General features: G+C 40.2%; 1 protein-coding gene and 3 long non-coding RNA genes across 12 annotated transcripts; 1 reads left to right on the top strand and 3 right to left on the bottom strand.

The window, feature by feature from the left end:
- Nucleotides 1–26,030: 26,030 nt before the first annotated feature.
- Nucleotides 26,031–28,319, bottom strand: LOC133722322 (uncharacterized). 4 transcript variants are annotated; one of them, XR_009852624.1, is made up of 4 exons: nt 28,263–28,319; nt 28,105–28,159; nt 26,890–27,605; nt 26,031–26,450 (listed from the first exon to the last, which is right to left on the bottom strand). It is a non-coding gene; the product is annotated as an uncharacterized LOC133722322 (long non-coding RNA). The 4 variants fall into 4 exon arrangements; XR_009852626.1 differs by having other exon boundaries at nt 26,890–26,946; nt 27,067–27,605; nt 28,105–28,305; XR_009852625.1 differs by having other exon boundaries at nt 26,890–27,387; nt 27,486–27,605; nt 28,105–28,305.
- Nucleotides 28,320–44,257: 15,938 nt separating this feature from the next.
- Nucleotides 44,258–58,663, top strand: LOC133720042 (uncharacterized). 6 transcript variants are annotated; one of them, XR_009851648.1, is made up of 9 exons: nt 44,258–44,555; nt 44,640–44,709; nt 44,785–44,875; nt 45,575–45,641; nt 55,638–55,756; nt 56,652–57,080; nt 57,169–57,221; nt 57,308–57,505; nt 58,197–58,663. XR_009851648.1 is itself a non-coding variant. In XM_062146234.1 (6 exons), the coding sequence occupies exons 3-6, from the start codon at nt 57,015–57,017 to the stop codon at nt 58,236–58,238; spliced, it is 384 nt and encodes a 127-aa protein (XP_062002218.1). In that variant the 5' UTR covers nt 54,765–54,924; nt 55,638–55,756; nt 56,652–57,014; the 3' UTR covers nt 58,239–58,653. The 6 variants fall into 6 exon arrangements, 2 of the variants coding, with proteins under 2 accessions (XP_062002218.1, XP_062002219.1); XR_009851647.1 differs by having other exon boundaries at nt 44,785–44,847; nt 57,283–57,505; nt 58,197–58,658; XR_009851646.1 differs by having other exon boundaries at nt 57,283–57,505; nt 58,197–58,657.
- Nucleotides 48,449–49,138, bottom strand: LOC133720604 (uncharacterized). The gene is made up of 3 exons (XR_009851945.1): nt 49,074–49,138; nt 48,862–48,961; nt 48,449–48,631 (listed from the first exon to the last, which is right to left on the bottom strand). It is a non-coding gene; the product is annotated as an uncharacterized LOC133720604 (long non-coding RNA).
- On the bottom strand, nt 49,742–50,538 carry LOC133720361 (uncharacterized). Its single transcript, XR_009851818.1, has 3 exons — nt 50,479–50,538; nt 50,129–50,181; nt 49,742–50,013 (listed from the first exon to the last, which is right to left on the bottom strand). It is a non-coding gene; the product is annotated as an uncharacterized LOC133720361 (long non-coding RNA).
- Nucleotides 58,664–72,089: the final 13,426 nt, after the last annotated feature.

The raw sequence follows: 72,089 nt of genomic DNA, 5'->3' as shown, positions 1-72,089 counted from the left end.
TTCATGTTATTTGAAGTAAATTAACTTCAGTAATAACATATATATAATATATAGAAACTCTATGTTTAAATAGAACATTAACGGTTTTCTTTATGTATCCTTATGTATATGTGCATATATATAACACATTCACACACACACACACACACACACACATATATATATATATATATATATATATATATATATATATATATATATATGTATGCATGCATGTACTGTAGTTTTTCTTCATAAACGATACCGTGCAAATCAAGAGTGTGAGTGTGCCAGGGACGAAATAGTGCAATCTCGTTGAACCTTACTTGGATAAATTATAACTGGGATAAAATTAACCTAGATCATAGGGGAAAGAGTTCTACATGCGTCATCGATAATTCAAAATATTAAGGGTTACATTATTGTTGTGAAAAAGATGAGATACCAGTCAAGTAAAAATCTAAATTTCTTACTGATAGATTGAAAAAAAAAACAAAAAATTGCTTAACATTTCTATAAAAAAAATTTGAATATATATATATATATATATATATATATATCTAGATTTTATGAAAAGATTTTTACCTTATATATTCTTGCTTTTAGTGTAAATGAAGAAAACGTTGCCCCTTTAGGGTGCCACTTAAGATGGTCATCTTAGCTCTTTTGAAAGTTAGGTTAATATTAGGCCCCGAATCTAATCCAGTAGATAAAAGGATATATCCCAATGTTGTTGTGTATTTGCTTTGTTACTATAGTCCCCGCGTTATTTTAGTTTGGTATTTCCCTAGTCATTGTGCCTTGAAGCCATATATCTTATTCAATACTTAATGCAGCTATTGAAAACTATCGATAAAAGGATAGCAAATGTTAAGTTCTTCTGAAAACGAGTTGTTTGCAGAATATGGGCGAGATTAGGGAAATGGAGGAATGTAATATTTGATGAAACTGCATGGTGAGAGTACGTGGACTCCTCCTCCGAAAAGAAGCAACTTGGACTCCAGACCGACCAACATAACCAATCCACAACTGACGGATGTTCTAAGAAAAACATTAAGGCGCGTCCATAGAGAAATACCATGTGATATCAAAATTTACAACTTTTATTGGCTGGCATCTCCATTTTAAACTCACATATTTGCTCTGCGTTTGATTCTATGCATATTTGGTTCTAGATGCCGGCCACAAGAAACTCTGTGCTTGCTACCCAATTATAATAAAATTTGTACTTTGACCAAGGAAACACCTCCGTCAACCTTCCTAGCCAAGCTACGTGGGATACATATATTACAAATTTTAATCATGCTCATGATTAACATGAACAACTCATTATCCATTAGTTTTCTTACAATTAGGCCTCGTTTGGTTCACGAAAGAGAAATCAATTCCCTTGTCTTTCCCATGGGGAAGGGAAACTAAAGTTCCTATAAGGTTTCCTTTCCTTTGTTTGGTAAAGCAGGGAAAGTATTCAGGAAAGACCATTTGATTTCCTTTCCGATGTTTGGTTGGTGCAGGAAAGTAAAGTAAAAATATATCAATGTTTCAATAATACCCTTGTATTTTAAAATAAAAACATCATAAAAATTCAAAAGTACACCAATTTTTTATGCAAGAGCGGATATTGTTGTCCAAAACTTTTGTAATAAATGCTAGGAAATGGGAAGCGAAAATCAATCCCATGGGGTTTGAGTGGAATGATTTCCCCCCTACTTTCCCCTCTGTCAGGAAAGTATTTCCAGAGTTTGTGGTTACCAAACAAAGGAAAGTAATGACTTTCCTTTTCCTGAGTCCTCAATTCTACAAACCAAACGAGGCCTTATATCAAGATATTTCTACAGTAAAGTGAACACTATGTGGACTCTGCTGGATGCTGTTGTATTTGTATTTTATGTGATATGGTGTATGCATTATCGATACGTCAAATAAATTAGTTTGATTCAAATGTACACTAGTTTTATGTATAGTAGACTAGTTTGGAACTCTATTCTACTTCTGTATTGAACTAAGTTTATTTCTGCATTGAATTAAGTCTACTTGATGTATTAATACATTATTGTACCGTAGAACCTACAGGTAATAATGAGGACAAGTTTTACTTTCTTTTACCGTTTTCATTATCAGCTTTAATTTTTTTATTTTGTGGAAGATGTTGATTAATTAATTGAAGAGTGATTCTAGTTGGACCTCCAAATTTAATATTTGGACCTCCAACTTTTTTCAATTATTAATATACTTTGTCAAGTCATATGAAAAGACAAATAAGGACAAAGAGAGAAAACTGAAAAAAAAAAAATTTTAAAAAAAATACTCTTCTTAAATTACCTCCCTAAATATAACATTCAATTAAATTGATTTTTTAAATACTCTTCTTAAATTACCTCCCTAAATATAACATTCAATTAAATTGATTTTTTATTTTTTATTTTTCCGGAATTTCCTTATATTGACATATAGTTTTAAAATTTACCTAAAATAATTAAGTAAAAACAATAATTTCTATACATGGCCCATCATTTAATACAAAAATAAATTTAAACAATCTGATTTGAAATTTCCTTAATTAAACTAAATTCATTGAGTATTATGATATAGTTATTACTCGATCTTCCAACCAAAACCCTTGAAATTCATTCTTTTAGCAAATTCAAAAGGATTCCAGCAACATATCAAGATCGAGAACCTCTGATTAATTTTGGTGGAGGAGAGACATACTCATAAGAGAGCAATTTTGATTCATTCTTCTTCTCATGTTGAAGATAGAGATAAAAAGTAGAGTAACATATTGTTGTATCTTATGTTCAAGGGTGTTTTGGTAAAAATAAGGAGGTCTACTTAGCCTTTTAAGTATTCTAAAAAGTAAATTAGAGGTGTACTAAGTATGAGAGGTCCAAATAGTAAATTTGGAGGTCCAACTAGAACCACCCTTAATTGAATTTATGAGAGAGAGAGAGAGAGCTAATATTTAACATAATTCTGCTCTCAGGTATCCTTCATATATTACCGTTTATTTGTCCGTCTCTCTTATTTCCTAAGGGTGAGAGTTTGTGACAAGGAGTTCTTTCCCTAGCGGTCCATGAGGTTTCGGCAAAATTCTAGTTGCACTCTTAGAGTATAACGAAGTATAACCAGTTCACTTTATCTATTTTTATCCTTCTTCTATTGGATTATAGTATTATAGTACTAGAGTTGCTTTCACTTAGATAGAATGATCCAAGTAACAGATAATACCATTGGAGTTGTCGATCAACTGACTTTTCAACAAGGCAAGATCCACTTTCGAGTGGTGTTCGATTTCTCTCAACCATTACGCATTGAAAGAAGTTTTTGGGTAAAAGATCGATGATCTTGAGATCACTGTGAAATTCAAATGGAAAATTTGTTTGGGAGATGTGGAATATTTGGATTGGTGATTCATGTTACAATAGAAAAGAATATTAATCGATGATTCAGTATAAAGGAGTAGTCTAACTCTAATAGGAAACAATTTTTTCATAATTACATGATATTCTAATTAAATAAGCATCCTAATTACATATAGATTTACAGCGATTCTACACTCCCCCTCAAGTTGGTGCATAGATGTCTATCATGCCCAACTTACCAACCGAGCTGTTAAATATCTTCCTGGACACTCCTTTAGTAAGAATATCAGCTAATTGCTCCTCTGAGTTTACAAATGGAAAGCGAATAACCTTTTTGTTAAGATTTTCTTTGATAAAATGACGGTCAACCTCCACACACTTTGTACTATCAAGATGAACTGGATTATGTGCAATCTTAATGGCAGCTGTATTATCACAATGCAAATCCATAGGCCTTTTAAGCTTGTAACCCAGGTCTTTTAGAGCATTATGGATCCACAACATGCATTTCACAGACTCCATGTGCCATACCTCAAAATTCAGCTTCTGCACTTGATCTGACAACAACTTTCTGCTTTTTGCTACGCCAAGTGACAAGGTTCCCTCCAATAAAAGTGAAGAAACCAGATGTAGAACGTCTGTCAGTTTTATCACCAGCCCAATCTGCATCTACGTACCTAACAACTTCTAATTCATCTTTTTTCTGAAACAATAACCCTTGACCTGGCGCCATCTTCAAGTACCTCAAAATACTAAAGATTGCATCCTTGTGATCTTCACTAGGACAATGCATAAACTGACTAACAACACTCACAGCATAAGCAATATCAGGTCTAGTATGTGAAAGATAAATCAACCTTCCTACAAGACGTTGATACCTTCCTTTATCAGTTGGGACTTGCTAGTTGGAACTTGATCAGGATAGATAGCAAGTCCGTGATTCATCTCAATGGGTGTCTCGATTGGTCTGTAGTCCAGCATCCCTGTTTCAGCAAGTAAATCAAGAACATACTTCCTCTGTGAAAGTGAAATCTCCTTCTGTACATACCATCTATATTACATACCGCCAAGCATAATCAACGACCTCATAGGTGGGCCCCACGACATGGCTAGCCCCGCCTATGGCATGCATCCGGTAGGCCGACACCCGAGCTACGTTGTCATGGTGGAGGTCGGTCGGTACCTTGCTAGGAGGCCACCCTCCCATGCTCTCCAAGAGGCTTCAAAAGAAGCAATATGTACATTGTATCCCACATCGGAAATATAGAATAGATGGGGACTTTCCTTAGCTATAAAGGGAAGTCCTCCCCTTCTTAGAAGGGATGGATCCATGATCCCTATACTTGTATCACTATAAAGGTCACTTGGCCTCACTACATAGTAAAATATCTAAGTGGACGTAGCCTTGCCTCAAGGGCAAGGTGAACCACTATATATGCTTGTGTCCCTCTCTCTCTCCCTCTCATGATCCACACTTAGTCTCGTTCCGTATTCTTCAGTAGAAACATTGGCGCTAGAAGGAGGGTCCCTAAGTTTGGGTAACGAGCCTCCGACCTTGAGCAAGAGTCATGGATGGGTACCACGAGTCATGGACGGGTACCACAGGCTATCGGGTACAAGTCTACATGAGCTTCCGGGTACAAGTCAAAAAAAAAAAAGCCAAGTCCTTGTGCTCAATTATACATAAATACCTGTGTTAGAGGTGCGGTATGGCATTCATACATGCCTCTGCAGCATATATATACATACATGTGGTAGGACCCATGCATTCAGCCATTATTTGACAAGCATAGTTGGGTTGTCACCATGCCTCTACGGCACATATATACATATATCTATGTCCAGATGCCTCCCATCACCGACAGTTCCCGGAGACACCAGTCCGGTTACTTTGAGCACCCATTCCGGTACCCCGAAGCGTTGATACAAGTAGTGAGTTGTCATGTTTTGCATCCGAGATTAGGAGCGAAGGCGCGAACTCATCTGTCCAGAGGCCTATATCTCCGAGCGCACCTACAATACATGTCAGCATATCCGGGACTTCCAGAAGTCACATCCCGCCCGGGTCGAACCCAAAAGCCACACATCCAAGCACTCCATTCTGCTCTGGACACCCCGGGGACCGATTTGGACACCCAATCCGACCGGGACTTGTTTGGTCTACTTTCATTTGCCATCACTTCATCTCCAGGCAGCTCATCCCGGAAGGCAGCTCATCTCTCGGTATGGCAGTCTCTCAATCTCTCTCGGTACCGCCGACACAGGCGAGCAAAAAAGAAGAGGTTGCCCGGACACCCATCAATCTTCTATAAAAACCCCACAACAGCAAGTGATCGATTGCCCAGCGAGTCTCTGGTCTCTCCAGGCACCTGCGACTCCATGACATCAGTGGATACGTTTCCCTCGGTTCCCTGCCCAATCTTTCCGGGAACTTGAAAATCTCTCCGGGTACCCAGCCCTCTACCAACATTCAAGCATCAGAGACCGGGATTCAAAAAAAAAAAAAAGAACCTCTCCGGTACCCACTAGCCTCCGGCACCCAGTTCACCTTTTGAGGTCTCGCTACCTCTCTCCTCCCGGCAGACACGGCATCTGACTCACTAACTTCATCCCGGGGCCTAGCATACCGGAACTCTCGGTGGCTTCTTCACTATCACCGGTACCAGCGACCCTCAGAACTCCTACTCGAAGGTGTTCAGCGAGTTCTAACCTCCCTCAGCACGATCCCGGTAACATTCATCTCGGTGACTTACCTCAAAAAAAAAAAAAAAAAAAAAAAAAAAACCAAAGAAGCACCGGAAAAAACCTTTGGGCACCGGGACGCTGATATGGACACCGCTCAGTCAATTAAGTGGGGTTCTGACTTGGTGGAGCTTTCATCTCTTACTCGGGGAAGTGGTTTGGACACCCACCCTCCCAACAACCAAGCTTCCTCAGCCCTCGATCTGTCTTCAAACACCAGGCTTGCTCACTTATCTTGATGCAACGACGAGTTGAGTCCCCCTTCACAAACAGCTCTCGGAGACTTGACCACCGAGCTCCTTCCAGGCAACTCTTGTATCCACACAAAGATAAGCTCCCTTATTTATATCATTAAATCATTGCTGTCCAAAAATTAAACTTCAGCACTTCACGTGCCATGAAGTTATGAGCCCATGACCGGCTAAATATGCTTTGCCATCTGATGGCCCATATATCATCATTCACTTATGTCAGTTATATGCAAGGTCCAGGACCCTCCACGATCAAGGGCTATTAGAGACACTTGTCTGCTTATACGCATGTACAACGTACATCTATATTTATTCAGTTGCTTATCACATGCATCTTTGATTTATATTCATTATCATCTACTAATTTTCTCTAGTCTTTCATTCAAAGACCAATTCATACAGCCATTACATATATGTATTCTTGCATGTCAAAATAGGACAAACTTCCACATAGCTGCTGCATGTATATTAAAGACTAGGCTTGCTCACCTAATGTGAAACTGCCATACGTTAATAATGCCTACACATATACATGGTATCCATGCTTTCCCATCATGCAATTATAATAGAATCCAAGCATGCATGCCACTTATTCTTCCAGCAAAGAATAAGTCAAAAGTTTTACACTTTCAAAAGCTTACTGAATACCTATGGTTGGAGTAGTACTTTTGTCTAGTTTACCTGTCACTTTTACATTCGTAATAGATATATAGTTAAGTATCATTCACGGTTAGCTACCATACATTCGAAATTTTGTCTATTCTATCAACATGCAAACACAAGCTAAAGCTGCTAGTATCTATCACACAAATTCGTGTATTAATCATTCACTTTATCTCATGAAGGTCAAATTATATATCTTTATCAAGCATTATGCTATACCTTACGGGTCATGGTTAAGTCAAACTCTCCACTGACAACTTAGCTTTGTTTTCCTCTTCGACATCAGCTATCTCCTTCGAGGTAGTCTAATAAGAAAGGGGGTTTCTTTGAATTACCCATCAATCCTCTCTAGACACCAGGCAACGCACAACGATCGAAATTTCGTATTCGGATAATTCCGCCATTATTTACAATGGTTATATCATCTTCAAACGGCTCCAGATAAGTTCTCGCTTACCCTCTTTCAATTTGAGCTAATACAATGCTTTACATGCTTCAATGGCGATTACTATAATCAAAGCATGTCTACAAAATGCATTAATTTTCGATATCATATCCATTATGCCTATGTATTAATGTCAAACGTTAATTTAATTGCAATCCAATTAAATTGCTACATATACACATATGACACTAAATAAATGCAACATGCATGTCATAAATCCTCGCCCCGAGCGCGGTACCCCTAAGGGGTAAGTCAAGGTCATATCATTACATCAAATCCTCTCCAATCGGCGAGGTACCCCAACGGGGTTACAAGGCCAATGCCATCATTCTACCCGGGGCCACGCCACCGAGTACCGGAGGCGAAAGCTACCGGATACCCCAACGGGGTTACAAGGCTCAATCTCTGATCCTACCCGGGGCCACGCCACCGGGTAAAGGAGGCCTACAGGCCCTCATTCAACCCCATTGGGTTAAGGAGGCTCAAGTCCTCACGTGACCCCACCGGGCCACGCTGTACAAGCCCTCATGCTACCCCATCGGGTACTAGAGGCATCAAGCCCTCATGCTACCCCATCGGGTACGAGAGGCATCAAGCCCTCATGCTACCCCATTGGGTACGAGAGGCATCAAGTCCTCAATCTACCCTTCCGGGTATCAGAGGCTCAAGTCCTCATTCTACCCTTCCGGGTATCAGAGGCTCAAGTCCTCATTCTACCCTTCCGGGTATCAGAGGCCCAAGTCCTCAATCTACCCTTCCGGGTATCAGAGGATCAAGTCCTCATTCTACCCTTCCGGGTATCAGAGGCTCAAGTCCTCATTCTACCCTTCCGGGTATCAGAGGCTCAAGTCCTCATTTACCCTTCCGGGTATCAGAGACCCAAATCCTTATTCTACCCTATCAGGTACCATAGGCTCAAGCCCTCAGAAAGCGAAGGTCTAATCCTTAATTTGCTTTTGAGTCATCTCACCTCCCGAGCATTCTCTATACTTGGGGGACTTATTCATACCACTTATCACAAGTATAGGTAGTACCCGATCGGGACTATCATTCAGCTTCACGCTCATACTTTTCGTGCTATGGTCTATTAATAGAAATATTGAAATTTTTCCCCTATTGTTGGTCGCAACAATTAAATTTCTTTTACATCCCATTAATAAGACCATAGGACAAAACTCTCACAACCTATCACCCGCTCAACATGAGCGAGCTCAACTCTTACATTCCCGTTACACATGAGCCAAACAATCGGGTTATGGCTTATACGTTCGGGTTAAGTAAGTTAGCGATCCTTCCTCTAACCTATACTTGGGGGACTATCATGGTCACACCATAGTCTCGCTAGTATTGTCAATATATACTACGATGCCGGAACTCTTTGCTCAACCTCACCGGTATCGTCGAACATAACTCAAGTCCTAAACTTCGACTGTACTAACTACGTGACTTGGGGGACTCGGCGAGTAATAACACTCCCGATCCTAACACATATGTAATACGTGCATACAACATATACATATCATTATGTACGCGTCATCGCGTTCATCACACATCTTTGCATCATATGCACTTTGTATGCTATCACAATCACATACATTTTCGACTTATACGTCGTATGTCAACATTACATAATACGTGCATACACACAAGGTGTAACATACATCTCATATAAACATTCATGCACCTCGATGCATTTGACTCAAATGTCACTTAGATTGTCCTAGCGCAATCAATATGTATTTTGTACACTCTTATCTTATTTGCAGGTACTAGCGTGATGAGGGCCCCGTGGCACCAACCTACCCGTAGAGTCCCTTCTTACTTACGGAGTTGGGGGACTAGTATGGGTATAGCGTTCAACGAGGTCATCACTCATACTTGGCGGCATCACATTTAAACTCCCCAACCAAGAAGCGCCTCTTACTCGGGGACTTGGGGGACTTGTACATACCATCTATATTACATACCGCCAAGCATAATCAACGACCTCATAGGTGGGCCCCACGACATGGCTAGCCTCGCCTATGGCATGCATCCGGTAGGCCGACACCCGAGCTACGTTGTCATGGTGGAGGTCGGTCGGTACCTTGCTAGGAGGCCACCCTCCCATGCTCTCCAAGAGGCTTCAAGAGAAGCAATATGTACATTGTATCCCACATCGGAAATATAGAATAGACGGGGACTTCCCTTAGCTATAAAGGGAAGTCCTCCCCTTCTTAGAAGGGATGGATCCATGATCCCTATACTTGTATCACTATAAATGTCACTTGGCCTCACTACATAGTAAAATATCTAAGTGGACGTAGCCTTGCCTCAAGGGCAAGGTGAACCACTATATATGCTTGTGTCCCTCTCTCTCTCCCTCTCATGATCCACACTTAGTCTCGTTCCGTATTCTTCAGTAGAAACACCTTCTTAGACCTTGCAACTTCAATACCCAGAAAATACTTCACTTGTCCCAGATCCTTCATTTCAAACTCCTTTGACAGATACTTTTGCAATCCATTCATCTCTTTCGGATCATCCCCCATAACAATCATGTCATCAACATACACAATAAGAGCTCTAATCTTACCATTCTTACGCTTGATAAACAAGGTATGGTCAGAATTGCTCTGTCTATATCTGATGTGGGAAGCATGAACACGATAGCAAGAGGCTCCGTCAAGCGTCGAAAGCCATATGAGATGAGCCAGAATCCACTAGCAATTATGAGCATAGCCGTAAGAAACATAGAGAAACTTCTCTAATATTTGGTTTTTTTTTATTGATAACTTGAATGAAAATTACAATCTAAGAGGTGCCTTATATAGGGCACATAGCATAAACTTAATACAACTAGAAAACATAAAGAACAATTTATTGTAGACTAAAATTAGGAAACCTAATTAAACATGATTAAATAAAAATCAAAAATAGAATCCTAGATACTAAAGAATATTACGCTTGGATTCCCAATCAAGATTTTTATCTAATATTTTAGATTTTTCTTTGATACCACCTAACGCAGTCGAAAAGTAACCCTAGGTTTACAAGCAATAAACCTAAAATAACGATCCTGGAGTCTACCAGAGATAAATGAGAAAACTCTCAATTTGATTGATAATATGATAAAAGATAGGTTCTGCAGCTGTTTAAGGTTTCTTATATATGAGAAAAGAAACCCTAGGGTGACTAACAATGAAAACCTAAAGCCCATTGGTAAAAACAAAACAAATCCAAACCAAACTAGAAAACCGAAAAGTCTGAAAAATAGTAAATTGCAGTTTTGAAGCCCTAAACGACCCTGAAAGCCCGAAAAAGCCCACATGTCATGGCAAAGCAACGAGTGTTTTTCCTGGCATCATTCCCTTTCAGGAAAGGTATAACAATCACGATTCGGACACCGAATGCCAAATTTGCAGCAAACCGGGTTTTCCTTTGGATTGATCGATCTGTTCTTCAATTCTTCTTGCTAGCCGTTCTACATCAGTCCTGACGCAGTCGGAAGTAACCTGGGTTTACAAGCAATAAACCCTAAAAAGATAAATCTGGAGTCCACTAGAGAATTTGAGAAAAAAACTCTCATTTTATTAAATTTGATCTGATAAAACTGATTCTAGTACAAAGCATAATGGCGCTTATATAGGCATCCAAAACCCTAAATCATAATCTATCACGAAATCCTAAAGAATCCAAATTAAAAGGAAACTAAAACCTAATAATAAAAGAATCCTAAAACAATTTCAAAACTAGCCTAAAAATATTAAATCCCGAATCGGATAATTAAGACGACACATTTTGGCCTAAATCTGTTAGGGCTCACTAAAGTGAGTCTTGAAAATCTCGTCGTTCCCATTCCAGGAAGGTATCATGCGTTTCAAACCGACATTCTGGACAAAATTTACTCCAATCTGATTCACAATCCATAACCTGACTTTTTGCACGAGAAACCTGAAAAATCCAAAACCAAATTTTCTTGGATATTGCAGTGGCTAGTAACCTCATTATGTGTGAATTACCTATTTTCCAATCACTCTTCTTGATTCCACGCCGCTTCTTTATTTTTCTAGTTTTCTAGCTAAACCAGGCTCATTCTCGTCCTACATCATTCTCCTCCACTATGAAAGAACTCGCCCTCGAGTTCCTCTTGAATAAAGGACAAGAATAGGTAGACAAAAGACCCGGGAAAAAATTAAACAATTGAACATGTGGATTATTGGCCGGATCTTCTGCATATTCTGAAGGCACAATCATGAACCCAACACCATAGATGAGTCTGTCATATGCATTTTGGCTTTCATAGGCAACCGTAATAGATTCTTCTTGGCTCTTAAGGTTGCATTCTTGAATGACATCTGGTTCTGAAAGATTTAGTTCAGGCTTCAAGACTTCTTCATTACTAATAACCATGTCTTCATGAGCAATTTCATCTTTAACACCTTCTTGATCATCATGGATGATTTCTTGTGGAGCTTCTTCCATTGGAAAATTTTCTGGCTTTTCTTTAGATAAAATATTAATCTCAACGGGCAAAGAAAACTCTTTGGACTTCAACTTCTTCTCAAAAACCGTAGGAGGGTAATTCTTGATCGAAAAATCTCTAGGCAGAAATTTTTCACTAAGAAGACCTTTCATCTTGCACCATGTACGAACACGCTCTTTTCCTTGCCTGTGACGAGAGCTCTGCAACTGATCCCACCAATAACAACATCTTTTTTAAGCTTCCGAGAAACCATCTTAGCCTGCTTGTGTTCTAGAACCTCCATGATCTTAAAGAATCTATCTACTTCAACCTGCCAATCCAGAAAATCCTCCATGCTCATGTGACCAGAATAGTAAGGAATATCAGCCTTGGTTATGAGATCCTCGGAATCATAATTAATATCACCTCCACCACCACGTGGAGCTCTAGCACGTTGTCCTTCTCCGCCTCTGTTATAGTTGTTGTTGTTCGTTCCTTCCAACAACCCACAAAATTCTGCCATTTGAGCGTTTAAGGCTGCCATTTGAGCTTTCATGGCAGCGGTCATCTGAGCGGTAAGGGCATCCAAATCCGGTCTTGTAATTGGAGCACGTTCATCAACCATTGCAACAAAGGTAAATAAAAGAGACGGGAAAGACCTGCTCTGATACCACCTGACGTAGTCGGAAGTAACCTAGGTTTACAAGCAATAAACCCTAAAAAGATAAATCTGGAGTTCACATAGAATTTGAGAAAAAACTATCATTTTTTTAAATTTGATATGATAAAACTGATTCTAGTACAAAGCATAATGGAGCTTATATAGGCGTCCCAAACCCTAAATCATAATCTATCACGAAATCCTAAAGAATCCAAATTAAAAGGAAACTAAAACCTAATAATAAAAGAATCCTAAAACAATTTCAAAACTAGCCTAAAAATATTAAATCCCGAATCGGATAATTAAGACGACACATTTTGGCCTAAATCTGTTAGGGCTCACTAAAGTGAGTCTTGAAGATCTCGTCGTTCCCATTCCAGAAAGGGATCATGCGTCTTAAACGGACATTCTGGCCAAAATTTACTCCAATCTGATTCACAATCCAGAACCTAACTTTTGGCACGAGAAACCTGAAAGTCCAAAACCAAATTTTCTTGGATATTGCGGCGGCTAGTAACCTCATTATGCGTGAATTACGTTTTTTCCAATCACTCTTCTTGATTCCACGCCGCTTCTTTATTTTTCTAGTTTTCTGGCTAAACCAGGCCCAATCTCGTCCTACATCAATATCCAAAGGCTCTCATGGACTTTGAAAATCTTCCAAACCAAGCTCTTGGAGACTGCTTCAGGCCATACAAAGACTTCTTCAATTTACACACCTTGCCAACGTCAGTTGGGTAATTCTTAACACTTGGGGGCACTTCTTCCTCCAAATTCCCCTTGAGAAACACATTCTTCACATCAAACTGGTGCAAGGGCCAATCTTTGTTTGTTGTAAGTGAGATTAGAATCCGGACAGTATTGATCTTTGCCACAAGTGCAAAAGTCTCCTCATAATCAATCCCATAACGTTGTGTATATCCCTTAGCAACCAGTCTCGCCTTGTATCTATCAATAGTTCCATTGGCATTAAGTTTCACAGTAAACACCTAGCGACATCCTACAGTCTTCTTTCCAACCGGCATAGGCACTAGCTCCCATGTTGCATTCTTCTGAAGAGCTTCCAATTCTTCATTCATCGCCTTTGTCCATTTTGGATAGGAATAGATACAGTAGATAATTGATCAACAACAAGTGCATGTGACCCGAAAATCCTATGGTTAGACATAAAGTTAGCTATAGAGTATTTAGCTTTGGCTTTGATATATGGTTCATATTGTTTCTTAGGAATTCCCTTGGTAACCCTTTGTGATTTCCTAGGTTTGACACTTTCTAACTAAGAAGACTCATTAAAGTTTAGGGGTACTTGAGGTGGATCATTCTTAGCGGGATCTTCAGTTGGTGATGTAGAAGGGGGAATATCTTGTGTGTGAGCTTCAGATACATTTTGATTTTGATTCAAACGATCCAAAAAAGTCATCTCAAGAAACGACCGATCACTAGGGAACAAACGATTGATCGTTTGGCTACTGGAAATTTTTGCCTGTTGAAACAATCAATCGCTAGGTTCAAGCGATCGATCATTTGCTTCTGCCTTACGAAACGATCGATAGTTTTGTCCACTGGGAGCTTCTGTCTCTAAAAATGATCGATTGTCAGGTTCAAATGATCGATCGTTTTTGGCTGTTTCAGAATCCCGGAATAAGACATCAAGAGATATATGTACTGTGTTGGTGAGCGGGTCATAACATCTATAACCCTTCTGAAACTTTGCATAACCCACAAGTTTCAACCTATTCGAGGTTGCCGCTGTTCCTTTTCATGTTTTTTTTCTTTTTTTTGGTGTGCGTTGCTTCCTAATTCTGCAATACTCGCAATTAACGCTTCGCTTGTTCTTTGTATATGTGTAGCGGGGTTGCAATTTGTGATAACGCCAGAGGAAGAGTGCCGCGTAGCGAGGATCACCGGCTGCTAGAAGAATCGGAATCTTCTCGATTTGCGGCTATTGATTGGCTAGGAGTTGCTGGTGCAATTGAACTTGACTCGGTTCCCAGGTAGCTACCGTTGAGTACAATTTTTTTTTTGTTTCGCCATTGCCCTATCGGTTTACCTTAGCGTTGGTTTTTGTAGATCCCGTTCCCGGCAACAAGTTGAGTCGTGCAGCGTTTGATAAAGCTATGGACAGCGCCGGCCAAGACAATTACTTGGAGGGCATGTTCGCAGCGGCCCTGAATGCGCGGAAGACCACTGTCGACCCCAAGATGAAAGAGGTCAGCCCTGTTTAGAAAGAGGTTGTCTTGGAGATGCCTCATCACTCCCTTTTACCTGCTGCAGGGGAAACAGTTGTGCGTCCGACCGCCACCCTATCAAAGCGCGCGATGGCCGAGGGCAGGTGGCAGGAGAAGGTCGCGGAGAGGCCTGCTGGTAAGTGCCGTGTGGTTCAAAAGGAGAGAAACGCGCCGCGAAAAGAGCTCGGCGAATCCAAGGTCGTCACCATAGCGGGCCTAGAGTAGGATGCCTCATTGAGGCTGACTGTCGCTAGTGCAGCCCTAGGTGCCACCATGAAAAGGAAACGGCGGCAGAACGATGGTGAGGAGGGTGACGACGCGGTGGACTACTTGCCGCTTTCCTTGCGCCAACAGCAAAAAAGGGCGAGGAAGGATGGTCAGGCTGTCGTTGCTGATGCCGACAGGGAGATGCCATCTATCGGCCTTGACTCCTTTGCCTCATATGTCTAATTCCTCACTGACAGTGAGCGGGAGCTGCTCTTCAGCATTTGTTAGCGGTTGGGGTTCGAGGGCATGGATGGTACCATGCGCGACACTCAACTGCAACAGTCGCCGTTCAGCTCGGCCTACGGCCACCTTGCAGTCGGGCTGAACGAGTTGTTTTTGGCGGTCTCCAAGCCATCGGCCGTGGAGGTGCAGCTGCGCATCGAAGTGGACAGTCTGCGCGAAGAGCTGGCAGATGTGAAGAAAAGGCTCGACGAGTGCGAGCAGCAACTGTCGAGGGCGGAGTTAGACCTTGTGGATGCTCGGGGCAAGCTGGAGGTTGCCGTCAATCGGGATGTCCAGCACAATGCCAGGGTGGCGGAGCTGGAGTTGGAGATTTCCCGTATCGGAGAACAGTTGATGGCTAAAGCAAAAAGGCTTGACATCGTGCAACGGGAAGCTACTGCTTGATCCAAACAGGTCAAGCGGTTGCAACGTCGGGCCTAGGGTTGGGAACTGGAGAAGGAAATGTTAGGCGCCGCGGCTGTTGAGGCCTTTAAGCAGTCGAAGGAGTACAAAGACGTGCTGACGAACGCCAGCATAGCTGGTGCTACGGCCAACTTCAAAGGGTGTGATCAACTGGGATAAGGCGGCCCAAATCCAAGCGGTGCCGACTCAGCCACAAACCACCTAAGGTAGACTGGACTCCTCTCAGCCTGAAGGTGTGCGGTCTGGTAGCGGTGAGTCTGGTAGTGATGGTTCCCAGCAGTTGCCGATGCCGACGGCCTCCGATGCCTCTCATGTCCAGTTCATGGTTGCCAACACCCGTGATGATGGAACGATGATTACTTCGAGTCCTACCGCCCCCGGGTCCGACCAGATGAGCCGGTCAGTGGTGCAGCCCGCGCAGGTGGATGGTGATGGTGGCGCAGCCCCCAAAGAGAGTCGAGAAATGTTTAGATTTTATTTTGTGTTGCCGCTGAGGCATTTTAAGCTTTGTACTGAAACAATGTTTTGGTTGGGGAGTCCCAACTTGATTTTATAACGAAGTGATGTTATTTTTATCTCTGAATTTTTTTTTTCGAAGTATGGGATTGCCGCTGGCAAATACTTGTTTTGTTTGAGTGTTGGTATACCGCTAGAGCTTTTCTTATACTTTTGTTTGTCAATGAAACATTAAGGGAATTAAAATTGTTCTAAGTGCACGAAGTAGCAGACGCGGTCCGCTGAGCGTTGTTGGGGTTGCCAGTTAACTGTTTGTGCTGTGGAGAACAATGGTTTGAATAATTTCTCGTTTCATTGATAGCTGAGAGATCAGCGTTTACAAAAGAGTGAGAGTACCCGTTGGGTAGCTTCCCTTAGCTAAATATTGTAAAAAAATTTAGCTAAGTCAAGATGCTCGTGGGTCAGCCGTAGGATTACTTGTAGTAATACCGGAGGTGTTCGGTATTCCAAGGGTGGGTGGATGTGACGCCATCCTTATCCCTTAAGTAGAAAGTGCCGGGGCTGACAACTTCTACTATTTTGTATGGTCCTTCCCAAGTGGGACGAAGTACGGTTGGTGGTGGAATAACTTCCTTCATGACCCAGTCTCCAAGTTGGAGGTTCCGGACCTTGACTCTGGCGTTGTAGAAACGCGATATCCGTTGCTTGTTTTGCAAATTGTGCAAGTGAGCCTTGTGGCGTTTTTCCTCGAGGAGATCCTTGTCGAGATTGATGCCTTCGTCGTTGGTCTTGACGCTGTAGCCCTCGACCCTAGTGGTTGGTTGTGTGACTTCGATGGGACGGACGACCTCTGTTCCGAACATCATGCAGAACGGTGTTTCACCGTTAGCGGATGTTGGGGTTGTCTTGATGGCCCACAGGATCTCCGGGAACATTTCTGCCCATAAGCCATTGGCGTCATCTAGTTTCTTCTTGAGCAGTTTCTTGATTATCTTGTTTGCCGCTTCAACCTGCCCATTGGTTTGGGGGTGCGCCACAGATGCATAGCACAACTTGGTGCCTAGATTAGCGGTAAAGGATATGATATCCTCGTTGTTGAACTATGCCCCGTTGTCTGTGATGATTGTGTGGGGGACGCCGTATCGGCAATAGATGTTTTTCCAGAGGAAGTGGGTTACCTTGGCGGTAGTTATTGCCGTCAGCGGCTCCGCTTCTATACATTTGCTGTTGTATTCGATGGCGACGATAATGTACTTGTACTGGCCCCTAGCTGTTGGTAATTTGCCGACTAAGTCGAGGCCCCAAGTGGAGTGAATCCATGGTCCGATGATTATTGAGAGGGGATCCGCTGGGGCATGAGGGAGGTCAGCGTATTGCTGACACTTGTGGCAAGACTTGGAGACTTCTCTGGCGTCGTCACCGAGCGTGGGCCAAAAGTACCCTTGCCGCATAGTGCGATTTGCCAGAGATCTGGCGCCTGAATGATTTCCACACTCGCCTGCATGTATCATTGCCAAAATTACCCTTCCTTCTTCTGGGGTCAGGCATCGGAGGTTGGGGTGGGTGAATCCCTGGCAGTAGAGCCTGCTGTTCTGCATGTTGTAGCGGGTTGCTCTCCACCCTTGTCGGCTGGCAATGCTCCATTGCACTTGTACTCTATTATTTCATCCATCTAGCTAGGATTGACCTCAATGTTGAATATTTCCGCTAGGGTTTTGGTGATGCTTGGCTTGTCAAGGCATTTCACCCTTGTGTCCGTCGGACTTTGGTGTGGTTGAGCGGTGGCCAATCTTACGAGAGAGTCTGCCTTAGCGTTCTTTTCTCTGGGGATTTGTGTGATTGTGTGGAACTTGAATTTTTGGAGCAGGGTTTTTACGTACCCTAAGTACACCGTTAGCTGTTTGTCCTTGGCCTGGAAGCTATCGTTGACTTGGTTGATGATTAGTTGGGAATCGCTGAATATGTTGACACTATCAGCCCCTGAGTCAATGGCGAGGAGTAGGCCTGCAATGAGTGCTTCATACTCCACCATGTTGTTTGAAGCTGTGAAGTTGAATTTCAGCGCGTACTCGACGTTCAGTCCCCCTGGGCCTGTCAAGATGATTCCCGCTCCACAAGCCTTGGCGCAGGCTGAGCCGTGGACATGGAGGTTCCATTCTGACTGTTGCTTGGATGTTTGTTCCTCGGTGGTTGCCATGGCTGTGCTGCCTTCTTCTACCCCTAAGGTGGGTTCATCTTGACATTCAGTGAGCTCAGCGATGAAGTCCGCTACCGCTTGGCCTTTCATAGAAGTTTGTGGTTTGTATTCGACGTCAAACTCGCTGAGCTCGATGGCCCACTTGTTGAGGCGACCGGAGTTCTCGGGATTCTGCATTACTTGCTTCAGGGGTTGGTTTGTCAGGACATGAATTGTATGGGCTTTGAAGTATTGGCGGAGATGTCTAGCGGCAACGATAAGTGCGAGAGCGAGCTGCTCCAAGGGGTGTAGCTTGTCTCAGCGCTGTTCATACCTCTGCCGGCGTAGAATACCGGGAGCTCGTCCTGTCCCTCTCTTCATACTATGGCGCAGCTTACCATTGATGTGGATACCGCAAGGTATATGTAAAGTATCTCACCCTGTACGGGAATGGAGAGGTGTGGGATTGCCGCTAAATATTCCTTCAAACTCTGGAATGCCGCTTCACAATCCGGGGTCCAATCAATTTCCTTCTTGTGGATCCTGTTCATGGCTTTGAAGAATGGGAGGCATCTGTCAGTGAGCTTGGAGATGAAACGAGAAAGGGCGGTTAGCTTGCCCTGGAAGCTCTGAACGTGCACCTTCCACAATAGGGACCTCATGTTGAGGATGGCTTGTACCTTGTCGGGGTTAGCCTCTATGCCTCGTTCGCTAACGATGTAGCCCAAAAATTTGCTAGCGGTGACGCCGAAAAAGTATTTCTCGGGGTTGAGGCGCATACCGTAGGCTAAGAGAATGGCAAATATGATGCGGAGGTTTGCCACGTGTCCGCTGGCCTTGATGCTCTTAACAAGCATGTCATCCACGTATACCTCTATTATTTTGCAGAGGTGCTCCGCGAACATGGCGTTCATGAACCACTGGTATGTTGCTTCGGCGTTCTTCAATCCAAAAGGCATGACATTGTAGCAGTATAGGCCTTTGTCGGTTGTGAAGGTGGTGCATTCTTGGTCACCGGGGTTAATCTTAATTTGGTTGTATCCGGAGAAGGCGTCCATCATGCTGAGCAGCTCGTGTCCCTCTATTGCGTCCATGAAACTATCCTTGGGGTATGCCTTGTTAAGACCTTTGAAGTCTACGCACATTCGCCATTTTTCACTAGGCTTTTTTTACCATGACCAAGTTGGAAATCCATTGGGGATAATTGACTTGGCGGATGAACCCAATGCCTTGTAGCTTTGCGACCTCTTCCCCTATTGCACGATATCTTTCTTCGTCAAAGGCCCTTCTTTTCTGTTTGATTGGAAGATGGTTTAATACTTAACTTGTGCGTGATGATTTCAGGGGAGATGCCCGGCATGTCGACGTAGGACCATGCGAACACGGCGGCGTATCTCGCAGAAATTGTGTGAGTTCCGCCGCTATCTCGGGGGCGAGCTGAGCGCCGATGCGGACCGTCCGCTCAGGGTGTTCGTCAGAGATGCTGATGACTTGTAAGGATGTTTCTGGGTTGATAGGTTCCTTTTTTACATACTTCTTTTTGTCGTCTCTGGGGTCTTCAATTGTATCCGTTAGCGGCACATGATTTCCTACCGTTAGGATCTCATGGCAGCGCATCGACCGCGCCACTGTTGTTGAGTAGCATTCTTGTGCTAGCTGTTGGCTTCCTTTCACACATCCCGTGCAGTTGGGTGTAGGGAACTTCATGAGAAGCATGTATCCGGAAATGATGCAATTTAGCTTGTTGAGTGCTGGTCAGCCGATGATGGCATTGTAGGAACTGAAGCAATCGACAATAATAAATTCGGTGTGTACCTCCACTGTGCATGGGCTAGTGCCAATGGATAGGAGCATGTAGTCAGAACCCAGTGGTTGTGTGACGTCGCTAGAGAAGCTAAGCAGCGGCTCGTGATCCTGGAGCAGCTTTCTGTTTTGTGTTGGAGTTAGTTGTAGCAGCCATTGAAGATGACATTGACAGCGGATCCGCTGTCAACGAGGACCCTCCCCACTGACCATTTGTCGAGTATGGCATTGATCAAGAATGGATCGTCGTGAGGGAGATGTATTCAGCGTTCTTCTTCCTCAGAGAAGGTTATGGGTTCCCACCTAGATCTTGGTAGCTTAGCGGATCTCTCATAACGGATGTTGCAAACTTCTTTTGGGTGATTGGCGCGCGCATAGCGCTTCCTTGCCCTGTGAGACATGTTGCTGATAGGAGCGCCGCCGTCGATGGTGTTGATGCGGCGCATGGGCTAGATATTGGCGACTACTGGCGGTGGCTGTCGCACTTTGAATTGTTCCAGCTTGCCATCCCGATACAAAGTCTCGATTGCTGTTTTAAAAGCATTGCAACTGTTGGTGTTGTGACCGCTATCCTCGTGGTATTTGCACCACTTGCTGGTGTTCCTTGGTTTGCCCTCTCTCGGGTATTTTCTTGGAGGTGGCGGTGGGATTTGGTCCTTGCACTGATCGTATACCTCTTCATACGAAGCTGTGAAGACTGTGAATACTGCGTACCGTTGGGAGGATTCTACCTGCTTGTTGTGGTTGTCCCCTTGGAACGAGCAATTGGCCTTGTTGTGGTATTGCTGATCCTTTTGCCGCTTGCTCTGGCAGTTGTTTTGCTGCCATTCCCTCTTTTTGTCAGTTGGTGGTGGGGCGAGGGTTTTGTTAGCGGTTTCCTGTTGGCTGGAGGAAGGCTGACTTGACTTGGCGGGTGTTTGTGGAGGTGGTGGTGCTTCTCAGTATGTGACGAATTCTCCCTGCGCGTGGAGGACGGCCTCGCTCATGACGTGGTCATACGCGGCGGTAGGATAATTGTAGTTGAGATGATAGAGAAATGGTGCCTTTAGGAGTCCTTCCTTGAAGGCTGCCAATGCCATCGTCTAGTCAAGGTCGCGGCACCGAGATGCCGCTGCTCTCCACCTAGTGACAAACGCGTTCAATGTTTCTTCTACGCCCTGCTTGACGTTGAACAGATGGCTTGTATTATGATGTCCTGCGGCCAAGAGCATAAACCGCGATAGGAAGGCGTTCGATAGTGCATGGAATGAGTCGATGGATCCTGGTGGGCACTTGAAGAACCAACTCATTGCCTCACTATCCAACGTCTCGCTGAATAAATGGCAGAGGGTGGCGTCATCGAACCCCTTGTTGAAGGTGTCCATATGAACGAAAGGATAGGTGAGGCCGCTGTACTGCGCCATCTTTGGCGTTTTTGCATGTGCTGGTCTGACGGCCTTCAAGATTCTGGCGGTGAATGGTCCTGGCCTTGACACAAAGAGATGATATTGGATTGGCGCTGGGGCGCCTGTCTCACCCCGGATCAGTCTTTGCTCCATTTGTTGCATTGTTTCTAAGATCAGGGCGGTTGCATCGCCAGCGGGTCCGCTGTGCTAACTCCTGCCTGGGGGCAGGCGGGTTGCCCTCGGTTCTTGCTCTGGTTGCGATGCAGTTGGTGCGCGGTTGTGATTCCGCTGTGGTTTGAGTTCGAGGGATCTGAGGTGTATCCTGGGGCTCCATGCCGGGGTTAATAGGAGTGTTGAAGAGTGCGCGGTTAATGTTAGCCGCAGGGTTGGTGGGTTGGGGGTTGACTGACTGGTCCGTTTGCTCTTCGGCGATTTCCCCGCTACCGTTAGTCATGGTGATTGTTGTGGTGGGGTGACCTTTTGCTCAGGGTTCCCACAGATGGCGCCAATGTTGATGTCTAAGATTCAGCGGTAGCCGAACCTTATTTAACACGGGCTCGCGGGGCGGATCGCTACTTATGATGCTGTTGTTGTTTCCTCTATCTATCAAATAAAATACACAGGGCGTCAGAGGGAGACCGCGGTTGGCAGTCTTCTCTACTCCGATGCCTAAGTTAGTCAATGTATTTGCGTTGACAGAATAACGTTAGGTAAGTAGTAAATGCGTAGTTAATGAGGAGAGAGGAGTGGACCTTTTATAGGTGGGGAAGAGACTGATCTCTTCCTTGTTTTCGATCTGGGACTGATATGCTTCTATTCCTAGCTTCTGATACTTCAGCGAGGTGATATTGGCGCGGCGCGTCAGTGGCGATTCTGGGCTGAGCCGGAGCTCAGGCGATAGCCTGTCTAGTGGTGTTTCCGTAGGTCACGCCCTTCATGGCTGTTTGGAACTGCTATCGGTAGCATGAGCGTGGCTCATTATAGCTAATTATGCTTTAGGCAAATGCTCATGTAAGTACAGTTCCAATCGACCAAGACAGCTAAGGATTTGACTTGGCATGCCAATGATAGGAAAAAAGATGGAATGTTGCGGCATCCAGCCAATTCCTCGACTTGAAAGTTAGTTGACACAAAGTGGCCAGAATTTGGTAGTGAACCGAGGAACCTTACGCTAGCCCTTTCCTCAGATGGGTTTAATCCCCACAGTTCATTAAGTAGCCGCTACTCTTGCTGGCCTGTTATTCTTGTTACATATAGTCTTCCTCCTTAGCTATGCATGAAGAGGAAGCACATGATGTTAACATTGTTAATATCTGGACCCAAACAGCCAGAAAATGATATTGACATTTATTTGCAGTCGTTGATAGATGATCTGAAACTACTGTGGGATGGGGTTGAAGGAGTGTATGATGCTGTAAGAGGAGAGTCCTTCAAACTTAAGGCAGTCTTGTTTTGGACTATTAACGACTTTCCCGCATATGGGAACCTCTCGGGCAGCATTATCAAAGGATACAATGCTTGTCCAGTTTGTGTTGATGAAACCCAACCGTATAGGTTGAAGCATAGTAACAAAATGGCATTCATGAGACATCGCAGATTTTTGCCAAGACATCATCCATATCGAAAGCAGGCTGCTGCCTTCGATAATACCATAGAGGAATGTGTCACTCCTTCACCATTAAGTGGAGAGCAGGTGTTATCAAGAGTTGAAGGTCTGAACAAGCCATTTGAAAAGAAAAAATTAAAATTAAAAAATTAAAAAAAATTAAAAAAAAATTAAAAAACCTTCTTGCCCTTACAAGGGTGTTGAAGAGAAAAACCGACCTTGTTGGAAAAAAAAAATCAGTTTTCTCTGAACATGATTACTGGAAACATCTTCCAGTGAGACATATTCTTGATGTGATGCACATTGATAAGAATTGCTGTGATGCTATACTTGGTACCCTATTGAACATTCCCGAGAAGACGAAGGATGGAGCTGCTTCTCGTTTGGAGCCTACACCTGGTCCAAAAAGGGCCAAGTTGCCTTTGGCGAGTTAGAACTTGCTGCTAGATGAGAAGAAAATAATTTGCTCTTCCTTTTTCAATATGACGGTTCCTGTGCGCTTCTGCTCAAACATAAGGAATCTAGTTTCAATGGAAGATTTGAGACTCGTTGGCCTCAAATCACACGATTGCCATATGGTTATGTAGATTCTTCTCCCTGTTGCATTACGATCAGTTTTAGAGAAGCCAGTTAGGTATGCTATTATCTGTTTCTGCATATTCTTCAAGGCAATTTGTAGTAAAGTGATAGATGTTTCACAACTTCAACAGATGCAAGCAGACCTTGTTGATACAGTTTGCTTGCTTGAAAAGTTCTTCCCCCTTCGTTTTTCGATGTAATGATTCATTTAACAGTTTATCTTGTTAGAGAAGTGGAGTTATGTGGTCGCGTGTTTTTTCGATGGATGTACCCGTTTCAGAGGTACATAAAAGTGTTTAAAGGGTATGTGAGAAATCGTCATTATCCTGAGGGGTGCATTATTGAGAATTACATTGTTGAAGAGGCTATAGAGTTTTCCTCAGACCGTATGTTGCGTGAAGATGATGCCATTGTGGGAATTCCATCAAGAAGCTTATCTGGACTATGTAATGGATGCAAGCCCTTATCAGGGGCAACCATGTTGATCGTTCTAGCAAAGGAGTTACGACTTGCACAGCTTTGTGTATTGCGGAACACTGAAGATGCCACACCATACTTGAAGTACGTACGTATTACTTTGTACTGTCAATACTTGTAATATATATGCATTTGAGTTATATTGCTGATCAATTTTCTTTTCCTTATACTTAGGGAGCATATGGAATTGTTAAAGTTAACTTTCCCTAAGTTTAAGAAACACGAGAAGTGGTTGAGGGAAAAACAGAATGCGACATTTGGGGATTGGTTAAAGTAGAGGGTAAGTTCACATGTGTTACGCTTATTAATATGTTGATTTTGAATGGTCTAAGTTTAATTAGGCAATGATGCTTGCACTTTATTAATGTATAATTCAATTTGTAGGTTGCAAATGCAATAAGTGTAGGTGACAATGATGTTTCAGAAACAATGAGGTGGATGGCTGGCGGCACAAGACATGAAGTGCTAACCTTTAGTGGATACCATTTCAATAGAGTTGATTTCAACACCAAAGACCGGGACAATATCCGATCAGTTCAGAACAGTGGTGTTTTTTTACTTGCCGATGCAATGCAAGTTGCAAGTGCAAAGGATCAAAACCCCAAAACTGATGATATGGACTTCTATGGTGTGATTAAAACAATATGGGAGGTTGACTATTATAAATTTAGGGTAATATTGTTCAAATGCGATTGGGTAGAGAGTTCTAGGGGCATCAAAGTAGACGAACTTGGGTTTACTTTGGTAAAACTGAATAGGATAGGGCATTTAAATGATCCTTTTGTCTTAGCTACACATGCGAAACAAGTTTTTTATATTGAAGACCCCCTTGATGCCGAATGGTTAGTAGTAGTGAGGTGCTTGGATAAAGACTATGAAGGGGCTGATGATGAGTTGGAAGACATAGAAGTGGACCAGTAACCATTTATTCCCACAATGCCATCAGTCGAAACCTTTGATGATGTAGTTGGTCATCACCCTAGCCTTCATATGCGAGATGGCAATGAAGGAATATGGGTTGACAATTGTAACTTTCCCCATGACTGATGAGAGTAGGAGGGTTATTAGGTTTCTAATATGGAACCTTATTAGTATAGGCTTCATTTCCAATTGTTACGTTTAGTTGTTGTACTTTAATCTGTTAGTTGATGAAATATATGCTGAATCAAGTTGTTGCTTGATTACCTAAGTGTTTGATTTAGACTAATCTGTCATTTTAATTGTAAGTGATGCATCCTATATATGTCATGTTGTCTGTCATCACTAGGCCAAAAAAGCTAACAGACAACGGACTAAATTCGTTGTGTGATTTGGACGATCTCCGTTGTGTATCGGAGCGTTGTGGGATGAAAAATGGCACAACGGTGGAAACCCGTTGTGTGAATCACAAACAGTCAACACTTATTTGGTTAAAACTGTTGTGTCTTCTCTCGGCAGATGGCAACCACAGTTGCCGCGCAGTCATGCTGCACATGTCATTGGCATCATTCACACAACGAAAGTTGTTTCCGAGCCGTTGTATGAAAGGCGAATCAGACAACAGCATTTTATTTTCTTTGTTGTATGAGTTATCCTCACACTTCACTTTTGAAAATTTTATTGTTGTGTGTTAGTTTTAGATAACGTATTCTAGTTATTACAGTTGTGTGATTGTAAATAAGACAACGTATGTTTGTTAGAACCGTTGCATGTTATATAAGGATTCATTGTGTGAACATCCAAATTGTTACTTCAGACAACATTATTAACGTTAGAAATTCTGTTGTGTGATAATCGTCTTTTCTGGATTTTGTGCATTGATAATAATGCTCCATTTTACCTAATGAACAGTGACCAATTGTAAAGAAAAGACACTGGAATCTATGAAATGAGTAATCCAACTCATACTATTTGAAGAAAAGCATTCAAACTTTAAAAGGGAGGATTTCCCAATCATCCAAGCCAACATTGAAATAAGAAAAGCATTCAAATACATGCCCATCTACTTGGGACATCAAAAGCTGATACAAATACAAACTATTTGTTACAAAACATGCCACACAGTGCATGAATATTGTACCAGCAGAGAAGCACAAAAATGATGTTTTCCTTCAGCAACAACCTACTTCCTCTTACGCTTTCCTTTAGCTCCTATACATACGCCTTTACGACATACTTTGCCCATTCATAGCGGCCAAGCTGATACACATGTTGTTCCAAAACATGTCTCTTATGAAGTCTTCATTGATGGTTGTCAAATTCCTTGAACAAATTCTTCCTTATAACTGCCCTCCAATGCTATCTGCAAAACATGTAAGAAGAGTACTTTTAGTAAGCTAACTCAAACATGCACTAGCACCTGAGCTTCATCTAATATTACTAAATCAGAAAGCACACGTCTTCATCTAATATTACAAAATCTGAAAGCACATGTTCTAACACTGAATTGAATGATCAAGCCTATAGCAGCAATACCCAAAAAGAGAAGCAGAGCTATAACAAAGACAAACTTATATTGGGGGACATGGGGTACCCCTTCTATATAATCAGTTATATGGAATCGCCTTCAGCATCCCCATGGCCAATTTTTACCCTGTAATTACATGACTAGCAGAACAACAAGAAGACACTTTTCTAATAAAACAGGGGATACCTTCAGATGAAAACAAAACTAGAACAACAATGGACATTTAGTATAATTACGATAAACAATTATGACTTAATGAAAGAGAAAGACGTACATGTTGACTGCCAAATTTTTTATGCCTAAATTAAAGAAGTTACATTTCATCAGGTTCCTACAAAAAAAAATATCACTTAATTAAAGAGAGACAAAAAGTTCCAAAACGATACACTAGTTTAAGGCACAGAGCTAATACTATGCACACCATTTGGATATCGCAGAGCCAAAAACTGACCTGTAGGCATTGCCCTTCACTCCAACCAGCTCAGACTACAACATCACAGTCAATTTAACAAGCATTTCACCATATAGTTAAGTACCAAAGCATTTTTGGTAACAATAACTTTTTACAAATTTTGCATCAGACTTTTTATCTAAACAACTAGAAACAGAACAAATTTCAGCGCCCTTTGTAGATGGGGAGTTGGGATAGATTGAAAAGAAGTATATAAATATCAGCTTAGGACGATAACCAAGTGAATGAAACAAGAAATACTTGATCAACTAGGTTACCATAATCTTCTCCAATGCTTCACTCCTTTTTCAGATGCTTACTCTAATAAAATGGTACAAGAATTTCATGACTAATGTATAAGTGTACAAATTACAAAAGTATCACCATGATAACAGAAAAAATTGAAAAGAATGAATTACCAGTTTCATGGAGACCATAGGTGGAAGTTGATGAAAGTAGCCCGACATAGATCGACATGGTAACAAGCTTCCCTATGTTCTTACTCTCATTCTTTCTGATTTCACTTTTCACTTCCCAACCTGCTACCCAAAAGAAAAGAAGAATCAAAAAGAAGAAAATATCATAATTTTTTGATCAGAAATTAATGGAGAGATAACCCAAAAGCCAGTCTCCATGTCAACCCCACAAGACCCAAGACCCCATTCATCAAATCTACAGAGCTATGCAACCATATCATACACTTGCAATTTGAATAAAAGAAACACAATTCCAGACTGAGAAGAATCAGCCAAAACCAAGCCTAGAAATAAAAACCCGTATGGTATAATTGAGCAAGAGACCAATAAAGACACAAACTTGCCAAGCACAACTCACCAAAGTGTGTGAAGCTTTAATCTAATAGAAGCACTACACAGCTTTGGGACATTAAAGCTATGAGAGAGAATCAAAATCCACTTATTCGAATTCCCAATCTTTTAAAAATATTAAAATCCAAATTCAATAGTAGCTCCCTTAGAATCCATTTATAGTAGAATATATTACAGAAGAACCCAGATTTGAAGGCCGGGCCACTACTACCTTCAATCTACCATATCGTTAAGCATAGAAAGTTGGGTCCATTACCACCTTCAATCTGCAAATAAATAATATGAAAAGTGAATTTTAACATGAACAAATAAATAACATAGTAGGAAATTTAGAATACTTACAAAAGATGGCATGAATAAGTGAATAACCTTTAGACAAAATAGCTGCCTTTTGAAGCAAAACATTGACAGAATCTTGAAAACAAGCCATCTCAAGTCAAAATTGAATGAATCAGACCAGAAATAAACCAGTACACAGTAATATACTACATAATTCTCAATCACATGAGGGTAGGCCACAGCTTTATCAATTCATGGTGAAAAACAACAATATATGAAAATCTCTCTCTCTCTCTCTCACTCTCACTCTCACTCAAAGGGGCTCTCCTTCTCCCTCACAGAAACTACTTTCTGTGATGGATATGATAAGGGGGGTGGCAGTGAGATTAACACCAGTACAAAAACCTCATTATCAAATCAGTATATCTCTAATACTACCCAAACACACTTGCAGCTACCAAGTTCTATTACATACATAACCATCTCGGCAAGACCCACAACCCACTAGAAAAACAAAGAAAGTTAGAAAAATACTTCATTCCAAACCGAATATATGAACATGAGTAAACAAAAACTAAACCCTGCAAGTGCTGAACACAACCATTGCTCCTACTTTCCTCAATTTAGGGTATCGTTCATGACAAAATAAGCAAGCTGCTTCTCTTCGCTGCTTGGAGAACAAGAATTGAAATCTGAGAAACTAGAAATGAAATCAAAGTCGATTAATTAGTGAGTTTGCCAAGATTGTAGTACCTTCGGCTTTGGCTATAGAAATAGTGGAGAGTCTGAATCTATCTCTGAAAGGTCACTCACTGAATTGGAGTGAACGAAGGCAAAGGCGAAGGCGAGGCCAGAGAGGTGGGCTGTCGCGACACCAGGTCAGAGACAAGCTTCAGAGTACGGTGGAGTATGAGGGGTCGCGAATGAGTTGGAGAGAACGAGTTAGGGTTTCAATGATTGAAGAAACCCGAGAAACCACCCCGCTCCCTCCTCCTTCAAATCCCCAAATTGAAAACCCTAATTGAGTATATCGAACCCTAATCGAGTGTTTTCAGAAGATGGGTTTTAAGAAGAAGATGGGTTTCGAGAAGAATAATGGGTTCGATTCTTTAAGAGAAGAAGAAAGATCGATGGTTTTTGATGATGTTGAGAAGAGAGATGCTCGAAGAAAGCGAGTTGAGGAATCGGCTGTTTTGACAAAGTGTTGAAGTTTTTTAGCTGAAACTCTCTAAGGCCAAAGTGGGAGTGAGAGATGGAAGGCTCGGGGTTTTGCTCTCAGACTTGAAAAATGGCTAATATGGTTAAGTGTGTGTAATGGTGCCCTCGAGTTGTATAAGGCACCACGCATTAATTTTTTTTTTTTTTAATTACTCAGACAATCTGTTAGTCTAAAGTGTAGCAAAGTTGAGGGAACAAAGATGGAAATTTCCCGCTTGTGCAATCAAAATTTCAGTTTTGGCGCTGAGGCTAGGCATTTCTCAATCACACAACAGAAATAGTTATTATGTTGTAGGAACTTGCAAGCATGACAAACCATTGAAGCCAAATTTGCTCGTTTTGGGGGGAGAATGAATGCCATTTTGGAGACTTCTCCAAATTTTGCCACTCACTTGCACAACGGCACATTAAAAACCATTGTATGATGATTTGCAAGTATACTCCTACAACACAAGTAACTAAACTGTTGTACAATTTAGTGGCATCTAGGGTAGAATTTGGAGCCAAATTTGAGTCCATCTATGAGGGAAATATGCCGCATTTTTTTTTTTGATTCACACAACAGATTATTCTTGTAACCGTTGTGCAATGACCTTCTAAACAAAAACTTCAGAATTTTAACCACCTTATACAACGTAAGTTAACTAAACATGTTGTGTGATTCACTTTTCTTCATCACACAACACTTTTTTTTTTTTCGTTGTGCAAAAAGTGTTGTGTGTTAACGTTTTTGGCCTAGTGCATGTAGCTAACAGATTCTGTGCTTTTGTCTTTTAGATCATGGCACCATCTAATAAAGCAGCAGTAGTTAAGGTGATAGCTTTGAGGATGAAAGCTGTGCAAATGAAAAGGTCTAGTTCTAAGGAAGCCAGACTGTCAACAACACATTCAGTTGTGTCTCCTAAGAAGAAGGAGGTGTCCCCTAAGAGGAAGGTGGTGGAAACAAAGAAGAATACTAGATCCCCGAAGAAGAATACCAGATCGCCAAAGAAGAAGGCTGCATCCAATGCAAGGCCAAAGAAGTCTGTATCAAAGTCAAACTCTGCAACCATTTCTAAGTCTAATAAGACAAAAGCTGGTGATGATGAGGAAGATCCCGATTCAACTAGTGGTTTGAAGTTGCTAAGGCGAGGGATAGTGACAATGAGTCGCATTACAAGGCGACTCATCAGAGGCAGGAAGCAAACTATACAGATTAATGATAAAGGGGAACCTTATGGTAAGGTAGCAAAAGAAATGCAGTCTTACATTGGGGTCTTAGCGCGTACAAAGATCCTGATTGTCACTACTGATTGGAAAGAGGTAGACCCCGATGAAAAACAGAAAATCTGGGAATCTATTCAGGTATTTAAACTTAACCTTACAATATAGGCTATATAGCTTTCAGTCACACTTGTTTCAGATGTAAACTAAAACCTTTTTCTCCTTATACGTAGGATGCATATGTGATCCCTAAAGAATGTAGGAAGCTGGTCATTACCTCTGCTGCAAATAAATGGAGGGAATTCAAGAGCAAATTGACCAACAAGTACATTATTCCTTATATGGATACCCCTGAACTGGTTGAAAATCCACCGGATGATTATCGATGTGTTAAGAAGGCTCATTGGGATATCTTTGTTGCTGACAGGATTTCAGAAAAATTTCAGGTTTGTTAACTATTGGAAACTTGGTGAATATGTTGGTTTTATATTACTGGTGGCTTGTATAAGTTCAATGCAACGTTGTTCCTAATTATTCTTTGGTTTGTAGGAACTGCGTGATGCACAAATAGAAAAAAGAAAGGAAAATCGGTACCCTCATCATATGGCACGTAAAGGATATGCTAATTTACAAGCAGAACTGGTTAGTTTTTGGATGATACTTAAACTGTGTGAATAGAGCTTATTGTTACCAATTCTAATATAATGTTCATATTTTTTACAGTCCGAGTCAATCCCCATAGAGAAACTGGATCGTGCGACAATGTGGGTGAAGGCACGGCAAGATAAGCACGGTTGCTTCAAAGCACCTGAGGTGGAGAAGATGGCTGAAAGAATTGTAATTCCTTATCTGAAACTTATTTTCCTAATTTGGTATATATATAAATATATACACCTATGTGTTGTTTGACATTCTGAATTAATAAGTGAGTTTTTATACATATATGTGTATAGGAAAGGTTAAAGAAAAACGAGTTTGATGGAGAGATTACTACAGAAGGTTCAGATGATGTGCTCACCTTGGCATTGTGGAAGCCAGAGCATCCTGGCAGGGTACGAGGTGTTGGTGGTTTCACCAAACCAGGTTCGTACTTTATCCTGCCAAAATGCAAAAAAAAAAGTGTGGAAGAGGCTGTGAGGAAGAGTGTGCAGACAATATCGGAAGAGGAGAAGGAAAGTTTACATGCTAAGGAAAGATCTGCATGGAAACAGGAGAGAGATAGACAACTTGCTGAGGAAAGAGCATATTGGACAACTAAGTTTGCGAGGTTGGAAGCAAAAATTGATGGGAAGGAGGTGCCACTAGAGTCACCAAAACCTTTCACGCCACTTGATAAACATGGTTCAGGCCAAGGGAGTTGTTCCCGACAAGCTGAGAAGATGGTGACCAATATTGGGGAAGTTGAGGCCAAAATAGTTAAGAAGAAGTTGGTTTTAGAGGAGAAGTTGTTTGTTCAAGAGAAACAGGAGGTGGCTGCAGAACAGCCGAAGCCGAAACTGCCTTCTATAATTGAAAATGAGGTTAGAGATTTCATATCTCCGAAACATTCATTCAATGATGACATGGTAATCACCTTAACTTAATTTATCTCTGTTTTAGTTGACTTTATTTTTCTTTGACTGCAACTATGATTGAAACTAGAAAATCATCACTAGAGGTAGAATTAATGTATGAATGATGAACTGCTAATTGTTTGACTTAGGAACTGGTTGATGGGAACGAGTGTGAACTGGCAGTAGATAGGGTCGACAATATTGTTGCATATGGAACCATCATCAACGTCAATGTTGAGGTGAGCAATCAGATGATCCATGGGATTCTATTGGGAGAAGACAATATGCGCGTCAGTCATTGGAACCATCGTGCATGATGCTCTGCTACCATTTCCAGTGAAGGATGCTGAGATAATCATTGTCGGAGACGCCATTGGGACTTGTGTTGCTTGACCGAGAAAGGTCGTTGTTACCCCTGCACCAGCGGCACCCCCTAAACCCATTTAGCAGAAGATAACCTACCTTAGTTCATTTATAGTCCATCTTATTTTTTTTATTAGCTGATGTTCACTTAGTATGCAACTTTATTTCCTAGATATTGTATACGTTAAAATTGAAGAGTTGATAACGTGTAGTTTTATTGTTACAAAAATAGAAAACAAAGTGTGCTAATTCGAAGAAGAGAATAAGAGAAGAATTTGATGACAATGAAGACCTGGAAAACTTGCCATCCAATCTGCCTATTTTAGTAAAGGACTTGTGCATGTGGGCCAAGACTGCATTGACAGATGGGGCCACCATCCACACAATATTTGGTGCGGAAATTTTCGGCCATGCCAGGAAAGCCGTCATCTTTAGAAGGGATATCTATAACATGACTAACATGCTGGATGTATCTGGAGGAGTCATTGTTTTTTACATAAGGTGATGCACATTTTTCGATTTGCTTGTTCGTATCTTCATTAATTGAGTTTACTGCTTAATCTTCATAAATTAAGCTTTTTCTTATTTTGAAATACTTTAAACCCTTTAATATTGCAATATGTATTTGTAGCTACCTTTATGGAGTCCTGAAGAAGTCTAAGATGCTTGATGTGGTTGGCTTTGTCGACCCTGCTCATACCGGTATAATTGGGTGTGGAAATCCCACTGAACGGGCACGGTCTATGTCAAATCGGTACAAGTTAGGGAAGCTGGGGCAGATATTTTTGGTTCCATTATATAAATCGGGGTACGTAATCAGTACTACTACAATGTTTGGCATGTTATATTGCTTGTTGGTGGCTATTGTATATAGCTTTGATGGACTAAAACTGCATTTTGTACTTGTTCACCTATAGTCCACATTGGGTGTTGTCAGTGGTGAACCCTGATGAAGAAGTCGTGCACTTTATGGATTTGCTAAGAAGGTGACTATGGTGTGGTAAATGGAAAACTATTGTCAACAAGTAAGTCTGCTGCATTTTTAACTATATATATCAGTTGGTGTTTTTTCATGTACTAAACTTGCTATTTACTGATTATCATTTTCTTATCATCATTTTGAAGCTCGATTAAAATCTTCAATGCCCAGAAGGGTAGGAAAAGAAGGAAAATAATTCAATGGAAGAATCTTGCTGTGAGTTAGTTGAACTTTTTGTAGTCTCTATTAAGTTTTTCATACTAACTCATATGGTATGGTATATTTCACTATCGTATTATTATTTGCAGGATATTCTAGAGCAAACTGATTTCAAGACTTGTGGGTATTTCATCATTACATTATATGAAAAAAATTGTGGAGGATAAGAACTTGGAGTTCGCTACCGAGGTAGGATTGATCCACTACATAACTTGCTACATTTGATTCTCAAATTTAATGGACTTTATTATGTCCAACTCTAAAATATGCGTACAATCTGAAATATGATAGGCATCATAATAACTTGCTATATTTGGTTGTTTCAGTGGGAAAGGAAATCAAATCTTGCTTACATGCAGAAGGATATTGACATGGTTCGAGCTGAATGGGCAAATCATGTTATGGGGTACCCAGATAATTAACTTTGGTTCTGATCAAGGTAGATGAGTAGCACTTGGAACTGCTTTTGTGCATGTATATAAAACTTATGGAAAATGTTGATGAACTTACATTATGCATGCAGTTGCTTTGTCTACTCTCTAGCTACTTTGCAGGTTTTTGTGTTAGCGCACTAAGTAAAGGATCGATCGAGATGGTGTTTTTTGGTTCTCTCTATCATAATGTCAATGTTAGGTCTTAGAATTATGGAACTGATGGATATTAATTTGGATGACATTGATGCAATGAAAATTTTGCTTCATTTTGGATGCTGATTTTGTGGCTTTGATGATTGTTAAATGAATGGTGTTTAAATGGTCGAAAGGCAACATATATATGCAGGTTTCACTATGTTGTCTCAATAAAAGTGAAACAACATAAACAAACAATCCTCTCTTGTTTCTACCTACTTCAAACAATACAAAAGTGGAGTTCAAATCACTCTCAAACAACAGAAGTAAGCACTGGTTGCATGTATTGCTACTAACACTCAAACAACAGAATTTAACTAAAACACTGGTTAAAAGTCCAAAGAGAAGACAGAAAAATGACACCTAATACAACATCAGACAACATAAATAATTCTCTTGTTCTGAATGCTTCAAACAACATAAAACTGAAATTTAAATCAATCTCAGACAACAGAAGTAGGTGGTTAATTGTTATACTAGTAACACTCAAACAACAGAATTCAACTAAAACTGTGGTTCTAAATACAAATAGAAGACAAATAAATGATACTGAACACCACTACAAATAACAGAAGATAGAGTCCAGACTATAAATTAGATTCAAACAATATAAATAACTAAAACTGTGGCTGAAAATAAAATCTAACCACAACAATAACAAACATCTGTAGTCCAAATAATTTACAAACAACATAATTGACATAGAAGATGTTATTGTATAGAAACTAAGTCAACATATTTCTGTCATTGCATAATAAATCAGACAATAGAAACATCAACTAAGCTTCATTATTAGTACAATCAAACGATAGTAACAAGTAAATTTCTGTCATCTGAATTCAATTACAAACGACAGAGTTTCTGTTAAATCCGCTATTATATTTATGTTAAATCCGCTATTATATGTGGTTGTAGTTTGCTTCAAGTGACAGATGGTCCATATTTCTTCAATATTGATTTCATCAGACGACAATTTCTTATATTGGATCTGTTGTCTGAGTGATATACCAACGACGGGGTTTATCTATCGTCTGAGTGGCTAAGAGACGGCAGCCACCTAGACAACAGATTTCTTGTACATCAGACGACAGATATAATCTGTCATCTGTCGTCTGAAGGGTATATTGACATAGTGATAGATGTCTATCATGCCCAACTTACCAACCGAGCTGTTGAATATCTTCCTACACACTCCTTCAGTAAGAACATTAGCTAATTGCTCCTCTGAGTTTACAAATGGAAAGCGAATAACCTTTCTGTCAAGATTTTCTTTGATAAAATGACGGTCAACCTCCACACGCTTTGTTATATCATGCTGAACTGGATTATGTGCAATCTCAATGGCAGCTGTATTATCACAATGCAAATCCATAGGCATTTTAAGCTTGTAACCCAGGTCTTTCAGGGCATTCTGGATCCATAACATGCATTTCATAGACTCCATGTGCCATACCTCAAAATGCAACTTCTGCACTTGATCTGACAACAACTTTCTGCTTTTTGCTACACCAAGTGATAAGGTTCCCTCCAACAAAAGTGAAGTACCGAGATGTAGAACGTCTGTCAGTTTTATCACCAGCCCAATCTACATCTATGTACCTAACAACTTCCAATTCAACTTTTTTTTTTAAAACAATAACCCTTTACCTGGCGCCATCTTCAAGTACCTCAAAATACGAAAGATTGCATCCATGTGCTCTTCACTAGGACAATGCATAAACTAACTAACAACACTCACATCAAAAGAAATATCAGGTCTAGTATGTGAAAGATAAATCAACCTTCCTACAAGACGTTGATACCTCCCTTTATCAGTTAGAACTTGATCAGGATAGATAGCAAGTCCGTGATTCATCATCTCAATGGGTGTCTCAATTGGTATGCAGTCCAGCATCCCTGTTTTAGCAAGTAAATCAAGAACATACTTCCTCTGTGAAAGTGAAATCTCCTTCTTAGACCTTGCAACTTCAATACCCAGAAAATACTTCACTTGTCCCAGATCCTTCATTTCAAACTCCTTTGACAGATACTTTTGCAATTCATTCATCTCTTTCTGATTGTCCCCTGTAAGAATCATGTCATCAACATACACAATAAGAGCTCTAATCTTACCATTCTTGCACTTGATAAACAAGGTATGGTCAGAATTGCTTTGTCTATATGCAAAGGCTCTCATGGACTTTGAAAATCTTCCAAACCAAGCTCTTGGAGACTGCTTCAGGCCATTCAAAGACTTCTTCAATTTACACACCTTGCCCACATCACTTAGGTAATTCTTAACACTTGGGGGCACATCCATGTACACTTCTTCCTCCAAATTCCCATTGAGAAACACAGTCTTCACATCAAACTGGTGCAAGGGCCAATCTTTGTTTGTTGTAAGTGAGATTAGAATCCGGACAATATTGATCTTTGCCACAACTGCAAAAGTCTCCTCATAATCAATCCCATAACGTTGTGTATATCCCTTAGCAACCAACCTCGCCTTGTATCTACCAATAGTTCGATTGGCATTAAGTTTCATAGTAAACACTCAGCGACATCCTACAGTCTTCTTTCCAACCGGCATAGGCACTAGCTCCCATGTTGCATTCATCTGAAGAGCTTCCAATTCTTCATTCATTGCCTTTGTCCATTTTGGATAGGAATAGATACAGTAGATAATTGATCAACAACAAGTGCATGTGACCCAAATATCCTATGGTTAGACATAAAGTTAGCTATAGGGTATTTAGCTTTGGCTTTGATATCTGGTTCATATTGTTTCTTAGGAATTCCCTTGGTAACCCTTTGTGATTTCCTAGGTTTGACACTTTCTAACCCAGATTACTCATTAAAGTTTAGGGATACTTAAGGTGGATCATTCTGAGCGGGATCTTCAGTTGGAGATGTAGAAAGGGGAATATCTTGTGTGTGAGCTTCAGATACGTCTTGATTTTGATTCAAACTATCCAAAAAAGTCATCTCAAGAAACGATCGATCACTAGGGAACAAATGATTGATCGTTTGGCTACTGGAAATTTCTGCCTGTTGAAACGATCGATCACTAGATTCAAGCAATCGATCGTTTGCTTCTGCCTTAAGAAACGATCGATCGTTTGAACCTAACGATTGATCGTTTTGTCCACTGGGAGCTTCTGTCTCTAAAAATGATCGATTGTCAGGTTCAAATGATCGATCGTTTTTGGCTGTTTCACCAAATTTTCCAAGTCTTCAAAGGTATCAAAATCAATAATAGAATGAGGATTCCCTTCACAACCTTTCTCCTCTTGAAGTGAAAACTGAGAAGCTCCCCTTGAGTAATATGGCTCAGATTCCCGGAATGAGACATCAAGAGATATATGTACTGTGTTGGTGAGAGGGTCATAACTTCTATAGCCCTTCTGAAACTCTGGATAACCCACAAAAATACACTTCTTTGTACGGGGATCGAGTTTGCTCCATTGTGGCTCTGGTATATGGACATAAGTTGTACACCCAAACACTCAAGGCTCTAAATTAGGCATAGAGGGGATCAAGCTTCTGATGAGGATTCTGACTGTCGAATTACCCATGAAAGAGTACAGTTGATGAGATATACTACTGATTTCACAGCTTCTCCCCAATAGGACTGAGGTACATTCATACCAAACAAGGAAGCACGACCAACTTCCATCAATTGCCTGTTCTTCCGTTCTACTAAACCATTCTGTTGAGGAGTATAAGAATTGGAGGTTTGATGACGAATTCCATGTGACTGGCAAAACTCAATCATATGGCCATTCACAAACTCTCCACCATTGTTAGACTAAAACACTCTGATGAATTGTTGATACTGAGTTGCCACCATTTTGTGAAATTCGGTAAACATCCCAAATACATCACTCTTATTCTTCAGTAATGACACCCATGTCATGCGAGTGGAATCATCAATAAATGTTACATAATATCGAGCTCTAGAAAGAGAATGAATTTTCAGAGGACCCCAAACATCAGAGTGAATTTTCATAAAAGGAACAGGACTTTTATTAAGACTTGGTGAATATGAAATATGGTGGCTCTTGGCCAGTTCACAAATGTCACAATGGAAATCCAAATAACTGACAACCAAAAACAAATGAGGTTGCAGCTTCTTAAGATAATTAAAGATAGATGACCTAAACGGCAATGTCATAACCATATAGTTTCCTTCGCATTCTCTACCCCGTTGATCTGATTAGCTTGCCCCAAAAGATGTTTTTGGTTCTCTCCAGTCTCTATCAGATCCAGGTAGTACAAGCAAGAATCCGCCGAGTTCAAATGTCCTGAAACACACAGAAAGACGGATAGAAGGTCACAATACATACAAGAGCTAAAAGAATTTCACCAACAGACATGAGATTATAATCTAGTGAGGAACAACTAAGATAGATTCAAGGGTTAAGGTATCAGATAAAGCAATAGAACCTTCTCCAGTGACTGGAGTTGGAGTACCATCAGCAGTAGAGACAACATTTATCTATGTATTATTCAAAGTAACCTGTATGATCAGTGAGGGGAATGTCTAAGGTTTTTCACAAGATTAGGGTCATTGGTCATATGATCAGATGCACCTGTATCAATTATCTATGTATTATTCAAAGTAACCTTACCCTTCATACTTGACTGCGCTACATTAGCGGAGGCATTGTCTAGATGCTCTTCCTCTGTTGTAGCAATGGCGGCCTTGTCCAGATTCTTTCACGGTTTCTTGATGAAGTCCCACCAATCAGGGTAACCAATCACTTCATAGCACCGCTCCTTGCTACGACCTAATTCTCCACAGACAATGCACTTTCTGTTTGCATATGGATTTGATTTACCTAGAGGACAGTGTGGAGAAGGACCAGAGAAACCTAGAGGAGGACCCAGTTTGCGTTGAACAACCATAACAGAAGATTCGGTAGATACCGAATGCCACATAGCCTGTTTCTCTGATTGTACCTTGCGAGTGCAAGCATAGTTCTGTTCCAAGGAGTATTTATGTTCCTTACGCAGGATTTCTCCATGGACCTGATCATACTATGGGTCAAGTCCACTCAAAAACATGTGAACAAGCATCCGGGACATCACTGAAGTCTCTTGAACTACAGCTGCAACATTATCATTCTGAGAGGCCACCCTTTGATCAATCTCTTGGAACATTGCCACTAACTCATTGTAGTAGGTAGGAATTGGCCGTCCATTTTGCTTTGCTTCAAAGATCTGGGTTTCATCAAAATCATCATAAAAAGTTTTCTCTACATCTTCCCAAATATATTTTGCAGTAGGAAGACAAATATACTGGGTCATAAGAGAGGACACCATCAACTTTTCACCTTTTCATTATCTGTGGCCCAAGCTTCATACTCTGCAGAATTCATGGCGGGTTCAGCCTTCACTCCAATCAAATAACCAACCTTTTCTCGTGCTCCAATGTGCATCCGCATGAGAGGATCCCATATGGTGTAGTTGGATTCATTCAAGACAACACTTGTTGGGAACGCAGAGTTATCTTGTTGGGTGGTGTAGTGGTGATGGATGACTTGTGAGGATATATGGCACCATTGCCTTCTTGGGATTTGACTGTTCACCTTCAATTACAGGTCTGGCCATTGAGGAATTCAGGATTTTTGAAGGATTGGGTTTTCTAGGGTGATGGTGGTTTGAAATTCAGGGATGGTTTGATTTCAATGGTGGTGGTACGCAGCGGTTTGTGGTGTTCTTTGGGATTCAAGATTCAAATGACGCGGCGCAAGTTCAAAGGATTGAACCTGGCTCTTATACCTTGTAGAAAAGAATATTTCAATTTAGGGTTAATTCAATAATTCCATTCATCCCACAATAGGGGTATATATACAAGTAAAAAGGAGTAGTCTAACTCTAATAGGAAACAATCTTTCTATAATTACAGGATATCTTAATTAAATAAAAATACTAATTACATACAGATTTACAGTGATTCTACAGTTACACCCTTGTTCATGGGCTTGCTGTTGGTAAAGGTTGTTAAAGAAACTTATGAGGGCTCCAACATATTAGCAAATAACGATAGTGCAGCTAGTGTTAAGTACACAATATTTTTGCCCCCTAATAACCTAAACCTTGTTAATCTCAGAGCTCTCCTAATCTAATGTTGTATATAATGGAGGTACTTGGATTGTTTGGGTGAAAATGGTTGGATTTGAAGCAATATCGAGCATTTCCGGCAAAAGGACAAGAGTCAACAAAGAAATCAAAGTTGACATTCGGAAAAAATTTCATTCCTGAAGATAAAAAGCGAAGAAAATCAATGGTCAGGATCGAAATAGATATTGGAGATCCAAAAGGAACAAAATTGGGCAAAACGCACTAGAAGACGAAAAAATCAATGTCGATATGTATAAGATCTTGGAAAATTGGTCTCCTAATTTTGAAAGGGAAAATATTTTCGAGCTATTTTTATTTTAATTTCTATTACTTTGAAACTCTTTATAGCATTCAAATATTATTTAAAATTTTGGTTTGTCAAATTTTATCTTTCGAGCTCGTAGGATTAAACTAGAGGTCGTTAAGAGTTCGTAGTAATTTTTGTAGGATTTTTGGGACACTTAAAATATTTTTAGTGATTTTTGGAAGTTAGTATTATCCAAAAATTTCTTTAAAAACAGATATTATGGCAACGCAATCTGGACCGTTGATTTTAAAAACCATTTACTCTTGACCATGGGCAGGTAATATATATATATAGCGGATCAGATTTGAATTCGCCCAGACTCAGACCCGATTCTTCGACCCGAATATTGCAACGGAAACTTGATCTTTTCTCCGTCATCTAGCCACCTCCAAGCATTCTACCGGCACGATTCTCTTCTTCTTGGCGGAACTTAGTCCTCCCTTCTCCAAAATAGCAACGACGGCGGCAAGACAAAACTCAAAAAGGTTTTCAATTGAGGTTTTTCGATTCTAGCCACTGCGACGGATGAGAATTGACGGCTTCCTCTCGACGTCATCCCTAAAAATGGATTACCCAAAACCTATAGATAAGACATTTACACTTCCAAACAATCCATCCTTATTCTCCTAAAGCCACCCTGCTCCCCAAATCACAGTATCTCCCATTTCACAAGTACAAGTCTCAACTTAATAACATTAATCCCGCAGGTTATCAGAGCAATTCTAATACAAAAGGTAAATAAGGAAAACAGAAATACGATGAATACGCGGGAGCTGTGCTGTTGACTATGCCTCAACTCCATGTACGCCCGAACTCAACTAATTTGGTCTGCAAATTGGGCATTTGAAACCAAAAGGCCTAGGGGAAGGTATTGAAAAACATGTTAGCATGAGTGGCAAAAATAAATAAACAAGATAATTTAAATGAAATAAGCTTTAATATTTTCCACAATTTGTATGATTTACAAAACCTCGATGCATACAACGTTTATAAAACATATATTTTTAAACTCAAAATCTCGTGAAAACATAACAGCCCCGCTGGTTAAGAGAAATCGGACTAGCCCCTCTAGTCAAGTAATAGTAGAGTATGAGGAAGAAGGAATCACCATATGACAAAGGAGCCTCCCAGGCTCTAAGCTCGACTATCACCCACAAACACAAAGTAAGTGAAGAGGAGAACTAATAAAGCTCGACTACAACCCACGTGAGGAGGAGAATTAATAAAGCACCTAAGTATGGTGAAGAAAACATTCAAAAACAGTAAAATCCATAAGTCTTCCCCAAGACCTAGCGATAAATGCATGAGTCCAGTTCCCAACCGTACTAGGAAAAATCTCATGAGTAATCAAATGAATGAATGATGTATCCCACATGCCAAGATATTCTCGAATCCATAAACAAATAAGCGAGCAAAAATAGATAGATATAAGTCCATCAAAAATCCCATTTTTGAAAATCTTCCAGAAATCTTGACGAATAAAAATATACTTAATTCCATAAATCACATAGGAAAATAACTCGTCGAAAATCATCATAAATCATAAATTCAAATCCAAGCATCGGAAACTCATATCCGAAAATCATGACAGAAAATCCAATCAATAAATCAAATTATAATCCGAAACTAAAATATATGCTCAGTAAATGAAACGATAAATGAATAAATCAATAACTCCAAAAATATTTGCATGCATCATTTAAAATCAAAGTTCACTCACAGTATAAAGTCGGCAGTCACGTATAAAGGTTTCCTTATCGAGCAGTGGCTCGATACGTCGTCCTGTGCACAAAAATACAACTTAAATGACCAAAGGGAAAGTTTGAAATAAATTCATAATAAATGAACCGAAAACTCTATATCTTTGACCCTCCAAAATCTACAAGTTCTGAACTTCACCAACAACATCGTTTCATCAATTCTAGCATTCTAGAACAGAAATGAGGGAAATCCAACGGTCAGATTTCCGGAATAAACACTCGAAGCTTCGAAACTTCGTAAATTCCCAATCGATAACAAACTTCCTCCAATTTCTACCAAACTCATACCCACAAGTTCTATACGCTAAGCCAAATCCAACTAGCAAAAATAGATGGCCGGAATCGATCGTAAGTGCCCCCGACGCGCCACCAATAATGGGGGAGAGTGGGCCCCATGCGTCGCCAGCAAACCCCCGAATTGGTTTACAATATCTATAACAAAATCTTCATCACAACAAGCCCAACTACTTTCCCAACTACAAAAAAGTCCAGAATTACCTTGATTGGCCGGAAATCGGCTCAAAAGGAAAGAGGTCGAAATTCAAGCCCTAGAAATTTCAAATCTTCGATTCTTACTCCACTCTTCAAATTGGATTAAGAAACTTTGACGGATTGGAGTACGCCTCAAGAGCTTCAAAACCCAACCTGTTTCGTCATCGGAGGTGTCCGAAATCTGGAGAAATATGATAGATATCGATGAATTGAAGCTCACAGGTTCTTGGTGAAATTTTCTGTGTGTTTCAGCGATTCAAGCCGGCGCTGGCGACAAAAAAAGTATCCATCTTCATCCCCTTGTTGAGGTCTACCTCTATGTATGCTTGAATTTCAATTTGGTTGAGATTTGAAGAATTTGAGTTTTGGGAGTTGGTTGACCATCGTCTGTTTACTGTACATGGTGGTTGTTTTGGTCTTCCTTGGCCAGTTTCCGACCATGACATGAAACTTTGAGTACGAATTGATAATTTGATGTTCCTCAAATTGTTGAAGTTGTAGAATTGTATGTGCAAAGTTAAGTGTGAGACCCCGAAAATTTTAGTTAATTTCCGAAGGTAATTTTTTGCCAATAAGATTTTTCTCAAGGTGATTTTAGTAAAGGAATCGATTTTGGACATTTTTAAGTATCGAGACTACCAATTGGGCCTAGAAGGTTACAAAAGTTTAGTGATGCAGTAGTTTGTTGAAGTTTTGAAGACGATAAATGAGTTGTAACAAAGTTGGATTTTGGGAAATCGAGTTTCGGGCCTAGGACAGAGTCGAGAAAGCAATAAAGAAGTTGATGAAAAACGAGAAAAGAAATGAGCCCGAAAATCCGAAAGAAATCAGCTAGGAGTATTACGTAATTTGTCGCGAAGGCAAAACAAACATTTCACACGAGCCATAAATAAAAAGGGTGAGAAAACCCTAGAAACCTCAAAACTCTCTCTTCCCCTCTCGGCCGCGTCCCTCTCCTATCTTGTGAGCCCCCGTAATATTTCATTTACTTTTGATATATATTTCGCGCATAGGAAAACTATTGAGGCCATTAGGAAATAAGGCGTGATTAATTTATAGGATTAGACGAAAAACCGACTTTCGGAAGTGTTGGGATGTTGAGGAATTTCGATAAGGAAATAATGATTGGAAGTTGGATTTGGTGTTTGTGCATTGGGCTCGCAAATAGGTTAGAAATTATAGTGAAAATCAGATTACAGCCCAAAGCCCATATAGAAGGATATTTTTGTCATTTCTCGTTTTGGGTATAAATAGAAACTAAACAACACCAAAACCAACCCTAGCCTCATTTTCATTTATGCTCTCTCTCTCTCTACCCGATCGCCGGAAATCGCCCAGCCACCGGAAACGCCGCACCGGCCGCCGTTCACCGTCGTCGACCACCGTCCGCCGCTGCCGGAAAACGCCAAAACCTCCAAATTTTCTTGTTTTCTTCTCCTCTACCCAAATCCGAGCATGATATCATGAGATCAAGCCTCAAAGCCATGAAATCTCTCAAACCCGAGAGCAAACTAGAGGGGTTTTCAAGATTTCTTCGTTCATAGGTTGATTTGAGGTGAGATTCTTCATTCTAGGCTTGAATCCGAGGTCCTATTATGTTTTGGGTCAAGATTTAGTGACATGCAAGTATAAATTTCAGATTTATTTGGAGATATCTCCAAGCTCATAGTCATAATCAAAAGGGAGAAGAGTAAAATCGTCATCTTTGGGTAAGGTTTCATGCCCTAGCCTTGAAATTTCGGGTTTATTGATAAGATGGTGATTTGCATGTTGGTTTTATGTAGAGTTAGAGTGTTGTCAAAGGAGCCAAGGAGGAGATCGATTGAGTTTTTGGTGAAATCCTAAGGGTAAGGTTTGTGGGATGAAGATTGACCGGTGAGATTCTTACATTTTTGACGATTTTAATGGAGTAAAATGGTTTTCCATGGAGTTGGATTATTTAAATTCATTTGCATGTTGTTTTTGGTTGAGAATAATGTTTCATGGTGAAGAGTGAGAAGAGGAAGAGAAAGAAAAAGGAAAAGAGTTATTTTAATTAATTGAAAAAAAAAAAGGAAAGTGGAGAAAAGAAATATTGGTAATTTATTGGAATTAAATCCTATTTAAAGGAGGGTTTGACCAAACAGAAAATAATGAAAAGTGAGGAGGATTTTTGGCATGGATTAATTGGACTTAAAAGGTGGAAGTGGAAAAGAAGGAAATTACAAAGGAAGGATAATAAAAGTTAATTTGGCTATTTTTGGAGAAAGGAAAGATTGAGAAAGAATTATTGGAGAATAAATTGGATGAGTTATTATTCTCCGAAAATGGTAGTCAAGAGAAGATTATTTGACTAAATGTCAATTAATCTTTAAACGGATTTATTCCAAGATTTCTTTGCAAGATTTGGTGTTAATTTTGAAAGGAGAATGCTTGCTTAAGGAAAGTTTTTCATTCAATTTAAGTTGCCTATTTGGAACTTATAGATTTTAGATGGCCTCATTTTGATTAACGGGATTATTAGATGCGCGAAATATTGATTACCTAAGTGATATTTAAAAGGAATGTTTATTAACGGGTTAATTATTCAATCAGGGAGTCGAGTTCGTGTAGGAAACTTTAGTGACGCGGACCAAAGTGGGGACACGCCTATTACATCCAGGTAGGGTGAGCTGTCCCTTCCATGTTAGTGGCATTTTCTGTGTGTTTATGCTTACATATAAGTATTGTTGCGTGAAAAATCCTGCATTGTTTTTGGTTGTCATTGTTGATGCCTCGAGATAAATGTTTCCTTATTTGTTGTTAATATTTAATTGTTGAGATAAAATCCGAGGCTAGACATGCTTGTATATTGGAGATATGTTTATTTAGTGACCTGAGAGTGATAGGAGCTATGCTTCCTATGGTGTCGAAACCGTGAACCTCCGGAGGGGCGATATGACCATATGTTGTGTCGAGCCCGTGTCACCTTAGTAGTGTACGTAGGGAATTGACAGTGATGTCATATGGCATTGGACCAGTAAATGGACACTCTCGCTACCCATAGCCGGTAAGGAAAGTAAATTACGAGTATTGATGGATTTAGGCTATGATTGGTAGTTGGCCTGGTTTACCGAGTATAGGGAACCGAGGTTTCGGTCACTGGGAAAGTTGGAAACCCTGCAAGTAAGTATCTCTGAGCTCAGACTTGGTGTTAGCATACTGCATATGATAAAGTATGATGAATATTTTTGGTTGCCTTGATTTGAACTGTTTTTACAACGCGCGTATATATATGTATGTTTTCGTATCGTATTTTCAAACCTAGCATCGGTTGGGTCGGCCCCTATTGGGCTAGCGAGGACGAATTGCTCACCCCTACATTTCAGGTAATAAGCAACCTACTGTGGAGGAGCTGGACTAGGAGCTAGTGACGCGGCACTGTTCGTGTTTCGGTGTCGTTTCCAAGAATCCTGTTTTCAACTTGGTATTCCCATTTCTCGATCGCATTTCCTACTTTCAATAAATGAGCTTTATCAGACTCTGAGAGGCTCGCACACCTGGGGCGTGTCTCTTCTTTCGTTGTTGTATTTCACATTCGGATTTCTAAACAAATTGTGTTGTAAGCCTTAAGGCGTTACTTTACCTTTGTTTCTCCCTTATGACTTACCGCTACCTTCTATCTTAAAATGAATGGGTTGTTTATTTATAAAGTGTTTGACGAAATTCAATTTCCTGAAATAAGGTTTTCAAATTTTTTTTCTAAAAGGCCTAGTGGCTTTAGGTTAGCGGGGTTTTCGGAACGTCCTTGTGACGTGACGATTCCTTGTTGGCTTAAGGTCACGGCGCTGTGGTATCCTACGTCGGGGTGCCACATATCTCCTTCTCACTTTCTCGTCTACCCTTTAGAGACACCAGTTCCAGCCACCACAAAACATCACCGCCACTACCAATCCAACCCTAGCCCAAATCCGATCAACGACCAAGAAGCATCACAGGCATGAATCAATGTCAGCGTCCAAATGCGACCACCAAAGTCTTCACGCCACTGTCCATCCTCTTTCGTCGACTTCCGACCATCACCTTGCCACACTGACACCACCGTCTGACTCAGTAGACAAGCAAGAGCGAAACCCATGAGCCTCATCACCCATCGATGTCGGGAAACGACCGTAAGCGCCATCGCCGGAGAGGAGGATATGTGGTTCTTCGTTCTTTAATTTCTGGTCTGAATCGAGCTACAACATTGACATGGATACAATCACCGTTTCATGACCTCCCAAACCCCCAAATTTCGGACCCCTGACTCCGATCAAAACCACTGCAAGCCCCGCCGCTGGCGCGTGAGCTGACCTAGCGCCACCGCGTATCGCCGCCGGACTTCCAGACCGTCGTCTTACTAGGTAATTATCGTACCCTCTTTTGGTTAAAGCCTCCAATTCGATAAGACTGAAAAGCCCTAATTTCTGCTGTTTAAATGGAATCATATGAGGTTTGAGGAATCTGTGTTTTGGGAGACTTTGGAAAACCCTAGGCTTTGGAACCAGAGGATTTGAAGTTTTGTAGAAGAGAAGAAGTTGCTGGGTCAGTTCCATTTGTATCGAGTAATGGTAAGGATTCAAGAACTCTGTGTTTTGGAACTAATTTGGTTAAGAGTTGGATTATTGATCTTATTGTATCTGTTAGGTGTCCAAAACAATTGTTGGAGCCGGATAGAAGTATAACATCATGTCTTTAAGGTTTGCTGGCCCTTTATGCAAAGGTGCATCTGGAAGAATGCAAGAATTGCTCCTCAAAACCGTTCCCAGAAAGCTTATTCTGAAACTGCAGTTTTCTGCTTTGCAACAACTGTTTTCACTACACCAATTTTTCAATCAGACGACAGTTTTTCACTGTCGTCTGATTATAGGCATTGTTGTTGTCTATCTCAATGCCGTCTGATACATAATCAGACAATACCAGAAAACTGTCGTCTGATAAAGTTTAGTACAACAGCAGTTACTATCATGTCTGTTGTCTGAATACCACGAAGAACAACAGCAGCTTATATACTTACTGTTGTCTGATAAAGTTTAGTACAACAGTAGCTACTATCATGTCTGTTGTCTGAATACCACGAAGAACAACAGCAGCTTATATACTTACTGTTGTCTGAAGGCTGTGCCAGACAACAGGGGCTTATATGCTTGCTGTTGTCTGAAGGCTTGATCAGACAATATGTACTTGCAAATCCCATTGTCTATCTATTATTGATACTATAGATTTCTAAAAAAAAACCATTGTTTGTTGATTTGCTGGACAATGGCTTTCTCGTTCTTTTAGTTCTTAAAGTATTATAGTTAGATGACTCATACAACAATTTTTGTTAGACATTTTATGATGATCAATTATTGAACAATAGTTTTTAGTTGGAATAGAATGGTCCGAGAGACATTCAAAAGACCTACATTCTGCATATATGGGATCCAAATGACAACCCAAAACACATTTATTTATGTAAAGATTTGATACATTCATCCATATATCCAACAAAGTCATTCTATCCCAACATTAACCCCCACGATACTTGTCCATAAATGTGATGCACATTAACCTTGCCTAAACCTCACAAATATGTGAAAACAATGCACCGTCAGCTTTAAGTACTTCCTTTTGTTTACCCTCGGTAAGAACCTGCATATAATAATGTACAGATGAGTGAATACATTATATATTAGTATTATATATCTTAAGAAGTTGTAAAGAGATTGTAGAAATATTAGAGATAAAGGCGTTCAATTAATCAAATGCAAATTAGAGTTCTTACAAGAATTTACTCCATTCTACCTGCTAAGATCTTAGCAAAGCATAAGTTTATGGAATATAGATCTAACACTTCGAGACAACTGAAACAAAAAGCATACCTTGAATGTAGATCAATAGGTCCTTATCGATCTGCTTTCAGTTTTGCTAGCTGAGCATGATTTTATATCTACTGTCCAATCTGCCATTCATATATACATGCTGCAAGTAACCCATGATTATTGAAGCATCAGAAAGACAAAAGGAAAAAAAAAAAAAAGAGATATATATGGATCCACAAATATATATGGATCGACAACAAAGCAAAGCATACCTTGAATATGGATCAACAGGTCCTTATCGATATGCTTTCAGTTCTACCCCTATGAGTTGTCTTTCTACACAAATCAAAAGTAAATATATTTAAAAGAAGAATTTTAATACACAGAAGGCATGAACTTATAAACACAGTTAGTACAACAACAACAACAACAACCAACATCTATTAGAGATTCAACAAACAAATAGATATGATATTACAGATTATAAGATTCATATGGTATTGCATGATTTCGGTAATTGCAATTGCTATATGAGAATTCAGCAATAAAAAGAACACAGTTTGCATGCCATCTGACCATAATTGAGCACAGTTGTCTAGACAACTTCCCTTCTTAGTGGTTTATCTTACTAAATCCAACAAAAGTAACTCATAGCACATAACCTAAGCCAAAGAGCCTAATTAAAAAACCACAAAAAAAAAAAAATAAACAAACAGGAAGAAAGAAGAAGAATGGGAGCTAGATTCATCACCATGTCAGTTTATGCTCTTCCTTCTTGCCTTCAATTTCTTGGTCCCTTTGTCTCCCTAATCTGCAGAACCAATTAGTCGTTCCTACGTATATAGTGAACATAACATTTATTTTATTTTAGTGATAACAAAAAAATTGACAAAGAAAAATTAGAAAGATGGACAGACTCTAGAAATCAGGTAATAACCTTTGTTCAATATGCTCCTTAATTCCTCACAGCTTCGAGCAATTCTTCCTTAATTGCTAATGCATCATAAATTTAGTGCAATCGAAAACTACAAACCAACTGAATCGCTGATCAAGCATGTAATGGCATACCTAATATGGACTTCAATTCCAATTTCACCAAACAAACTAATATCCTTACTTCCAATTGTTGCTGGTAACTGTAAAAAGAGGGGCTAGGTTAAGGCCTATGCTGGAATCAATAGCTGCATTAAGATGAAGGTACTGCACATCTAGCTGCAATCACATAAAGAAACGGATTCAAGACTTTTACCGGAAACAATCAATATGACATAAACATTCATATTTCACCATCAGAATTGTGGACCCAAACCCATGCTCTGAAACTTACTCTTAACAATTAGATCGAGTTCTTGAAGCTTGAAATTTAAGGGAGTCTGTAACCTGTACATACATGGTTAAAACATATTTTGTAGTCATGTAATGTAATAGCCTTCACACACAAACCCCAAAACAATTCGTTCCTTTAGGAATAACACAACTAAAGCACAATTTAGAACACAAACACAAATATTCCTTAAAAGAACGCTCAAGTGGATTCGCCTACTACTTGAGCAAAACAAAGCCCAAAGATAAATAAATGTAATGCACATGTTCCATAAGTAAAAGAATTTATTCATTTGAAACTAACTGTAAACAAACGAACCAAAATTGTGAATATACATACTTGCAATCAATTACCCAAGGATCACAGCAAACTTCTGAATTACCCAAGGATCACAGCAAACTTCACAATTACTCTTGAAAAAAAAAAAAAAAACCAAGTGAATATGAGATTGTGAAGGCATATGAACAGCCAATTAGTTTTGAATAGAGATGAACTGAACTAACCGTTCAAGTATTAAACGTAATCCAATGACAGGTTTCACCCATGTCAATAACCCGTGGATTGGATTATAGAAAACCCGAAAAGATAACCAATTGAATCTGAAAATCAATGAAAAATGAAATTTGAAAATTACCCAATGGGAATTATCAAGTTTGCAAACTGTCAGCCGATTTGTTTCTTTCTCTTTCCCCTCCTTCTGGGTTTGATTCCGCTCTGTTCTATTTTCTGTGTTTGTTTTCTACGTTCGCAATAACCGTGTATTGGAAGAGGAATGAGTATTGATGCAGATCGTGCCCGGGCAATTCCATTTGCATAATCCATTTATACTCCAATCAATTCCCACGTCGTCCTGAGCCTCCGTCTGTGTTGAGATCGTGCCCGGGCAGTTCTCCTCTAATCTGGAGATCGTGTGCAACTGCGTTTTTTTTTTTTTTTTTTTTTCTAATTTCTTCTTTCTGGCTTTCTGCCGCAGAATCCTTTTGCCTTACTAATCTGGAGCAGGGTGAATGAGTCGGAGCAGAGCTTGGGCAACCCAAAAAAAAACAGATCTAACACTTCGCACTTCAAGCCTATTTGCCTGAAATCTCTTAACAACCTACTGGGACATGATATCGAAAAGGATTTCAGGATTCACACTAATTTTTCTTCTCTTTTCTCAAGGTTTCCCCATCATCCATACAATCTTGGTTTCTTTTCGGCACCCTCATACACCTAACTCCGGATTATATTTTAGCAAATAATAAACCAGATTGCAAAGATAGGCTTAATCATTGACAAAATCAATCACCAAATGGAAAGGCATAAACCTTGAACACCAAATGGAAACACATACGTAAGTGTTCAACTGCCTCACGAAACTGGAGAAGTTATTGTGCTTGAAGTACTTGGGCAAAAGGTCCCGGACGAACTCCGGCGGGTTCCAGACCATGAAGCTGTTGTTGATGGAGGTTAAGTTTGAGAGGATCTACCTTCAAACTGCTTCGTGGTCTGAGAGCGGGGCTGAGGGAATGCTGAGGGCGGGACTGAGGGATGAGAGAGAGAGAGAGTGATTTTCAGCTGGAGGCGGGAGTGGGTGTTTTGCTCGATGGAATGGAGAGGGAAAGAGTTGAAAGTGTTAGAGTGTTAAAGTGTTAAAGTGTAAGTCAAACCCTAACTAAAGTCAGCTATTGATTGTATCGAAAAAAAAAATCTAAAACTCAGACGACATCAAATAAGGTGCATTGTCTGAAACTCATGTGACAACAGACAAATTAAAATCCATTGTCTGAACCACTTAAATCACACAACATCTTTCAGTAGCCATTGACTTACGAGATATTAGACAACAGACACCTAATAACAGTTGTCTGACTGAAAATAATCAGACAACAGCAAAAATCAACCATTGTATAAATGAATCTTGGACAACATCACATAATAACTGTTGTCTGAATTAATTCATTCAGACAACATCAAAAAAATCAACCATTGTCTGAAATGCTATTGCACAAGAGCCACGAAAAAACTGTTGTCTAATTCGAAAACTTAGACGACATAATATTTCTTGCTGTCGTCTGATTAAATCAGACGACAGTTAAAATGTTTGTTGTCGTCTTATATGTGTTGTCTGATTCTGAAATTGGTGTAGTGTTTGCACAAAGATTTCTGTGGACTTCCCTTGTATTTCAGGGCCAAAAGGTTGATCAATCATAGTCCTCTACATCAGTACTTGATGATCCATGGCTCCATTGCTCCCTTTAAGCTCCTATTTCTCTTAAACTACTTCACAAACTACCTAAAAAGAAAACAAAGTTAAAACTGACTTTTTAAAGGAAATTCTTAGTTGTAAAGGATTGCACATTATATTTGTCACATTTATGCTCCTATCAAGATTCCTCCTTGATGTTACAAGTAGAGCCACAAAAGGATGTGGCCTCTAAGGATTTTCACCAAGTGAATCAAGAGATGAAGAAAGATGAAAGGAAAGGAAGAAGTATGCAAGTGTTCTTCCTTCCTTGTTATAACACCAACTTGTGCAATTAGACAAAGGGAGAACTCTCTCCTACCAACTAAAAGATGATAGTGTGAAGACACACTCACTTTTTCTTTCTCCATGCTTTCACCTTATATAATAGGAAATAACTCCAACTACTAAAAGTGAAATATTGACTTTCACAAAGCCAATATGTTGGCTGGTCTATACATGTTATTGGCCACTAAAAATGTGTCTTGGGCTTTCATTTAAGTCTCACTTAGTGAAGCCCAAGTCCACACCAAAAACCCGACAATCGTTTAGGCCCAATAGGTTCGGTTTTACCCGAAAATACTAATTATGTCCAAATAATAAATCTAATTAATTATTTGGTCATAACCAACTCTTGTTTAATCTTCTTCATATACAATCTCAATGATCCACTTATATGGTGTGCGATCTCTTAGGTTCTAATTAACAAGGCAGTGAAGTTTATAGAACCATTCTATTTCGTTTACGAATCAAAACTCCCTTTTGATTCTCCCTTGTTATTAGGATCATAAATGTTTATCAATCCTCGGGGACTTCACAAGTCATGAGTAACGTCTTGCAACATATCATGACTACCCTAGTTAATATAGAATTACAAATAACCTATTCAATTGGAATTACAATACAATACGGTCCTTCTCTAACACGATGTTCTAAATCACATCATTGGGGTATGAAATTGATATGTCAATCCCCTAATGTGATTTTCATTCTTATGTGATTAGAAACTCCCTTTTAATCTCATTCAATGCTTTGGCCAAAGACTTATTGAATCACATCTTTGAACATACACCTTATTTACATAAGGATAGAGATTCCTTATTGTACACTTACATGTCTCTATGACCGAATTGATTATACCAATGAATGCATCAATCATATCCATTAAGGGACATAATAATATTGCATCATCAAAAGTTAATCCACTCACTCGTAAGACATCCATGGTGTCTCAGGTCAAAGGACTAATTTGTATTATTGCAATTTAGAGTTCAAGTTTGACATGTAAGTAAAAGTCCATACAAGAACTCTAATGATCGTGTTCAGTGTACTCTTTAAGATAAGAGCACCCACATACTTGTATTAGTGTCTCTACACGAATGACAAGAGACATATCATCCTCCATATTGAGCATACATAGTATGTGCTAGTCTTTCCGGATCATCAATGTGTAAATGATAATCCTATGACTAGGAACCTTTTAGTATAAGAGTGTAAAAGAGTAAAGGTCTCACACACCTAACTCTTTAGATTACTTTCTCTTTAACTCATATTCCTTGGACCTTGTTCAATCAAATATTAAACACTAGGCCAATAACCTTAACATACAACACTTTTTACACAACGAAAAAAAAAAATTTGTTGTGTGATGAGAGAAAGTGAATCATACAACACGTTTACAAAACTTACGTTGTATAAGGCTGTTAAAATTATGAGTTTTTAGCTAGAAGATCATTGCATAACACTTACAAGAATAATTCGTTGTGTGAATGAAAAAAAAAATAGCGGCAGATTTTCCTCCTAGCTTGACTCAAATTCAGCTTTCAATTGATACTAGATAATACAACAGAATAGTTATATCTGTTGTATGAGAGTAGCGTGCAAAATATCATACAACAGTTTTTGACTTTGTGTTGTACGATCAAGAGGGAAAGGTTTGGACGTGCCTATATTTGCCCCAAAATAGCACTCATTCCCCCTCAAGACCTATAAATTTTGATTGAAATATATCTGCTAATTGATGATCTCACAACCAAATGACTTATTTGTGTTGTATGAATGAGTAATGCCTAACCTAGCGCCAAAATTGTCAAAGTATTTGCATATAGGCGGGAACTTTCCCTCCTTACTCGCTCAGCTCAAATTTAATACGTAGCAAAACAAACAACACAACTTTATTTATGTGTTGTCTAATTCATGAATGAATACAAAATAAAAACAACCAAATGCTCGTATTGAAAAAAAAAAAAGACTAAAGTAAAACATGTAGAAGGCTGGGCCTTCATTCCATCACTGTAAAAAAAAACAACGAAAAGAAGCTGGGGTCATTGAACGCTCACCTCCTCCTCTCTCTCTCTCTCTCTCTCCAGATCGCTCTTCTCTCCCTGTCTCACTCTCAGTCTCTTCTCTCGCTCTCTTCTTCATCCAACTCTATTCTTTACCTAGAAATCATAGACTTCCTCTCTCTTTCAGAGTTCATGGAAATCCTACTTCGGCTGCTCTAGCTCCTTCCTACGTTCACGCACATCAATTCAATTCCTCATGGTAAGCCTACTCGAATTGCCGATAATCTTTGGTAAGCCTTCTTCTTTTAGTTTTTTTTTTGTTTAATTTTAGATTGTTTCAAGTTTGGGTTATGGTTAAGAGATTTTATTTTTACGAATTGGATCCTCTATCTCCTCAATTGATTTTAGGGTTTATTGTAGAAATTCAGTTCTTCTCAGATTAGCTTCGATTAGGGTAATTTCTGTAGTGTGTTTGTGTTTGGATCGTAGAGTTTTCTTCCACAAATTTGTTTTAGGTTGATTGGGATTTGAGGTTTTTGGATCGTAGCTGAGGTGATTGATCAAAGAGTCCTACTTGGAGTTTATAGATGCTATATACGGTTTAGATAGTATCTTCTTTTGTGTTCTTTCTTGTGTTTTCGAACATAGTTGCCCTCCATTAGGTTTCTTAATTTTTGGCTTGTTAACCTCAATTCTCATAGTGATAAAGATCTCAACTTCTTTATTTATTAGTTTAGTTTGATCATTCTCTTTTCAGTTTGTGCAAATTGTTTGTGGGTGATTAGTTTTCAAGTCTTTATCTCTGAAGACAATGCAAGAACCTGTTAGAGTTAGTCTTTGCTTGATTTGAATTGGTTGTGAGTTTGAAGTTGAGCTTATGAAGTAAGATTAATTTCACTAGAAAAAGATAGCAAATCAGTTTTTCATTTATGTCTTATTTTAGTTGCTGCAACAACCGCTAAATCTTATAAACTAGATAATAATAACTTTGACTGACATTTAGGTGAGGTTCTTGCTGAGATCTGGAAGGAAATATGAACAAGCTTTCAAAGCTAGTTGCATTTGTGGAAGTCGCTCAGTTTGATTTATTGGCATAACACCAAAAGCCAGATTCTCCTTCAGGTATTTCACTTATACAGGTTGTGTGCATTCTGTATTTGGTAGATTGTTAAGTTGTTTTCTTACAGTAGGAGAAGTACTTTGATCTGGAAATTGTTTTACATACTTGGGATTGGGTATGGAATGCTTGTTTGTGAGTAATAATTTGCCTTTCTTTTTCTATTTTGAATGCAGGGTCTAATAATAATTAATTCTTTAATTAATCATTCACATTTTATTTGGTTTAGGCACTTTAGATACTATATGTTATCTGCTGCTATACAATTTGTTGATGGTCTTGATCTAATTACAATTCAATTGTATCCATTTTTTTTATGGCTGCTGTCATTGTATCTTTCCTTCTAATTTCAGCTTTTCAATATGATAATTTGATAAATACAACTGTCATTTGTTGAAATCAATTGAAGACATGCATGTTGCATTTGATGAAAGTGAAGAACAAGCACAAGCTGCATTAAGTGATATCATCTCTTGGGTGTCTATCTGCTCTATTTTTTTTTTTTGGTTAAATTTAGTAGTCCATACATTTATCATCTTATTATGGCTTTCTTTGTAACTTTTCTGTAAAGGATCCTTCTTGAGTGCAAAAAGGTGCCTTCCTCCTGGAGACATGTTTACCTTAAGAAAATTTTGGAGCAGAAAACCTTTCCCAAGAAAGTTGTATATTTATTAGCATGTTTTGTTTTTGGGACTTAGAAATTACATAGACATTCTAAATGCAGCCTTCCATAATGAGATTATAATAACACAGTTGATTGTAAATAATGTCCATTTTGCTTTTGGATTGGTACTATGTTGTTTGCTAAACATTGTTAGCTGTAGGAGTAAGTGATTTGTTTGTTTGTGAACTCTTAAATTTATCTTTGGGGTGATTTTGGCTGATGATTTTGATTTGCAGGTCTCTCTCTCAAAACTGACTAGCCTGGAATTAAGGCCACATGCTTTAGTTTATAATTCATTTCATAATTAAGGCAACAAATGTCACCTAAATGCTACATTTCTCCAGGTCACTAAAATGCTTTAGTTTATAATTCATTTTACATCATTCATATTAATGTTTGGTTCATAACATAATGTGATTATCTGATAAGTATATGGTAACCATTGTGTTCTTATGATGGGGCCATTATGAAGCTAAGTAATTTATTTGAATTTTTCTTACCATATTATTAGGATGGTGTATGGTATGGGAAGATTGAATATGACGATTTCTTTTCTTCCCTGACAACTACTGTTGTTTACTATAATTTTCTTCACTGTCATGCTAGTGCCATCTATTATCATCGCCCATGAGTTTTATGATGCTTTACCAGTTCATCAATTTCAGGTTTGTATGGTCTTTTCTAACATTTGTATTCAAATGGTCATTCTCTGCGTATCATCTTATTCTTAATCTCACTAATCTTTTTTTCCAGAGGGCTTCTCGTGGCTGGTGTGAGAAAATGGTGGATGTTGCAGAAGATTCAAAGTAAGGATGTAATATTATGTCTGATCAAATGGGTTATATATTACTCATAAACATTGTTTAGGTTCCGTTTTGTTCTTTCTTCACAGCCTACACCAGCAACGCTTTATCTGGCAAAACGCTGCAAATGGGCTGGAATGGAAGAAATAGCGAAGCTTGATCATGTTGAGGTTTGCCCTGCATCAATGGAGTTGACTCAAAGTATTGCTGATAGAATTGCTTCTGATGGGGGTTGTTCTCTTGTAATTGATTATGGTCATAATGGAGTAGTCTCTGACAGTCTGCAGGTCTGTTACCTTACCATTGCTAGTTCTGCTAGTCTGAGTAGTTCTGCAGTCTACAGGTTATTATAATTCAATAGAGAAAATTGAATTTGATAACATCAAACTAGATTCTATTAATTTTGGTTGATCAAGGCTTTGGTAGATAGTTTAATGGGTTTGATGGTGAGTTGTGGGTAGTTGGTGGGGAGGGCAGGTAAAGGTTTAGGTCCTAGATCTGAGTATTAATAAATGAGTTGTAGACTTGTAAATTTTGCTAGGAGGTCTTTTCACCCAGAAGCATTATAATAATGCCTTGTTAGGAGCTTCTGATACCATTTTTGCTGCTGTCAAGTGTGAACTTTTTCTGGGTTGAATTATGTTCTTTTGGTGAAGTAAAGTATCTGTTTTTAGTTAATGCTTAGTTGTAATATATTTTCCTTACTTCAGATATTTTCCTACTCGAGCTAGATATGGTATTATTCCCTCAAGAGAGGATCCCAACTTTGATAAGATAGCAGCTAGTTATGACACTTCCCTAACTTTTTGATTTCTGGGTTTTCAAGTTTTTTGGTTGACATATCTGAATGCTTTTGCAATTTTGATTACTTAGAAATGAGTGAAAAACTAGGTTATCAGATCCTCTCCCCATGACCAGACATTTATTTTACCTGATTAAATCCTTCATAACCTTGAATTTTGCTTATTCTGTTTGCAGGTTTGGGAACATCTAGTGAAATGTTGCCTAAAGAGTCACTAAGTGATCAAGCATGGAATACCAAGCAATGAAGCAAAATATATTTTCTTTCATCATCTAAATTCAGCTAGCTATGAAACTTTATAGTAATGACATGTTACTTGGATTCAATATTTGGTGGATATATTGGAATTTTATTGATGTATCACATTGCTTTTGGCGTAAATATTAATCATTGTTCATTGGATAATGATTTCAAGCACTAATATAGTAAACTTCACACAATTAGTCACTGTTCATTAGGTAAAATGGAGCATTATTATCAATGCACAAAATCCAGAAAAGATGATTATCACACAACAGAATTTCTAATGTTAATAATGTTGTCTGAAGTAACAATTTGGATGTTCACACAATGAATCCTTATATAACATGCAACGGTTCTAACAAACATACGTTGTCTGATTTACAATAACACAACTGTAATAACTAGAATACGTTATCTGATTCGCCTTTCATACAACGGCTCAGAAACAACTTTCGTTGTGTGAATGATGCCAATGACATGTGCAGCATGACTGCGCGACAACTGTGGCTGCCATCTGCCGAGAGAAGGCACAACAGTTTTAACCAAATAAGTGTTGACTGTTTGTGATTCACACAACGGGTTTCCACCGTTGTGCCATTTTTCATCACACAACGCTCCGATACAAAACGGAGATCGTCCAAATCACACAACGAATTTGGTCCGTTGTCTGTTCGCTTTTTTGGCCTAGTGAAATATAAGCAATGAACAATAAACTTGCCCTTTTGATTAATAATAATTACATCAAAATGATTGTTTTATGACACAACTCCTTCAATCTCCCACTTGTACTAAACCTAATCAGCCGTGAAACGTACACCCATCTTCTCAAGATGTTGTTCTAACTTTACTTGTGATAAAGGCCTAGTGAATGGATCCGTTATGTTATCAACATATGTTACTTTGAGAATGTTAACGTCTCCACGATTAACAATCTCCCTATGATATGGAAACGTCTTTCGATGTTTTTGGATTTTTGATGAGACCTAGGTTCCTTGGCTTGAGCAATTGCCCCATTGTTGTCACAGTAAAGTGGAATTGGTGACTCAATGGTAGGAACAACATCAAGTTCAGTGATGAACTTTTTCATCAAAACTGCTTCCTTTGCAGGCTCTGCAGCTGCAATATATTCTGCCTCAGTAGTGGAATCTGCAGTAACGCTTTGCTTGCAGCTTCTCCAACTTACTGCACCTCCATTCAAGGTGAAAACAAATCCTGATGTGAATTTTCTGTCATTCACATCAGATTGAAAATCTGAGTCTGTGTATGCTTCCACTTGCAACTCTGATTGCAAATCACCACCTCCATAAACGAGGAATAAATCTTTAGTCCTTCTCAAGTACTTGAGGATATTCTTAACAACATTCCACTGTTCTAAACCTGGATTGGACTGATATCGACTAGTTATGCTTACACCATAACTAATATCAGGTCTTGTGCATAGCATCGCATAAATGAGGCTCCCTATTGCAGATGCATATGGGATCTTGCTCAACTTTTGCACTTCTTCAATCGTTTGTGGGCACATTTTCTTAGAAAGGTGAATGCCATGTCTGACAGGCAGAAAACCCTTCTTAGATTGTTCCATGTGAAATCTATTCAGTACTTTGTCTATGTACAAGGATTGAGATAATCCAATTAATCCTTTTGATCTATCTCTATAGATCTTTATTCCTAGTACATAGGCAGCTTCTCCAAGTTCCTTCATAAGGAAGGTCTTGGACAACCAAACTTTAATTGAAGATAACTGTACCTACATGTACATTTGCAAGCATAATTAGCTATAATGAGCTACGCTCATTGTACCGTCAGAAGTACAACTCCCACCAAAGTAATGTCCTACGGATAGACAGCCAGGCGTGCTACGGCCTGAGCACAGGATCGTCCCCAGATCACCGCCGACGCGCCGCCACGCGCTGCGCCAGGACAGAGTCAGAAGCTACTGAAACTAAGAACTGAAGCATATCAGTCCCACATCGAAAACAGAGAGAAGATCAGACCTCTCCTCAACTATAAATAGGTCCTCTCTTCTCTCTTCATTTTTACGCATTTACTACTCATTTATTGTTGTGCTGCCTATATGTGTTAACTGATTTAGGCATCGGAGAAGTGAAGACCGTCCAACGCGGTCTCCCTCTGACGCCCTGTCTTTCATTTGGTAGCCAGCGAAGATCGTCGAGTATACAGAGTAGCGGTCCGCTCACCGGACCTGCGTTAAACGGAGGTTTGGCTACCGCCAGACTTTGAGCATTAACATTGGCGCCGTCTGTGGGAACACCTTGAACAAAAGGTCATCCCATCACAACTACCATGACTAGCGGTAGCGGGGGAAACGCTGAGGAGCAGGCAGACCAATCCGCCATCCCCCAACCCTCCAATCCAGCGGTAGGTGTTAACCGCGCACTATTCACCACCCCGGCCAACCTCGGCTGTGAGGCAAATCCAAGCAGCAGCCGCCCACCAAGCCAGGACCTCGCCGCCATGTACGAGCTGGCACTGGCAGACCTTCACAAGGCAAACAGAGAGCGTGAAGAGGAGCGCAGAGAGAAGACTGAGGCCCAAAAACAGGTGGCTACGCTGATGTCACGTTTTGACGACCTGAAAAGGACGTTTGAAAGAACCGCCAATCCAGCGCAAGACTGAGGGCAATCCGCCTGTGCCAAGGCGTAGGCAGGCTCAGCGGAGTACATATGCCGGATCCGCCGGCGACGCAACAGCCCAAATTCTGGAGAGGATGCAACAGTTGGAACAGAGGTTGGTACGGGCGGAGTCGGGCGCCCCGGCGCCAACTCAAAGTCCACTTTTCACGTCCAGACCAGGGCCTTTCACCGCTGCAATTCTGCAAGCTATCAGGCCGGCGTACGCAAAAACTCCAAAGATGTCACACTACAGCGGTACGTCCGACCCTTTCGTCCACACGGACACCTTCAAGAAGGTCACCAACAACTCCCAACCGGTCAGCAGGCGGAAGTCCAGCAAATTGCGATTCTGCCAACAGCCTCTGATACGCGCCACGCGGCACTCTTCCTCACGAGTCAGGGTATACCGCAAGCCCGCTACAAAACAAGAATAATGGTTAGCATACGGTACAAGGGCTATACAAAACGTAAAACCAGACGTGTTCAGCGGAGACCGCCAGACAACCTCGGATAGGCTGAAACTCCGACTTAATTCTAAACGTCGGCTCCCCCTTGTTGGACTCCGCTTGGTACTCCCAACCCGCCGTGGCAACGCAGAAGGTCCCCCGCCAGTAGGACATCGAATCCCTCAAGTTCTCAATCAGCTTGGGCGCTCCCTGGCGGCGACTCAAATTCACCTGCCCTCTGCAACCTTGGCGGTTCACGTACACCAGTTCGTAGAAGTGCAGTACCTCCGCCACAGTTGGCCCCTTGCAGCCGGACAGCCGCCACAGTGAGTTCACCGCCAACATAAACCGCCACATGTTGGGACAGATCTGCCCAAACGCAAGGCCGAACTCGCACACCAGGATCTGTAGATTGGGCACGAGCGGGAATGTCACCCCTTGACGAAATATTGCCTCATGCACAGCGGCACACCCCGCTGGCAGAATGGAAGCCTTCTCATCCACTGTCGGCGGATGCAGTTTCACCACGCCAGGCAACCGATACACCCGCTTCAACCGATTGACGGCAACGGCATTCATCCTCCCTCCCGCCTCATCAACGGGGGTTCCATCCGGGAAAACCCATGCCGACTCGGTATCCTCACCCGTCACATCTCCCCCTTCAGCGGAACCACTGGCGGCACTGTTACTTGCCAGCCGCTCCTCACGCCTATCCTGCGCGGCGGCAGCCTCCCCCGCCCTGGAACTCTCCGGACGCGAACCACGACCCATAACTTCCCAAGGAATGGTTTGTAGCGTAAGACCTCTAGCGGTTCCTGCAGTGAGGTTCCTGCACGGGCAGACGGACGCAACGAGTCAATAAAAATTCTATCCACCGCGCTGAACGACACGTCAGACCCGGAGTCCTCACTGCTCGAAATCTCTACGACGTTAGCCATCCCAAACCCTAAAACCCAAATCAGTTAGCTCAAAAATGGATCTAACCTATCCCCACACCAGTTATAGCCAAGAACACCAAGAACAGCTACCCAGAAAAATACCAAAACACGAACACACACTCAACCCAGATTCGACCATCTAGTGAAACCCTATATACCAACTCTCTGTCAAAACACCATAACCCACCCCCAAATCACACTCTACACCCTCCCAGAACAGCAAAGAAGACACCAATCCCAGAAATAGCAAATAACCCAGAAATCGACAAAACTAATGAAACAGCACAGAGAACCAGATTGCTAACCTCAAACGCTGAACTTTCTGAGGTCGTGGTATGCGTTGGTCTCCGACGACGGAAGCTTTCGTCTTTCCGAGCACGAGAACTCCACAAAAACACAGCAACCACTTTCTTGAATCTTAGACGCGAAGAGCTTGAAGACGAGTAGGGTTTCAAGTTTTGCCAAACTGACAAAATTTCGCTACGTTCCCTCCCTTTTATGTCCCCGTCAAGGGATTCTGGGCCGTCAAGTAAAAAACGACATCACCTACCGACCGTACACGTGTCCCACGTCTGCAGTAAACTCTCCGGATTAACCGAAGCGACGCCTCGGTTCCGCAATCCATCATTACTCGCATTAGTGGCGAGAAGACGGCCGGACTAAAGAGACCAAGCCTCCGGACGCTAACCCTCTCGCAGTTTGCCACGTGTCAGCCACCATCAGACGAAGCGTCTAATGGAAGCAACCACTTGGGCCAACTTCAACAAGTGACGAAGTCTCCGCTGAGCGACACTCCGCCAGCGGAACCTCTCACTTCATCTCGTGACGAAGTCTCTGCTGAGCGAAACTTTGCCAGTGGAACTTCTCATTTTCATCTAGTGACGAAGTCTCCGCTGAGTGACACTCCGCCAGCGGAACATCTCACTTCATCTCGTGATGAAGTCTCCGCTGAGCGAAACTTTGCCAGCGGAACTTCTCATTTTCATCTCGTGACGAAGTCTCCGCTGAGCGAAACTCCGCCAGTAGAACTTCTCATTTTCATCTCGTGACGAAGTCTCCGCTGAGCGAAACTCCGCCAGCCGAACTTCTCATTTTTCATCCCTTGACGAAGTCTCCGCTGGGCGAAGCCCCGCCCGTCTCGTCACCATCAGAGTCTCCAACAGTGGAGCTTCTCCCTTGTCAGCCTGCAAACGGGGCCTCTTCCGCTACACCACACACCGCTAGCGGAACCCTCTTTCATCTGGCATTTCGCGTACTTTATTCAACGCGGTACCGCTCAATAAAATACCGCCAAGCACGTCTACTGGACGCTGTTTCCTGCTTCAACCAGCTGGGGGATATCCGCCAGCGGCGGATCCCGAGGCCACGCCTCATTCTGCCAAAACGTCCGCCACGCGGCGTTACGGTCAGATTGTCCCTACGGGACACGGGGACTAGTAAAAAGTCTACGACGGCCCTGATCAGGTACGTTGACCCCCGTCACTTGGGTACTAAGATTGGGCTCGCTACCCAACACCCTCTGCTCCGTACAGCTCCCCCTCAACAAACAATTTACCGACCTTCCGGAGGTCCATCTTAGCCGGGGAGTGGGGGACTCCCTGGGGGGCCTTGCAGGGGCCCACCCGAAAGGGTATCAAGCGTTTTGCTCAAAAAATCCATGGTTAACAACGCACTGACGCTTTTGCAAAGTCTAGCGGAAGAAACGCTTCAAACCGCCGATCAACTCCCCAACCAAGATTGCCCTCCTTGACTGGGGACTTGGGGGACTTGTACCTACATGTACATTTGCAAGCATAATTAGCTATAATGAGCTATGCTCATTGTACCGTCAGAAGTACAACTCCCACCAAAGTAATGTCCTACGGATAGACAGCCAGGCGGGCTACGGCCTGGGCACAGGATCGTCCCCAGATCACCGCCGACGCGCAGCCACGCGCTGCGCCAGGACAGCGTCAGAAGCTACTGAAACTAAGAACTGAAGCATATCAGTCCCACATCGAAAACAGAGAGAAGATCAGACCTCTCCTCAACTATAAATAGGTCCTCTCTTCTCTCTTCATTTTTACGCATTTACTACTCATTTATTGTTGTGCTGCCTATATGTGTTAACTGACTTAGGCATCGGAGAAGTGAAGACCGTCCAACGCGGTCTCCCTCTGACGCCCTGTCTTTCATTTGGTAGCCAGCGAAGATCGTCGAGTATACAGAGTAGCGGTCCGCTCACCGGACCTGCGTTAAACGGAGGTTTGGCTACCGCCAGACTTTGAGCATTAACAATAACATTCCTACATCATTCCCAAAGAGTAGGATGTCATCTACATAAAGTACAAGGAACACAACAGCACTCCCACTAACCTTCTTGTAAACACAAGGTTCATCCATGTTTTGCATGAAACCAAAAGATTTGACTGCATCATGAAAACGGATGTTCCAACTCCTTGAAGCTTGCTTAAGTCCATAGATGGACCTATGAAGCTTGCACACTTTATGAATGTCATCTTTGGACGTAAAGCCTTCTAGTTGATCCATATATAACTCTTCCTCAAGGTTGCCATTCAGAAAGGCAGTCTTTACGTCCAATTGCCATATCTCATAATCATAGTGAGCAGCTATAGCAATTAATATCCGAATGGATTTAACCATGGCAACAGGAGAGAACGTATCTTCATAGTCAATGCCCACTCTTTGCTTATAACCCTTTGCCACCAACCTAGCTTTGTAGGTTTCTATTTTACCATCCGAGCCTATCTTTTTCTTGAAGACCCATTTGTTTCCAATTGGTCTAATACCAGGTGGAGGGTCAACGAGAGTCCAGACTTGATTGGTATACATAGAGTCAATCTCGGATTCCATGGCTTCTTGCCATTTCTTTGGGTCAATGTCTGACATTGCTTCATTATAACTAGAAGGATCATGCAAATTTTCATTGTCACCAAGGAGATTTAACTCCCCAAGGCTTTCATGACACAAACCATACCTCTTAGAAGGTATCCGGATCCTACTAGATCTTCTTGGAGTTTGTGTTATAGTTGGTTCAGGAAGTTGTTTATCGGGAAATGAAGTGTTAGCTTGTGGCTTGTTGGACACTTCCTTGAGTTCTACCATTTGCTCAACATTTCCACCAAGGACGTAGTCCCTTTCAAGGAAAGTGGCATTCTTGCTAACAAACACCTTTTGTTCTTCAAGTTGATAGAAATAATATCCTAAACTATCTTTAGGATATCACAAATAAACACTTGCTTGATCTAGCTTCAAGCTTGCCTGCTTCTAGTCTTTTGACATAAGTTGGACAACCCCAAATCTTAATATGATTGAGACTTGGTTTCTTCCCATGCCACATCTCATATGGTGTAGGAGGGACGGATTTGGAAGGCACTCTATTCAACAAATAAATTGTTGTTTGAAGTGCATATCCCCAGAAGGATATAGGTAAATCAGTATAGCTCATCATGGAACGAACCATGTCCAACAAAGTTCGATTTCTCCTTTTAGAGACACCATTGAGTTGTGGCGTTTGATAGGAACATAAATGCGACAAATATAGCGTGGAATCCTTTACACTTTTCTTAGTTATTTCCTTTAAAAAGTCAGTTTTAACTTCGTTTTCTTTTTAGGTAGTTCGTGGAGTGATTCAAGAGAAATAGGAGCTCAAAGGGAGCAACGAAGCCATGGAACATGAAGTACTGATGCAGAGGACTAAGTTTGATCAACATTTGGCTAGAAATTACAAGGGAAGTCCACGGAAATCATTGTGCAAAACAGTTGCTGCAAAGCAGAAAACTGCAGTTTCAGAATCAGCTTTCTGGGAACGATTTTGAGAAGAGATTCTTGCATTCTTCCAGCTGCACCTTTGCAGAAAGGGCCAGCGATCCTTCAAGACATGATGTTATACTTTAACAAGAGCTAAAGAACTGGCCAGAATCATCAACGAGGAAGTAGGAAATCAAGCTCAAAGAAGGCTTCCCGATAAGGCAGAAACCGTCAGCTTTTCACGAACCTTTTTGGGAGATCTTTTCCGGCGATTTAATTGGAGTTTTTCCAGAAGGTTGTTGATCTATCTAGAAGATATGATGTCATAGAACACGTGGGAGTCAAGAACCATCCAGAAACTTGTCAAGACGAAGTCGTTTCTTGTCCAAGAAGGAAGCTTCAGAATCAGAAACCGAATCCTAGTCAAAACTGGACTGTTTGGCAGAAATCTTCTATGGACGAATTTTGGGTGCATTTTTGGAAGTTTATTGATGCTGAAAATTACAAGGAGAGTCCTAGAATGATTCATCAAGAATTTGGGAGGATTATTAAGCCTTGAAAATCATTTAATTGTGCACCAATCAGAGTAATCCTCAAGCAACTAGGGGAGGCTTTCAAAGCAGAATTGGAAAAGGAAACTTGGGGGTGCTCCACATATATATAGAGCAGCAGAACACGTTGAAAAACACCATCCTACAGCGCCATATTCTGCTCCCAAACCCTAGCACACAAAGTCTAAAATTCCCAAGTCTTCAAGAAGGAAAACCGGTCAATCCATCATCCATCTCCATCAAGCTTCTGCCGTGACCCATCTTGAAGGAGTGCTTGCATCTAAGGCTGCCTAAAAGTGAATTCGTGGCTCTCATATTCTCCCTTTTCTGGTTTTTATTGTCTTGTAATCTAATACTCGTGCTTTTATTTGTTGAATTTAAGACGATGTGTGGCTAGTCACTTCTTGTTAGGGGCGAGGTTTGAAGCCCCAATTATGTAGAACATATGTTTGTTTAAATTTAGTTTCTGAATCTTTGGTGTGGATTGGTTGTTTATCTCTGATTGATTGAAAACTTTTGCATGTGTTTGTTTTATGGTGGCCAACATAGGATTTATGCATGTAATTGGAGCTAGGATTTAGAAAATAATTCACCTAATCGTCTTGTTTTCTAATCCACAAGTATGCAAGGCTTTGAACAAAAGTTGATGTTTTAAACAACTAGAAGAGCATGCTAGGTAGGCGTTCCACACTAGACTGCAACTCTATAATCAATCGTTTCCATGAGATCTTAATGCTTCAAATATGTTGACACTATATGTGTTGTTGATAGGATAGCGTTCTATACCTTGATTGCATGTTTGATAGGCTTAGCTATTGTGCGTTCACGTAGACTAAGTAATTAGGGAAACATTAATAAGGGACATGATCTGCTCCGACTTGTTTCTTGGTTGATTTCTGTTCACACCTTAGTAATTGAAACTAGGTTAACTTAACATTGTTCGAAAATAATTGGTGGTGGATTTCCGAGTCTCTAACGTTTTCTCCATCTTGTTTTTCTAAACTTAAATTCGATATTGCTTTCTTTGTTTTCCTTTTATTTTCGTAAAACCTAAAAACCCCCAAACATTTATTTTTCTTTTCTTTCTCTATTTTCGTTGCTTCTTCTCTCTTTCCCCTTTTCTGCGTTTTCTCTTCTTTAGGTTAGTTTCTTTGTTTGTTTGATTTGTGTTCTTTGTTAGTTTAGCTTAGTTTATTTTTATTTGTGATTAATTGGTTACCCTCAATCTCTGGCATCGAACGATCCTTGCTTACTCTATATTGCTAACGACTACATCTTGCAGGGTTAAGTTGAGCGCTTGTTTTTAGCGTATCAGCGTTCCAGGAGGAGCTTGTGAAGAAATAATGCCTTCTTGTTTGAGATAATGACTAAATACTGTTTAGTCCTTGAGCTTTTGACCATAAAACACTTCAGTCTCTGACCTTCTAATTTCACACGTTTAGTCCCTGTACTTCAAAATTTCAGACCAATAGGTCCTTGCTGTCTAAAAGTCACAGCGAAATGTCTATTATGCCCTCAGTTGTTTTTTTTTATAATAAATTTATTCCTTTCTCTTTTTTTTATTTATTATTTTTTCTTTATTTTATTTATTCTTTTTTTTTCAAACAGAAAGAAAGAAAGGGAAAAAAACAGAAAAAAAATAAACAGAAAGAAAGGGAAAAAAAAATCCTTTTCCAAAAAAAATAAAATAATTAATTAATTAAAAAAAAAAGAACTGAGGGCATAATAGACATTTTGCCGCGACTTTTAGACAGCAAGGACCTATTGGTCTGAAATTTTGAAGTACAGGGACTAAACGTGTGAAATTAGAAGGTCAGAGACTGAAGTGTTTTATGGTCAAAAGCTCAAGGACTAAATAGTATTTAGTCCTTGAGATAATCAATAAACTCATTGTTTAAGTATTCGCCTCCTCGATCGGATCTTAGAGCCTTAATACTTTTGTCAGTTTGTTTCTCAACTTCATTCTTAAATTCTTTGAACTTTTCAAAGGCTTCAAATTTGTGCTTCATAAGGTATACATAACCAAATTGAGAGTAGTCATTGATAAAGGTTATGAAGTATGAGAATCCACCTCTATTAATAGTGGATATAGGACCACATACATCGGTATGTATTAGGCCTAAGAGTTCTTTAACTCTTGTTCTTTGTCCACCAAAAAGGGACTTGGTCATTTTGCCTTTTAGACAAGACTCACAAGTAGGCATAGGATTAGATCCTAATGACTCTAAATATTTATCTCTGGATAGCTTGTGAATTCTATCTTGGCTAATATGACCAAGCTTAAGGTGCCACATCTTAATGGGGTTAACCGTTTCTCGAGATCTCTTAGATCCCAAAGCATTTTCTTTCATACAGTTAATACTAGCATCTAAAGCTAGATGAAAGAGACCATAAATAATATTAGCATGACATATCATGAGTTTATTAATAGATACAAAACCACTTAGTTTATCAAAAACTACTCTATAACCATCCTTCAAAAGCATGGAGATGGAGATAAGGTTCTTTATACATATAGGAAGATAAAGACAATTCTTCAACTCCAATGTATCTCCTTATGGTAACTTCAAAAAATAAGTCCCCACAACCTTGGCGTAAACTCTTGTGCCATTTCCTACACGTAGGGAAATTTCTCCAGCTTTAAGCTTCCTTGCTCCCACTAGGTCCTGCAACGAAGTGCAAACATGGTGAGATGCACCTGAATCAAATATCCAAGTGGAAGCATTATTAACTGTAAATATTGATTCAATCACATTGATCATACCTACTGCTGAAGACTTGTTCTTCAAGGATGCAAGATAAGCTTTGCAATTCCTCTTCCAATGCCCATCCTTGTTGCAAAAGAAGCAAACACCTTTTGGTTCCTTTTGTTCCTTCTTCTTCTTCTTTTGGACTGCTCCCTTAGGCTTTGCCATGATAGGAGCATTTTAATGCGACGTTTTAACTGTTATTTCCTCATATTTACTTAGTTATTTCCTTAAATAAATCCTTCTTGATTAGGAAAGTTTCCATCTTTAGAAAGTTTCTATTTTTAGAAATTTTAATAAAAGTTTCTATTTTCTAGGTACATTGGAATAAATGACAAGGAAATAAAGCTGAAATGAAGAAATGGAGTTTTCCTGGTCCGACTAGGAATCCCAGTCAACGCAGGAATCCTGATTATGCTAGGAAACCTGAAGGCATTAGGAGACCACATGGCTTGAAGATGACGTGGGAGATATTATGGGAGATTAAATCTGATTTTTGCATGGGAAATCAAGGAGATTACGTTGAGAAAATCAAGGGAGAATTTCAAGGGATTGTGCAACAAGAAAAGGCTCAAAACAAGTCCAGATTCGTTCCTTAATTCCCTCAAGATATGTTGGCTGAAATTAGAGAATAAAATCTGCAATTTTAATGTGAAAATCAGCAACAATATATTAGGGATTGATTTTGGAGCTTTTTGATTGGTTGGATGACACACAGAGCTAACGTGGCGCTACGTGATTGGTCGAAGCTGTGTGGCAAAGCTTGGCCGTTCCCCTATATAAACCCCCCTATGATAGACGTTTAAGACACACCTTTCATTCAGAAAATCCTCCATAACGTCATAAGCTCTCTCTCTCTCTCCATTCTCTAGTTGCAAAGTTCTGCGTTTTCAAGCAAGGAGAGGAAGAAGAAGAAGGAGCCGTGAAGATCACATCCTCCATCATCCAACTTGAAGGCTTGCTTCCAAGATTCAAGATCCAACCATCTAGCTCTCCATCTCCATCTCCACTCACGGTGTAATTCGTTCCTTTTTCCTTGTAACCTTTTTGGTTTCCTTGTTTGATTTCGTATGAACTTGTTTCTAGTTAACCTAACGTTTAGGGCGAAGTTTAAGCCCAATTTCTATGTTTAAATAAAGTTTTTTAATTCTATAATTGTGATTCGAAGTTGCTTATGTGAGTTTGTTTAATTAAATTTGCTTTATAGATAACTTTTGTATTTTAATCTTATGTGGTTGCAAACACTTAGGGTTTCGATATAATTGGTGCTAGGTTTAAGAACATGAAATCGACTTTTCGTTTTGTGTAAACTTGAATCAAAGTAGTAAAGGTTTTGAGCAAAGATCGAATTTAATTAACGAGGATTGCAATTAGGTGGACTTTTCCATACTAAGTTGTACACTTGAGTTGATAGCCTTTCTTTATGTGTAATGCATTAAACATGACATGATTGACTAGCTTTCTAGGGTTTGATTGCATGTTTGATAGGATTAATCTAGGTGCTTTCACTTAGGTTAATTAGCATTGAAAAGTAAAATATGGGAAATCATTTGCTTTCGAATGTTTCACATGATCAACTCCTTTCTCATGACTTAGATGAACAATTATAGGGTTTGAATCGAATTTGATTACATGGAATTGGTTTTGATCTTTGTTCCTTGCGTTCCACCCTTGTATATATGTTTTTACGTTTTCTTTATTTGATTTAACTTTTGATTTTATAATTCTTAAACCCCCCTTTTATTTCGTTATTTGTATATATTCTTTTTGTAAATAATACTTTTTACTTTTACTAATTAATTAATTGTTTTTTGCAATTACAGGTGTACCCTCAATCCCCGGTTAGAACGATCCCTACTTATTCTATACTAACAACTACATGCAGGGTTAAATTGCGCGCTTACTTTTAGCGTATCAATTTTTGGCGCCGTTGCCGGGGATTGAAAAATCACTTGTTAATTTTGTGAATATTTGTTTTGTATATTGTGATCGTAAAAAAAAAAAAAAAAAAAAATTACTTGTTAATTGTTTGTAATTTTCGAAGCTTAATGAGTTAATTACTTAGGTTGTTTTTTATATTGTTGAACACGAGTTTAATTGTGAGTTGTAAATTAAAGAGGAATAGGTGAAGTCGTGTTTATTAATATTGGCCTAAACCCCTTATTGGTACCTAATTCAGGTCCCTAAAGGTTGAGGGCGGCCTTTATTAACATTCATTGAACTGTCTAACACACTTAGGACCTTTTACATCCTAGTAAGAATATCCTATGTGAGATGGTGTCTAGGAAGGGGACAACGTTCATAACGGGTTCTGGATCCAGAAGTGCTTACAAATGGGCGTAAACCTCAATGAGGGAGTAGCCTATGCCAAAATGGATCCTACCTCTTGTGTTCGCCCTCCCCTACCTGGCCATCTCAGTAAGGTTGCCCAACGGATGTAGGAGGGACTTTGTGTCTAGGCGACTATACTTGGGCCGCACGTCCACTTGATTTACCGCTTGGAATTAGATTTGATATCAATAATATTTATGACAAAAGAAAATGTAACAAAATGTTGTGATACACTAAGGTAAAAAAAAAAAAAAAAAAAAAAACATTTGTGTAAATATTTTTCATGTTTTTTTTTTTTTTTTTTTTTTTTACTCACTTGTGTACCTAACTTGTGTCTTGTGTACAATGTACTTGTTAATTATTTGTAGTTTGTAATTCTTAGTTACTTGTTTATATACTTTGTATTTCTTTGTTAATTTTAGTCACT

This window comes from Rosa rugosa, chromosome 7 (genome assembly GCF_958449725.1).
Source record: "Rosa rugosa chromosome 7, drRosRugo1.1, whole genome shotgun sequence".
In the NCBI taxonomy this organism is placed as follows: Eukaryota; Viridiplantae; Streptophyta; class Magnoliopsida; order Rosales; family Rosaceae; genus Rosa; species Rosa rugosa.
Note: the sequence above shows the minus strand (reverse complement) of the source record. Positions and strands in the feature narration are given on the sequence as shown.

Bases quoted from the DNA above. Each gene is read 5' to 3' on its own strand.
- LOC133720042 (XM_062146234.1), top strand. From the start codon at position 57,015: ATGCTAGTGCCATCTATTATCATCGCCCATGAGTTTTATGATGCTTTA. The intron at 57,222-57,282 runs GTAAGGATGTAA...AACATTGTTTAG, and splicing joins GATGTTGCAGAAGATTCAAA to GTTCCGTTTTGTTCTTTCTT. The intron at 57,506-58,196 runs GTCTGTTACCTT...TTCTGTTTGCAG, and splicing joins TAGTCTCTGACAGTCTGCAG to GTTTGGGAACATCTAGTGAA.